The sequence below is a fragment of the Abramis brama genome, assembly GCF_963993115.1.
Source record: "Abramis brama genome assembly, chromosome: 9".
In the NCBI taxonomy this organism is placed as follows: domain Eukaryota; kingdom Metazoa; phylum Chordata; class Actinopteri; order Cypriniformes; family Leuciscidae; genus Abramis; species Abramis brama.
The window spans coordinates 40,236,208-40,297,889 of NC_139971.1; the positions used below are offsets into that span (position 1 = coordinate 40,236,208).

The following is a 61,682-nucleotide window of genomic DNA, read 5'->3' on the forward strand; positions in this document are numbered from 1 at the left end:
TTAGTTTTTGTACCTCTGTATTTCTAAAACCTTGTGTACGGCCATGCTAATAGTACTTGATACATGTGATGGTGTTTGTATCTCAGGACCCTCTCAAAATCTGCTCTCTCTCGTCTGGCTTCAATGGACACCAAGTGATTCTTATGAGTCATTTGCACCATTGACGAGCAGCCTTTGGCTCCTCTTCCAGCTTTTTCAAAGTCTGCTCTTTCTCGTCTGTCTTCAATGGACACCAAGTGATTCTTATGAGTCATTTGTTCCAAACGAGCAGCCTTTGGCTCCTCTTCCAGCTTTTTCAAAGTCTGCTTTCTCGTCTGGCTTCAATGGACACCAAGTGATTCTTATGAGTCATTTGTTCCAAACGAGCAGCCTTTGGCTCCTCTTCCAGCTTTTTCAAAGTCTGCTCTTTCTCTTTTCTTCTCCATTCCCTCGCAGCCGCTTCCTGGTTCCTCCGTGCCCTGATCTCATCCTCACAGTTCAGAGAAAAACTAATTTATTTGAAATCCAGAATCCAGCATGCAAAATGTATTACGCTATCATGGGTATACATCTCATACAAAGGAATTTAGTTATTTTTTATAAAGACATACTGTAACATTTTACCTGCTCGGCTTTATGCTCCCTGTCCCGTTCTTGAAGAGCTCTGTCGTGCCACTTCCTCTTTTTTGATTCGTACCTGCTCAGCTTCATACTCTGCCTCTCGTTCCTAGAGTTAAACACATCTGGGATTGTGTTACGAACCCATCAAATTAATTATGGATCGACATAACATATAAAAGACCACAGAGATTCGATGACAGTGTAAATAAATAATTTTAATTAGGTGATACGCCTTAGCGTACGCAGAGCATGGTGGCAAAAATAAACATAACAAAAACAAAAGAAAACCCTGACCCACACTATTCTTCAAAGCGGATGAAACTTGCCTGCCTCCCGTTCAAAACAAAAGACAGAGTTTGTGTGAGTCTTCCGGGTCCTCTTTCTCCTGCTCTCCACTAATCTGTACTAAATAATATGCAAAAACCCATCACCAGTTACCACCAGCTGTAAATAAATACAATAAACTAAAAATAACAAACAATAATCCCATATCGGGATCGTGCTTGTGAAACCAACATTGAAACAAGCTCTAAACAAGTTCAAAGGAAGCAGCAGGCCGAGTACGCGTCGGAGCTTGTGCTCCGTCTGCTACCAGGAGCGGATGGGAAGTGAGAGAGAGCTTCCGGTCTCCAGACTGGGCGTCTTTAAAGCAGTTGCCCCGCCCACAATCACAGCCGGCGGGACCTCACGTGATCTGTATAGGAAATTAAAAACAGATAGAAATAACCGCACTCAGCAGCAGGTAACCGTGGCCATTTAGCAACGTAACAGATTGATGTGGCTATTCAATGTGGCTTGGTGGGCAAGCCAACTGCAGCTGCTGATGTTGCCAGGCCCTTGAAGTTTTTTGTTTAGCTTGTCTCAACATATTAATCTACCGTTATATGATCCTTCCTTTGATCACAGTAAAGTAGGTCAGACTTAAAAAGATGTTTTTTCCCTTGTGGTCCACTTCTAATATTGGTCAAAATCAATGGACAGACAAATGACAGACTGGAAATAATTAATTTCCAATGAAGAATATTACGGTCCAGTTGCATGGAGGTCTGACTTAGATGCATAAATGTTCTGATTCAATTTGAACTTTTGCAACTAGACCATAATATGGTCCATATATATTATGTGACCACACGGCCAGATCTTGATGAAAACAATGAGCACAAGAATAACCAGCATTTTTGCATTGAAATATTAATATTTAAACACTTTTTCTGTAAAATGGGTGGTTATAATTATGTATGTATATATGTATGTATTTGAGGAGCGGAGAAGAGTGTCTTCGTCTAGCATGTGTTGTCGAGTCATAGCCAATCCTGTACAAGCCCAATTGCCTGTGCAAACCACTTCACAGTTTGTTACTTGAGATTTTGGCCAAATGACAGAAAAACTGACCAATCGAGTCTCTTCGGAAAATTTGGACTAAACCACTCAGTTCCTTTTACGAACTCTTTATGAGAAAGTGGTCAAAGTGTTAGTTGCGAAGACTGTCAATGGAGGGACAGAAAGCTTTCAGATTTCAGCAAAAAGATCTTCATTTTTGTTTTGAAGATGAACAAATGTTTTACAGATTTGGAACGACATGAGGGTGAGTAAATGAGGACAGAATTTTCATTTTTGGGTGAGCTATCCATTTAAAGTAGTCTGTAGTACTTAATACAAAAAGGGATCAGGGAAAATTTTATCTCACATTATAAGGCCTAATCACACTGCGCAGACAGACAGCAACAAGACAGTTCGTCTGGTGTTTGCATGGGCTTATAGGGCTTTTTATGCTGAATCATGTTTGTCGGCTTGTGGAATGTCTGAGAAGCGACATACTGTAATCTGGTGTTTGTCCACGTTGGTCGCTGTCTGTCGATGCAGTGTGAATTGGCCTATATGAATGCTTAATTGATCTTATTTATTGTATTTGATTAACAAGGTAAGAACTGCAAGAACAGTCTGCCCCTGATTTTAAAGTTTAAGATTACAGTGGTGGATGTCAAGAGAGGCGATTAAACCCATTAAAAAGACTTTTCTTACAAACTTCTTGGTTGTATACTCTACAGCACGCAAATCTGCTAATCTCTCTTCTTCCTTTTTCTGCTTTTTAGCAAGCAGGTTCTCCTCATTTATCCTCTGAATATCCTGAAGCAATTTCCTCTGCTCCTTCTTCCTTTCAATGACCTGAGATAACATTACACAAAGAGTGAGTTCGAAAACTACCGGTACTTTTGATTCAAATTGATCTGGAGATAAAATTTTCTGGATATTGCATGTACTTTGAGCTCCTCCATCTGCATCTTTTCCATGTTTTCCAGCAACTGCTGACCCTCCTGGTCCTTCATCTCATCCTGAAGCATTTTCTCCTCCAGACGCATCTGGATCTGGTCGAGGACGCACAGCTTCCCCCTTTAATAACACCCACCCATTAACCAGGGAGCAATACACTGTATGTAGAGTATATGGAATACAGAGTGTAAACATCCTTACTGAATCATCTGCTCTTTGCGTAGTTGTTTTTTTTTTTCTGAGTTTCTACGGCTCGGCAACGCTCCGCCTCCATGATGGCATCCAGCCTTTTCTCCTCCTCCAGCCACTTTGCGCGGTTCTGTTTCTTCTCCTTAATCTGCGCATCCCGGACAACATGGCACTGCGCTTTCCGAATCAACTGCAGGAGTACAAAGACAACATTTGCATGTAGGAAATAACCAGTGCGTCATGGTTTGGCTTGTTAGTGTGGTCCTATCTACCTCATTGAGCTTCTTGACTTCATCTTCTTGTTCCATTCCCATGGCGTTGGCTCGTTCCAACAGGTAATCTCGAGCTCACTGAGTTTCTGGTTCTTCTGCCGAGAGAGGCGCGCCTGACGCATCTGTGCTTTTCTCTCCTCTGCAGAATCCTGACATGACAACAACCAGACAGTGTTAATTTTGGCAGCCATTTTTGATTTAGTCTTAGTTTTCATCTTGAGACGAAAATACTTATTGGTCTTAGTCACATTTTAGACATTTTGTCTTTCATAGTTTTAGTCTAGTTTTAGTTGACGAAAAGTCATTGCGTTTTTTGTCAACTTTTAGTCAAACTGCAGTTACCAACATTCATTTAGGTAGCTATTTATATGTAGTCTTTAGACAAAAAATGTCCTACATTTTTTATCTCTAGGCCAATTCAATTAAGCTTATGAGAAATGTAAATTTATGTAACAGGCTGTATTGACATTGCACTCTTTAGCAGTAGCACTTGTGCAATTCTACATACCCCTTTTCCTTAGTTCAATGGTTTTTAGAGTGCCCTACCCCCTGGTACCCCCTCTTCCACTTAGACTGCATTCACATTTTTTCCACTAAGGGACAAAAAAAAAAAGTTATATATATATATTTTTAAATTAAATAAATATAATATAAATAATATAAATAATAATATAAATAAATATGCAATGATGGTAAAAACTTAGTAATACCGGTACTTTTAAAATATTAAATTAAAGCCAGTAGTAAGTTACTGTCTTTATGAGTGAGTCATGGAGTCATTCATTCATTCAGTAAGGAAGCAAGCTGCTATTTTTATGAACGGGGTCATTAAATCTCACAAAACATTCTAAGCCACAGAATCGTTCACGAATCACCGCTGTGTGCTGCAGTTCTGCTGTGGCTTTCGTTGCAAAATAGAGCAATACGCCTATGACAATACTGTTTTAAATGTAGTAAATCATTTAATGTTACCCTTCTGTTTGTTGCACTGTTGTATAAAATCAATGTCTCATTTGAAATCGTGTGGATATTCAGGAAACATTGCATTCTTGCTCGTATAATATGATCGACATTAAAAACACTAGATATCAGCCTATATTTTGATCGCAGATTTAGCAGCACAGATAGCGCAAACGGCTCGTGGCAGAACACAGACCGACTGAAAGACACTTTAATTTAAGTAGATAAAATTCTCAAATGAAGATCGCTAAACTCCAGCTTACTTGTGTTGTTTTCAGATCATCCGCGCTTCTTCAGCAGTGTAGAGAGCGAGCGCGCGCATGGTTGCCAGATACTATTGAAAAGGCCGGGTAGGAAACGTGTTCTTTTAACAGAAAAGCTCTGTCTGGGGATTTAATTATTAAAATCTGGCAACCGTAAGCATGAACGCTCGTAAAAAACAGTCAATGTGTTGTCGTCTCCTTTATTTGACACAAACAAGTGGTTTTGGTTAAGTTTAAAAAAAATGTTTAAACACATTTCAGTCTCGTCTTTTTTCGTCAACGATATTGCATGTGTTGATAGTCACATTATGTCACTTCAAAATTCTAACTTGAAATGGCCTGAAAACATGATGACACTGGTTTAGTGAGCAATCTGCTCAGTGAAATTAAAGGTATTTAGATCTACTCCCTTCGCATGAAAGGTTGCAGCGATGAGCTTGTAGCCGATGACACACATGAATGCAGTGATCTTATCAATGCAACTCGATTTCTGCACTCTCACGAATGCTTTCATCAAAACTAACAGTGCAAAAACAATGTGAATAAGAGATTCATTGTTCAGTGAAGACAGTGTCATTGATAATAATGGACTCAGTTACTGATAAACTTGCGCTTTGATTGGTAGGGCTGGGTATCATTCAAAAAATTTCGATACCAATACCGATACCTTGATTTCGATACCGGTTCCTGAACGATACTTTTTTCGATACCAATTTTATGAAATCCAAAGATTACATAACACATTACCTCAGAAAAACTTTGGTTTTATTTTTTCAGTTTGACTCATGCTCCTTAGCCAGTGCACAAAGGAAATTTTTTTTTTATAAAGAGCTCATGCTCACCAAAGCTAAATTTGTTTGATCAAAAATACAGTAAAACATGTAACATTGTGAAATAGTATTACAATTTAAAATCTTATTTGAATATATTTCAAAATGTAATTTATTCCTGTGATGTCAAAGCTGAATTTTCAAAATCATTACTTCAGTGTCACATAATCCTACAGAAATATGAAAACAGTTTGCTGCTTAATATTTTGGAAACTATGATACATTTTTTCATGATTCTTTGACGAATACAATTTTCAAAAGAACAGCATTTATTTGAAACAGAAATATTTTGTAACATTACACGTGTTTTAAGGTCATTTTTGATCACTTTAATGCATCCTTACTGGAAAAAAAAAATCTGACTAACCAATACATTTTTGAACGGCAGTGTACATTTAGTAGGTCATTATTGCAATATAAACACTGTCAGAGTGATCAACAAGGTATCTCTTCATTTACCAGTCAAAGACGGAGCAACTTTCTGCTCTTATGTTTACTCCGTGCACTGTCAAGGTCTTCATCATATCTGTCGTGGTACCGGTCTTTGCAGCAATTATTTTACCGCAAATACTGCATCACGCGCTGTTGGCATCGAGCCTGGAGAAATGTAGCCACACTTTCGATCGACTTTTCCACATCTTTAGGGTATTGTGTGTGTGTGTGTGCGTGTGTTCGCGTCTCATATGAGTATGTGCGCGAGTTTGTGTGTGTGCTCGCGGCTCATATATGCGTGGACGGTTTGTGCGCGCGCGTCTCGTGTGTGTAGAGTTTGCGTGTATGTGCGTGAGCGAATTTAAGTGTGTCGTTGTGCATTTCATATGCATTTGTTTGAGCACTGACGTTGACGAGTTAACCCCTTAGGTATCGAAATCTGGTACCGAACAACGAGTCATTTTTCGATACTCGATAGTATCGAGGCAATTCGGTCGTTACCCAAAAAGTATTGAACTCGGTACCCAGCCCTATTGATTGGCAGCTCCAGCGATTATAAAGGGAGCGTTCTTTGATCGCTGTCAGTATATAATTTAATCACAGTTTAAATAACAGATTGCTACTAAGAGAAACGATGTGAAGTTGACTGTTTAGTCACTGGATTGATTTACTGATGCATAAACGGCAATAAACAATGAACGTCTGACTGTACATGAATCATTACGTATCAGAAATCACTGATCACAGATTAAGCATTAAAATGAACACGGTTACTTGCATGTTGTTGCATTACTGTCGGGTTCATATCTTGCAGTTAAAGTCTGTTTGCAAAGCCTGTGCCGAAATTGCGACTGATTTGCCAAAGAATTCACAGTGAAATTTTCCAAACAAACAAATAATGCACATTCCTAGCATGGAAGGTAATGTTACATTTAGTCCAGTGATTCTGTATCTCTCTTTTCTTCTAATCTCACTAAAATGCCAGTGGGCGGGGCCAAAGATGCGATGATGTAGAAGACGGTCTTTCGTCGCACTATTGCGTCATATGACAAAATCCAAAACTAGTTGTCTTCAGAGCTTGGTTTCAATAAAAGTTGTTTTTGGACTAACAAGGAGGTTTTGAGTTCTGAAACTTACAGGATGTTTTTATAGTGCAATGACCTTGTATATGTCAAAAGATTAAGGATAATTTAATTTCTCAATTCATGACCCCTTTAAAAACTGTGAAAACAATATATGCAGTTCAGGGATACACAGATTTACTGGTTTTATTCACGTCAAATCAGGTTACACCAACATTTTGAACAAGTAATGTAAATATCTCAATAAGGATAACTACATGTCTCCACAGTGTAAAAACCTTTTGCTTCTACTTGCCTGAGGTCTCTGATGAGGTCTTTAGTGATGATGCGTATCATCTCTGGCTTTTTGGTTGCAGGAGCAGTGCGTGACAGTGTCCTTGACCTCACGCTTCTGCCTTCAGCATCATCTTTCATATCAGCAGCAGAATGCTGAGAATGATTCAATAGACTGTTGGATCTTCCTTTACCTTTCATTTAATGTCTAAGACTATAAAGTAAGCTTTTTTCTACCTGTTTGGGGGTCCCAAAAAGGGTCTCGTCCACATGAGAGGTGAGGGCCGTGTGCGATAGCGGCCCGACAGTTTCCCAGATGATGGCCCAGAGCATTGAGGCTGAAAAGCATGTCAAATTACCAACTAGTGAGTCGCTATGTGATTTAAGAATCAGGAGTCTTTAATACAACAACAAATCAGTCAGTTTCTGGTTCTTTTTTTATTCATTATAAAGTACCGACTCATAACATTCATTCCTTCTAGAATTGGACTACACTTCCTGCTGAATATACACGGGTGGTTAAAAGTTTGGAATAATTGTATTTTATTAATTTTCATGTTTTTGAAAGTATCTTCTGCTCACCAAGGCTGCATGTATTTTATCAAGTATACAGTAAAAATGGTAAAATATTATTAAAATGTAATACAAGTGTTTCCAATGTGAATATATTTTAAAATAATATAGTAATTTATTCCTGTGATCAAAGCTGAAATTTCAGCATCATTACTCCAGTCTTCAGTGTCACATAAGTCCTTCAGAAATCATTCTAATATGCTGATTTAGTGCTCAATTTATCAGTTATAATTGGTGCTCATTTATTAATAATGGTTTATATTGCTGTCAATGTAAAAAAATAAAATAATAATACTGATATTTTTGTGGAAAATGTGATTCTTTTTTTCTGGGTTCTTTATTATAAAGTTAAAAAGAACAGCATTTAAATATAAATATTGAATCAATTTAAACTGGTTCTATCTCGTTTCCAAAAATAAATAAATAGCCTAAAAGTTAAGCAGCGAAACAGTTTTCAACGTTGATAATAATAATTTAAAAAAAAAGTTTTTTGAGCAGCAAATCAGCATATTAGAATGATTTCTGGAGGATGTATTGTATTTTTCATCAAATAAATGCATCCTTGGTGAGCATAAGACACTTAACGTTAAACATTTAAAAATCTTACTCATTACAAAGCCAGAAAACATAACATTTTGGGATTTTAATGGCCATAATATAGTGTATATGGTGTGTAAAAGTAACGTTACTTACCATTTCTATCGAGTGGACGTGAAAAAGCTTATAGGGTTTTTTTGGGGGGGGGGGGGTTTAGTTAAGCTAAAGTTAAGCCTAAGTGAGCCTTCTGGTAGTTTGTTATCGTCTTTCCAATTTCCATAGAGACGCAGTTACTGCGGTTACGTATAGAGCGTATTTAGGCCACGCCCACACCGGGTGGGAAAACAATCCAACCGCCTCTATTGACTTTGCATTGCGAGAAACTGCCTCCATGACATTTATGACTTATAATAAAAGACAAAAATATGTCTAAAAGCTGCTATGTGACAAGGTGTACAGCAAACAAGCTAAATAACCCAAGAACACATTTTTGCAACAAGACAGTTCGTCTGGTGTTTCTGGATCAGTGCGTTATCCCTGTTGGCATCTATTGGCATGGGCTTATAGGGCTTTTTGCCGATATAACAAGCTGAATCATGCTTGTCGGCTTGTGGAATGTCTGAGAAGTGACGTACTGTAATCTGGTGTTTGTCCACGTTGGTCGCTGTCTGTCGGGGCACAATATATTATATTATATATTGCGCTGTGCTGTCGGGCACAGCGCAACTGTCTGCACTGTCTGTCAGTGTGAATTGGCCTATATGAATGCTTAATTGACCCTTCGCTAAGCCACGCCCGAAAACCGCCACAGGCCAATCGTGGCTTAGCAACCGTAACTAGGCGCGGGAGGTCTGGCAAGCTTTCGAGTGAGGGAAACATGCCGAAGCGTCGTGCGTATGGATTGTGCAAATCTGATACCCGCTATCCTAAAAGTCTGGGCGGGGCGGTGGATTTTGTTCCCTTCCCGAAACCTAAAACCCAAGGGGAGAAATGCCAGGCGTCATCTTCATTTATATAGCGCTTTTAACAATGTAGATTGTTCCAAAGCAGCTTTACATTGATAATAGGAAATTAAAAGTAAAGTGTTTTGGCTTTATAGCAGCTCTAGAATAAAGTTATTGTCCAGCTCGTGGATCAAGCAGTGTGATTAAAGGCAAGACGGAGGCTCACTGACATAACGTTACTTAAAAATATATTTCAACATTTTGTTAATCGACGGCCAAACCGTTACCCCAATCCGATCGCGACTCTCCCGTTAGTTCTAGTAAAAGTAAAAGGTAGTTAGTAAAAGGAGGGAACATCACGGGGCTTGCCAAGGAATCTCCAAGGAAAAGGTTGGTATGCAAACTTAATCAGTTCATAACAGTAAGTTAGTCCGATGTGTGAGCAGTAACGTTAGCCTGGCGCGCTAAAAATATAAGCGGGAGAATGGTATCATTGCAAAGTGGTCAGGCTAATGTCTTGTGTTTATTCCACAATACATATGGATAAGCTGTTTGTTTTATAAATACCGTAAATCCTCTAATAGTGGCCTGTATTCCATTAGTGGCCGGGTCTCTAACATTGGCCGGTCTCGCTGTTGGCGGAGGTAAATAAAGGCCGGTCTCTAATAGTGGCCGGGGCTATTATTAGAACCAACGTTTTTCTGGGCAGGCCACAACATTATGCTTGTGATAGTAACATGCAAATACCACAGGGGGGCAATGTTTGCTAATGAATCCAAGCCATAGCTATGGTAGCCTGGTCATGTCAATCACTTCGCTCTTGACTCGCACGTGAGAATTCAGTCACCGGTAGGCTAATGTTGTTTACCATGGCAGCTGCGGAGCCAAAGAGGATTTTTGGCGAAAATCTATTTTTTAACCCCCTGGGATCGACAATCGCACTGGCGCGATAGGCTCGCTTTTTTTCTTAAGTGCAAACGAGTTTCAAAATACTGTTGACTTTGATCTCTTAATTACGGAGAGCGCGCGTTATTCAAACGCAAATAATCTGAGGCGATCCACGCAAACCTGAACACCCACAATCAGCTGGATAACACACATCTATCTAAGTAATAATAATCCTGGAAAATTTACCTCAGAAGTGCTTGGAAGTATTATTTCGAGGAGCAACGGATCCAGCTGAGAAATAGGTCAGTTCTATTTGCTTTGTTCTAATCGCAATAGTGTCTGTAAGTTACATGCAAAAAGACACGCGTTTCTAGTGTGTGAATGAATGAATGAAATCAATGAATGCACAGATGCGTGCTGTTGTGGAGCTAACGTTACTACTGCTGGAACAAATACTGTTTCAAAATGAATCATTGCTTTTCACAAAAAATATTATTTATATTATATTTATTTGTTGTTAATGTTCTTTATGCATATAATGTTATATGGTAACTAACTGTACGTTTTCAATAAATTAACCTAGTATTTTATAGGTTAAAATAGACACAAAATCTCGTTTTTATTCATTCTACTGGTAGTCCGTTTTGTTCAAATACAAATAAAGGCCTGTCTCTAATTATGGCCTCCTTCCAATAAAGGCCTGGGCCGCGATGCGCTTGAGTAAAATAAAGGCCCGGGCCTATATTTGAGGATTTACGGTATTAGAATATTTTCAAATTTCACTTACCCTGCTGGGCATGCACAAAGCTGTTCCTCAAATTTGTGTGTTTCCCATTTGAATGGTCAGCATATGAGGCGGTTGCTGCTTGCGCTGGGACCTAACGTTATGCTTTAACTTAAATTTTGATGAAATTATTCTCTAATCGTTTGCATATTATGTCGTGGATATAGCCCTCGAATGCATACTGCAGTATTGCACTCTCATATTTTCACCTGTTTGCCAAAAATGACTAATTATCTCCTTAGGAATGTCTGAAACCCGTGCATACATACTGTAATAGACGTGCCAGGCGCAAAAGCTTGACAGGCGTAGCAACAGTAACTAAGGAGGGCGGGGCTTAGCGAAGGGTCAATTAATCTTATTTATTGTATTTGATTCGCTCCATGCACAATATGGCGGCCGTTGACGTTCGAGCTTGAGTGTGTGGGCCAGTACTTCCGGTGAAAACTTCCGGTGATCTGACAGCGAGAGCGAGAGACAACAGCGACCAAGTTCCATTACCACAGAGATATTTTTTTAGGATTCAAGAGAGGCGACTTGCCTTTCAGAGGATGACAGCCTCAGCACTTCATGGTTGTGTGCCGTTATGTACCATTTCGTCACGTTACAACAGAGAAGTTAGCTTTCATGCATTCCCCGTTGATGCTGCGGTACGGGCCGAGTGGATACAGAAGATCCGGAGGCATGACTTCAACCCGACCAAATTTTTAAATGCATATAATTTTCAGTGTATTTCACCTGTGCGTTTCTATGCTTTCTATTACTGCATTTATTTTGTGCAAGTGAGTAAAGATCTGTTTCATAAATCATTATCTGTCTGGTGTTCATAAGCAGCACATACAGTATTGTACTACGTGTAAAATATACACAAACCTGCCTATATTAAATTGTTTGTGGTACTTACATTAAACTAGAGTGCGCACTGCGCCGCATGCACACAGTGCTTCATGTGGGGATTGTTTACATCAGAGTGCGCACGTGTTTCGCGCAGCATATACGCAGTGTTTGTTTAAGCGGTTGATGGAAAATAAGCTAATACGCTTTCTATATAAATTCTGATCTATTATTTTTCACGGTATTTTGAAGTGCCCGCGATAACAATATCGTGCATATTCATTACCGCGATTTATCGCATTACCGAATACCGGCACATGTCTACTTTAGTGTTAATTGCGGAACTTCTGAACGCTACAACATTTTGGTGAGTATTCTGGTGAGCAATTATGATTGTCTGTTCCTTTGTTTAGTTGACGTTTATTTTATTTTGGTGGATATCTCAGGAGGGGGCACGTAGGAGATGCCTCGAGCTGAGTAAGCCACTGAAGATTGCGTAGGTATTTAGGAAATGGTTTTGTGTATAGTTAGAGAAGTTGGACAACATTTTTGCCTATCAGAATACCTTTTAGTTTAGTTGTATAGCTTGTGATACATTGTGGCATATCGCCTATTTAGTGAGCGCTGGTACTCTGATTGTACTAGCGTATTGGTTAAATTTGTGGGTGGACATTAAAATTCATGTTCGTTTGTAGCCTATATTGTGCTTTTCGTTTGACCACTTCAGATATTCGCTACTTTGTAGCTTTGTCGCAGTTAAACTGCTTTGAGTGTTTATTTGTACTTGATTTTGAGCGCGCTTTAAGCGTCATAACGCTTTAAAATTAAACGTTAACAACCGCTTTAAAATTATGCGTTAAAATGGCAACAGAGGAAGCATTCGTTAAAGAACCCTCTATCGAGATATTTTTGAAATTTTCGAAAGAGCAGTTACTGAATTTGGCTGCAACTTACGAGGTTGAGCTCACTTCTGCTGAAAAGCGCACCAAAGATACAATCAAGACCGTCTTACAAGCTGCTTTGGTTAGTAAGGGCATTCTGCCTGCAGAGAAACAATCTCGCGTGTCTACAGAAGCATTACAGCTGCAGATTCGGTTGAGAGAGTTAAGTATCAGAGAGAAGGAAATGGAGTTCGACCGTGAGCGCATGCAAGCACAGGCCCGTGAGCATGAACTTGAAAACCGGCTGGCGTTGAGAAAGTTAGAAATCGAGGCTCAGAGGGAAGGTGTCGCTCCTTCTGACCCTAATTCATTTGATGTCACTCGTCACATCCGACTTGTGCCCCCTTTTGTGGAGAAAGATGTGGAAAAATGTTTTCCCCACTTTGAGCGTGTCGCGACCAATTTAAATTGGCCGAGAACTGCATGGGCATTCCTCCTGCAATGCGTTTTAGTGGGAAGGGTGCAGGAGGTTTACTCATCACTAACAGTGGAGCAGAGCGGTGACTATGATGTTGTGAAAGCGTCAGTTCTGAGGTGCTATCAGCTGATCCCTGAAGCATACCGACAGAAGTTCAGGAACTTAAAAGCTGCGCGTCAAACTTTTGTCGAATTTGGTCGAGATAAAGCAGCCCTGTTTGATCGCTGGTGCTCATCACAGCGTGTTGATAGTCAGGAGAAATTGCGTGAACTAATTCTTTTAGAAGAATTTAAGAACTGTCTGCCAACCGCTGTGGCAACCTATTTAGCTGTGCAGAAGGCCGAGTCTATTTCTGAAGCTGCTTTACTTGCTGACAAATATGTTTTAACGCATAACATCGCCAGAGAACGTTTTCGCTTAAGAGTTAATCCCTCTATGACCACTGATGTGGTCATAGAGGGATGCCTTTGCCTTTGGCTTGTTCAGTTGGGGATATTTTGGGGATATTTAATTTTATTCTATCAATCAATAAATTCCACTAGAAACAAACTTTGTTGTATTATTTTATTTTAATACTGTGAAGCTGCTTTGATACAATCTGTATTGTGAAAAGCGCTATACAAATATACTTGATTTGATTTGATGTAGACACGAAAAAGAACGCAGTAAAACAAGGCAGACACTGTTTTTATTGTAAAAAGCCCGGGCATGTTGTGGCAGACTGTTTAATATAAAATAAAAAAACAGTCCACGAAACCAATGGGTCTCGTTAGTTCTTCGAAGAAAATATACTGTGTATTGTTTTGCATGCGGCCAGAGCTGCAATCCTCTTTCCGCTACATTCTCGACCCACCGGTGCTTGCAAAACTTTAGCATGCTCGTGCCACTTTCCTGGCATTTCAATTAAATTTATGTCAGTACGACTTCGCCTCAGGCAACATCGCAACAAGTGAGTGAATCGGAAGTGAACTGAACGTTATGCCGCCCGAATATAAGGACGTTAAGACAACGCAAAATATTTTTTTTATTAAACAGCTTTTGTATTAATCACATATTATGCTGTGTTAAAAAAAAAAATCCATGACTTTTCCAAAACTTTCTGGGTCTTTTTATTTTTTCAAAACCTTTCCAGGCCTGGAATTTGCATTTTTCAAATTCCATAACTTTTCCAGGTTTTTTCAAAACGTACGAACCCTGATAATTCCTACAATAATTATACTATAATAATGAATGAATTAAGTGATGGATTCTACATTTGAAATATAGCATTTAAATGTTTTTGTTTAAAAAGGCTGTTTAGTAAATATCGGCGCTGTATTCTTCCTCTTTATATATATATCCCAGATAGCACACGTACGTCGGGCCGACGTTGGCCCAACATCGAGCGTCGGCCTTCCTCCCTATAACATCGCAAAGGCGTCGGCCTGGTGTAGACCGATCTCTTTTCAGTCAGTGCTCTATTTCCCAGCTCCGTTACGTCGGCTTTAGGTCGGCCCACTATACGGGAGGCCGATGTCGCGTTGTGCGCGTGAACTTTCAAGTCCCTTTCAAACACTGGAGCGGCCGCGGCGCAGAGTTGCCATGGAAACGCCGCGGGACCACTGCGACTGGTAAGCAGGAAATCTCCCTCTCTCTCGCTGTTGTTTTCACTGCTTTCAGGTGATATTAATCTCTAATATCACACGGATAATACACACAACTGTTCTTGACACTTCTCTTATTTGTAATTGATACGCTTATGTTGAATAATTACTTTTATAGACATGGTTTTGTGTCTTCGGAAAAAGTCCGTTAGCATCTCAACCGTTTTCAGAAGAGGTAAGTTAGCAGCTACGTTAAGTTAAGCTAAGTTAATGTTAACTCGGTTGAGCTTTTGTTTATGAAAGTTTGGGCTTTTAATCGCCTATTATATGTATATGAGAGGTTTTTGTAAAGGTTTTACCTGGAAGTGAGCTAATTTATTTTACACGTATAGGCCTAATCGGTGACGTCACTTACATGGAGTGAGGAAATTGGTTGAAACTAGCTCAATGGTAAACAAATATTGATTAAAAAAAATGTTCTGTGATTTCAGCAGCAACAAAATAACCCATAACAGAGGGAATTAAAGCTCCACGACTTCAACATTTCTGAAGAAAGCTGCTGCCGGAGAAGTAGGAAATACAGGTAGGAAATCCAAAACTAAAGAATTAATTATTGATTTTAGGAAACAGAGCCCCCCCTTTTCCCCTCACTATCATTGATGGCCAACCTATTGAGATACAAGAATACAAGTACCTTGGCACAATAATTGATAGTAAGCTATGTTTTGAATCACACACTGATGCTGTTTGTGCCAAAGCCCAGCAGCAAATGCATTTTTACCGTAGACAGGAATTTTAACATTGACCCCACTTTGATGAGAATGTTTTATTCTTGTTTTATTGAGTCTGTTTTAACCTTCTGTTTTATCTGCTGGTTTGGTTCCTTGTCTACAAAAAAACAAAAAATCGATTAGAGAGTATTGTTAGGACGTGTAGCAAGATTGCAGGCAATCTTTCCCCCTCTCTCACACATTTACTCCAACAGAGTGGCAAAGAGGGCAGCTGACCCTAGTCATCCTTTGTCCTGCCAGTTCAAGCTACTTCCCTCAGGCCATAGGTACTCCATGCCCAGATGCAGGTCAAATAGATTCAGAAACTCATCTCAGAAAAGCATTTCACTTCTGCTGTAGCTTATATATAATATAGCTTAATATAATATAATATAATATATAATAATATAGCTTAGCTATAGCTTCTTACTTGTAATAAACCTGGCATTATATAATAATATTGTTGGCTCTGTGACAAATGGTTTGTTGTGTTTCTAGATCCTTCAATGTTGATGCCCTGGCCTCCACCGTAGCAGAGTTGGGCGGATCATCATCTCGGATCATCATCTCTAAGGCGCTATGAACCATATGATTAGTAAGTAAAACTTCAAACATACACTAATGTCAAACATACACTAATTGTTAGGGAAGTCCTGATCAGGTTTTTTTGCCCCCGAGTCCGAGTCATTTGATTTTGAGTATCTACCGATACCGAGTCCCGATCCGATACTTCTATAATACATAAAAAAAGAATAAAGAAGAGCAAAAAACAGATCCAGGATGTTCCTTATTTTTTATTTAATTCACCTTATTTTAACATTCAACAACTCTTCTCTTCTTTAACATTCAACAGCACTTCTGTGAGGTAGCTTGAACAATCAAGTAATAAATAACATAAATTCTTCACTTTTGGACTTTAGTGCAACAGTAAATATTAAAAAAGTCTAATATATAAACAAATAGCACCTCAACTTAAAATACCCGGCAGGCATGTAAACAAATAAAAAATAAAAGTGCCACAGTGTTTGCAAAGCCAGTAATGTGCTTGTTTCACACTGCACGCGTTAGCAGAGCGTGCAGCGCATATTTTTTTCGGCGCCCATGTTAACAGATGGTAGAGCATTCACACCGCACGCAGAGGCAGTGCGGCAGCGCGTAGCAGGAGCAGAGCAGAAGCAGCAGTGCCGCGATCGTTTCGGCGCAGACAGAGTCTATTTTTGCTGCGCCGCTTACACTGAATTAAAGTGATATGCATTGATCATGGCCAAAATACACCGCAGTTTTATCCAAAAAGTGCATTGATGATATCTATTGTGTTTTAAACAGTCGATCAAATGACCAACAGCAATTTAAAAAGAAAACAAATGTCCAAAAACAAACTTGTTGCCAGAACAATAAAAACAAAGATGAACCAAAAGTTATATGAAATTATTAATAAAATAAGCTTCTTGACAAGTCTTTTTTCTTAAATGTATTTGAAAACGAAAAAAAGCAATGCCAACTTATCCATTATAGAGTACTCTGTCTGTAGCCTACACAACCCCGTGACAAACGCTGCCAGTGTGAAAGCAAAACGCGTGTGTCCTGCTCCTGCTCACCATACGCACTGCTCCTGCGCTGCTTACGCTCTGCTAACGCGTGCAGTGTGAAACCGGCGTAACTCTGTGCCACCGCATAACTATAGATGTGTTAAAAAATAATGAGAATATATATACATATATATCCGAGTCCTGATCGGGAGGTAACGTCCGATTCCGATCGAGTCTGAAAACACGTGATCGGGCCCGATTTCCGATCACGTGATCGGATCGGGACATCCCTACTAATTGTGTTGGTAAAAAAATTATGTTTTGAAAGAAGTCTCTTATGTTCACCAAGACAGCATTCAAAACAATAATATTGTGAAATAATATAACAAATTTTAAATAACTGTTTTCTATGTGAATATATTGTAAAATGTAATTAATTCCTGTGATCAAAACTGAATTTTCAGCATCACAGCTTCATATGATCCTTCAGAAATCATTCTAATATGATGATTTGACGCTCAAGAAACATTTATGATTATTACCGGCTTTCATTTTCTCAAAGGCGTAGCAGGATACCCAGGGCTTGGTTTACACCTATCACAATTTCTAGCCACTGGGGGACCATAGGCAGGCTAGGGGAACTCATATTAATGTTAAAAAACCTCATAAAGTGGTTTTCTACCAGTTTTCTATGTGAGGAAAACGCTTAACTGTACATAGTAGTCTATTTTTAATTATTATGGTTTTACAGAATTATCATTTATTTATTTTAATATCACTGTCTATGCGTTAAGTCACGTTCTGCGAGTGCAAATCTCTAAATTCAACTTTGGACTTGTATTTTACAGGGGACAAGTTCTCAAATTCACATCTTTATGCTCTCGAGTTTTGCTACTTTTTTACTTTCATAAATAACCTTCCTGATAATGTTCGGGGCTCAGACACACTCTCCCAATTTAAATCTAGACTAAAGACACAACTCTTTAGCCAAGCATTCAATTAACACATCTCATAATCTTGTTTTACAGTTAATATGTGATGAAATAGTAAAAAGTGCACATGATCATCTTTTGCCTGAAATAATATGAACTGCAGCTATGCTAATCTTTCTCCTGTTGCTTCCCTGTTTCTATCTCAGGATGCTCAGCAAGTTCACTAGAGATTACAGCGAGATCCAGTGTGGATCCAGCCTCACTTGTGAAGACTTCAGATGATGCAAACACTCACGAAGACTTCAGATGATGGCAACTATAGATGGACACAAAACTGCCAGATATTAAGATGGGGTAAGCGATATTTCAAAAACGCTGTTGGACATAGTTGATATTTGGAATGAACCCAAACAAACACACCCCTCTCTTCAATGCTCCACCTCCAAAACTCACCAGATTGCCCAGCATCCGCATTACATTATTGGTGTAAATAACTAATTTGTTATTGCATGACCTGCTCAATAAAAGCGCAACACTAAGAACGTTTCAGGAAACACGTTATTAATAATGATAATGGCTGGATTTCCCGAAACCCTCATAACGCTACGTCATTCCTAAGTTATACCTTAAGCTGTACCTTATCGTTAATACGTGTTTCCCGAAACGTTCTTAGTTAATTGTACCTTCTGTAAGTCATACGTTCGGATATTTCCCCACCAGGTAGTCAAAGTGTGACAACACCGGTAATACCATAATAGAAGTGACGCGCATGCGATGCAGCGTGCTCGTTTTTCCACAGCGAGATGAAAACATCTCAACTTTTCAGAATGCCACAAGCGCACCGCAGGTCATGTGACAAAAACTAACCGATCAGCTTTGGCCTTTCCGTAACAACATGGAAAACTCGGCTGAACAGCTGATCATAGCTGTACAGGGCGAGTTTTTATTTCCCATCTCCATAAATATATCTAGTAGTATATTTAGTAGTAGTAGTAAGCTAATGCAAGGGCTAGAAATCAATTAATCCTTTGCTGATACTTCCTCGTCATCATGGAGAGCGCAGTTCATGGTTGCATAGCAACGACAGACGCCACGGGAGGGCAAGTGCTTGTAGAAAGGAGAGAGCACTTTCCACACATTTTTAGACGCGATATGTGAACGGCCCCTAATTCAGGATAAACTGAGAATCTATTTGGTTTAAAATCGTTTTTGTTTTGTTTAAAATGGAGATCACGATAACATACATCAGAATAACATGTTCCAGTCTATTAAAAAAAAAATATACTCAATTGAATCATTAATTTAAACACTTTTAAAACCAATTAATTCAGTGTCTCATTCATAAACACCTGGGCTGGGTTTCCCGATAACGTTGTCTCTTAGCGTGCTACGAAGACTCTTAAAGGGATAGTTCACTTTGAAATTAAATTTTGGTATGTTTTAGCTTACCTGAAGGGCATCCAAGATGTAGGTGTCTTTGTTTCCGCAGTAGTTTTAATTTGATATTTTTAGGTCCAACCGTTCTTGTCTGTCAGTCATTTCATGCAGGTTTATGGATCCTTTCTCAAAGAGCATGCACAAAGTCCAAATTAAAACAATTCCCCATCGTCCAAATGAAACAATTCCCCATCGTAAGTACACTTTGATGGCCTAAGACACGAAACGAGCGGTTTGTGTGAGAAAACGAACAGTATTTATATTGTTGTTACCTCTTGAACAAAGCCGCGTCCAACTGATCTGACGGCGCGGGCGGGTATAGATATATACACTGATGTCGCCTTGGCTATGGTTTCGTTCCAATGAACTGCAATAGCGAAGGCGACATCTAGTGTATAGATACCGCTCGTTTCGTGTCTTGGGCCATCAAAGTGTACTTACGATGGGGAATTGTTTCATTTGGACGATGGGGAATTGTTTTAATTTGGACTTTGTGCATGCTCTTTGAGAAAGGATCCATAAACCTGCATGAAATGACTGACAGACAAGAACGGTTGGACCTAAAAATATCAAAATTAAAACTACTGCGGAAAAAAAGACACCTACATCTTGGATGCCCTTCAGGTAAGCTAAAACATACCAAAATTTAATTTCAAAGTGAACTATCCCTTTAAGGTATAACTTAACTAAAGGTATAACATTTATAGGCGTGTTCCCCGAACCATACCTTAGAAAGCTGCTAAAGATATTCCTTCTTACGTGTGACGTTACCCAGTGCTGCCCGTGGCCATGCTGCTGAATCTGCTGATATCGATGGCTCGAGAATCAATTATTCACTCGTGCAGGGGCTGCTTCACTGCGCTATGTGAGAAAGAGGTGTTCTTTATAAAAGAAATTAAGAAATGTACGCGGGTTGGGTGAGAAAAAACACTGACATTATGGATTCGGATGGCAATAAAATCACAGACTTACCCCTGTAAATGTTTAAAATACCATACGAACCCATGAGAAACAGTTAGCATCTACTTACAACTTAACTGAAAGTATGCTTTCACTGGCCTTTGAAAGCACTCCGCGGACGGCGCCGTCTTTTAGAACAACTATTCGCTGTATCGCTGCCATAGTTTGAGCAAACTACCCACCACAATCATTCCCTTTAAATAAACTATTAAACCTATTAAACTATTAAACGGTTTGCCAGCTGATGTACCTTTGATTGTTGTTAGATTTTTAATTATATTATCCAGTGTAATGACAATTCTTAGCTTTAGTCCTAACTGCTTTTTCTCAATATTTTTCACTCTGTTACAGGTTGCCAGGAAGAATCCTTCTCTACATTGTTGCTGAGGAACCCTTTTGATCCCTTTTCTCCTGGAGTTCTTTCTGGTGTCATTAAAATGTCTTAACTTGAATTGTGTCTGTTCATTATACTAGAGACAGTTATTGATATTTTTCAATGTCAGTAGAGCCTACTTTTTTCATATTGGATAGTCAAGTAACTCCAGGGCTGTATATATGTACATAGACATTGAGGGGGACAAGTCCTACACTGCAAAAAAATGCTTTTCTTACTTAGTATTATTGTGTTGTTTCCAGTCCAAATATCTAAAAATTCTTAAATCAAGAAGCATTTACTAGAGAAGTAAAATGACATAAGAAATTCTATTTTGTTTTCAGATAAACAAAGTAATTTAAGTAATTTTTGCTTAAAACAATCTAAATTATTTGCCAGTGGGGTATGAAAAATAATCTTTATTCTATTGGAAAACAAGATTATTTTTCTTACCCCACTGGCAGATAATTTAGCTTTAGAAACAACACAAAAATACTAAGTAAGAAAAACATTTTTTGCAGTGTATAATTATACGTCAATAATAACAATAGTATGTCAATAGTTAGAAATGGCCAAACTGGAAATTCAATATTGGAAATTCTTGCTCTGCTCTGTTTTTAGGATGGCAAAAAGGTTTAAAAGTTACATTTTAGGCTGGTCTACCTTACAGCGACCATCCAAATAGATAGCCAATCAAATCATAGAAGGCGGTGTTTACTGTTCACAGAAGCAGAGCATGTATTCCAGCAGTTTAACGTTGAAAGAGTGCGAGGTAAGATCGAAGTGTAAAACTACTCCACTTTTTTTCTTGAATATGGCCATTAAGAGGGATGAAAGTTGCATGTGTTCAGTATCAAAGCTATTTTATCAATTTAAGTCTCGGGGCAATGTTGACTACAGTTTATGTGCTGCTGAGTGAGTGTTGCAGCGCGATCTCCGCTCTGTATGTGTGTATGTGTGTGTGTGTGTGTGTGTGTGTGTGTGTGCGTGTGCGTGCATGCGTGTGTTCGTAAGTGCGTGCGTCAATGAAAGCAGCATGGTGTCTAATGTAAGGAGTAGCCCGAAAGGTCCGACCTATATAAATAAAGGTCCTATAAAACCCATGCAGAGCTGCCAAAAGATTTACAGCTTTGCATCGTTCAAACATCGGCCGGAGATCATTTGCGATCAAAGGCCGACGTCGAGGCGACATATTGCCGATGAGCAAACGATCTCTGAGCGACATCGTGCCGATGGAACTTTGTGCATCGGGCCAACGTCGGCCCGACGTACGTGTGCTATCTGGGATATATATATATATATAAAAAAAAAAGTTCTACCAGAAATGTTTTGCACTGGTTAGGGGATACTTGGCTTAAAAAAGCAATTCAAAGTGGGTAAGTTACAATGTTGAAAAACGTTTAAGAAACACTGCTGTAGAGAAGACCCGGGAATAGGCTAGTTGCACGTGGCCGCCATTTTGGATTTGGGATCAGCGAGTGTGTCGCATTACGCCCGGTGCATTTAATTGCCATTCGCTTGTGTGATAGTAATATGGATCTTAGTAGTATTTTAAGTGATAATAGATTCTATAAACAACTATAAAATATACATTTCGGCTTTCTCCGGCTCCCTGCACCGGGCGTAACCCGAAACCGTAAGTGTCTAACCACACACTCGCTGATCCGAAGTCCAAAATGGCGGCCACGTGCAAATAGTCTATTCTAACGTACGCAACATAGCCGCCATCTTCTAACATTAAACTGAGTTGTGTGCACAAACGGAATCGAACATCATCCAACATCTTCAACTTATAAATATACAATATCCATACACTAAACACTTGAATAATTGATTATCTACATAGCTGCAACACTATTTGAGCATCAACTTAACTTTAACTCAACTTTTCAGTGGAGTACGTTGGCTGTATGAGAAACTCGAGCTAGCTAACGATAGCTGTAGCCAACTCTAAGCTAGCTGGCAAACGTTAGCTAAGGTCAGCTAACGTTATGCTTTTTTCTTTACAATCTTTACAACTAGCAAACGAACGTTAGTGGTAACTCACAAATAAGTCCCGATATAATGTTAGGTCGATCTAACTGTAGCTAACGTGCAGCCAAATTTAATCAGCGGGCCGCAAGTGTCACTTAAATGTAACTTTACGTTAGCTAACGACAGTATTACTCACCTCTTAATTTCTGCGCTTCAACTTCTGTCATAGTTAAACCACCTTCTATCAATGTTTGGATCAGCTCATCTGAGGATAAAGTTGGCAGGGCCATCGTTGAGCTGTCATGCGTCCTGCAGGCTCCAGCGGCTGCCGTGCCGAGTGAAAGAAAGAGGCGTGACCACCGACCTAGAACGCGAATAACGGCGCGAAAAAACAGCCAGTCATATTACACAGACCAACAGGACAATTTTCGCCATTTTATTCATCACTAAATTCACTTATGAGAACGTTTTAGGCGAGAAAAGTACTGTTTAGATTTCGAATATAGGCAGTCTTGTGAAAATTGATGACGAATTGACAATTTGCTTCAAAGTTTTCGGAGTTGAGAAGCTCCATGTGAGGCGACAGCCAGCAGGCGCCTGCCCCGGCCGCTAGCTCGTCGCTCGGCCAGTCCTGCTCATAGACCCCGCTGTGAGCTGGAGGTCTTTCAGACCGGTCTCGTAAATAAGAGGCTTTTATTTCGCCGTTGACGATTCGTTTGTTTACATGCTGTTCATGTAAACACTCAAATTCCATTCATGCCATTGATGTACATCCAAGTTCACTCGACTAACGTTACATACTCATGACGTCACATACATACTAACTATCAGTGAAACAGCACGAAATAAACTCATAACACAGAATTAATGAATAAAGGAAAACATAAAACATGCAGAATAACACTATACTCGGTACTTTATATCCGCATTTTATCTCTGCATAACTCGCGGCGCGCGCGCTAATCACACCACGTTTGCTAACAATGTGCGCAGCACAGATCGTTAACACTATAAACAGTTTACAGACTCAACGGTCTCATATACATAGGAAACAATACAGTTAACAGTCCTTCTTATGAAGCTCTATCTAAAACAATGATGGTGTGCATTTTATACATTCGTTACCTGTAAAGGATGATAATTAACAAGTTTAAGCGATGCGACCATCAGCGTTGCTTTATCTTGAATGAAACGTATCGCGAGAACTCCTTCTCTAAATGCACGCAAGCCGCGCCCACGCCCGCACAACCAAGCACACACATCCATCTTAACTATAATAATATATATTGAATTAATTCGAACCAATAGTGCTTATTATAGAAGCCAAAATATATGCAACAATTATTTAAATGAAAACAATAATGATAATAATTATAAAAATCGAGTATAAATCTGTAAATAATCCCTTAGCAGAAACAAATGAAAATACTTACGAAAACTGATAGTGATAATGATTATGCACTTATCACAGAGGATTATTCAGCATACCACATTTACAAATTATGACAAAGGCTCTATCAGTCTTAGAAAAGGCACACATAAGTAGCTGCTACCCCAGAGGATTGTGTACCCCGTAACTTGAAAAGTACTTCTTAGTACCCCACAGGAAGTGTACCCTTTGACTTGAATAAGGTACTTTTTTGTACCCTACAGGATGTGTACCCAAAAGGTACTTCTAAGTACCCCATGGGAACACGAAAGGACCTTTAATGGTACATTTGTGAATGTTGTACCTTAACTATTACTTTATATGACAATGTACCTTTTCAAAGGGTACATATGTACCTTTCACCATGCATATTTCATTGTGTACCCCTTTTCTTTGGAAAGGTACTTTTTGGTACTCAGCTGGATACATATTTAACCCTACTAATGTGACCCACCGTTTTATCCTTAACGATATTATTTATTTTTATTACGAAATACCAAAATTGTCATCTCTTGAATATGTTGTTAATTTAATTTAATTTAATATCCAAACATTTTCATCCACAAGCAAAAGTGGCTTACTGCTTTGTTTTCCTCTTTTTCTTGTTGAATTTAACTCTTGTTTCATCCCTCAGGCCTAGGCCTATAAATAACACAAAAAAAATGCTTTTAAATTTTTTTTATTATAATGAATTATTTAAGAAAATATATATTAAGATATTCATATTCAACCTTGTAGGTTCTTTTTTTCCTGTGTAAAAAATCTCATATGTATGCAATCCCATAATATATATCTATATATATATCTATATATATATATATAAACGTCTTTACGCCTTTTCGAGTACAAAATCAACAGTTTTCTCCAAAGGAAAACCATTCTAGGTAGGGCTGATGTTATGAGGTATATATATATATATTATATACCTCATAACATCAGCCCTGAATGGTTTTCCTTTGGAGAAAACTGTTGATTTTGTACTCGAAAAATTTAAGTATCATTAATATTAAAAATTAATATTACCTCAGATTGAATTGCATTACTATCCCACCCCAAAACATACAATAATAACAACGATAAATGCTGACCAATACTTATATTACTTTTTACTGAAAATGATATAATTCAATAAAACAAACAAAATGTAATGCATGTCATATGACATAGCTATGCATAATTGAATACACTATAGATGTGTATATAATGAACATATCTACATTTTCTTTCAAACAAATAAAGCATTAATTAAATAATTATATTTTATTTACTGACAACAATGAGAAATATTAATAAATTAGTAAAAGAATGAATGAAAGTCACCATCACACAATAAACAAATGCATATACAAGTCAACACATGAAACAAAGCTTTATTCAAACTACAATCATGTATGTAGGCTACAGAAGCTGAACCCCACATCCTTCTGCCATCTCAACACAGCGGTTCCCATTCTGCGGCTTTATTCTGATGAATCAGCTGACCGCCCGAGGTGAGCCGTGCCTGAGGTTGTTGCGTGTTGTGTTTCACAATCTGAGGCAATAAAGGCAGGTGGAGTGATGGAGGGTCTCGTAAGGGCAGGTGGAGTGATGGAGGGTCTCGTAAGGGCAGATGGAGGGACTCGTAAGGGCAGGTGGAGTGATGGAGGGACTCGTAAGGGCAGGTGGAGTGATGGAGGGACTCGTAAGGGCAGGTGGAGTGATGTCCGACTGCCCGTAACATAGTGGAGGCTCGTACGAGATTAATAGTTTGATTAAATCGGACTTTAGTGTTAATTGCGGAACTTCTGAACGCTACAACATTTTGGTGAGTATTCTGGTGAGCAATTATGATTGTCTGTTCCTTTGTTTAGTTGACGTTTATTTTATTTTGGTGGATATCTCAGGAGGGGGCACGTAGGAGATGCCTCGAGCTGAGTAAGCCACTGAAGATTGCGTAGGTATTTAGGATTTTGTTTTGGTTTTGTGTATAGTTAGTTAGAGAAGTTGGACAACATTTTTGCCTTTCAGAATACCTTTTAGTTTAGTTGTACTAGTGCATAATGCCCGTGCAAAATCAGTTTTTGTGTGTGTTTTTAGTAATTGTTGGTTTGGTGTGTTTGAGTGCTCATTGTTACAATTAGCAAAAGTTCAATGACATTTTTATTTGTGCATGGTAGAAAGCACACAGTGAACTCCGAGAAAACGCTATGCTTGAGCAAACAGTTTGTGAATAGGCTACTACAAATGATGCCCGTGAACGCATTGAATAGGATATGTTTAGTTGGTGAATAGCATAGGCTACTATTACACAGTAGCGATAACATTAAACGCACCAGAATGAAATATAATATTCAGAAGTAAACAGCATAGCTGACATATAGATTCAGTTTACATCCACAAATGAGCGCTTATTCACCACTGTCTATCCACCACTGGCACATGCCAATAATGTCAGTGACACATGCCACTATCCACTGGCACATGCCAATGAAGACCGGATATGCCACCGGATGTGCCAATACGCAAAGTGACGTGCCATTGGCTTCTGTGCGTCAGATGCCATGTCACTTAATGTTAAAACTGCTACTGAAAAAAGTTCAAGAGATTTTTCTTAGCGATGGCTGATTTCAACAGTTTCAATATGATAAAAAATGTACCATAACTTTTATATTGATTCAATGGCTTAATTGCATTTTGAAAAAAAAAAAGTGTCATGAATTTATTGCATTTTTGGGGGAAAATAATCCGTTTTTATAATAAATCTTTGAAAATCAAAATCTGGATTTGAATTTATGTTATTATAACCTAGATGCTATGTGAAAGTTTGAAACAGAAAATAGTGGTTTTCATCTTGCCGCTTTCTTGGTAAAGAAAACACATTTTTACTCAAATTAATCAAAATGGATTTATCACGTTCTGGAACCAAACTATAATATTCAGAAGTAAACAGTGTGGCTGACTGAGTGTTTATGTCAGAATGTTTATTTTTAAACCACAACCTTCTAAAAATGATATATTTAACAATATCTTTTGCATTTCTCATCCAAACAACGTCAAACTTGGCACTGCACTTACTCGTGCCCGTAGCAAGACACCTGTCGTCGAGTTTGAAATCCAACGGACTAACGGTTCGAGAGATATGCGAATAACACACAGACAGACGGACAGACAGACAGATTGACATACAGACAGACAGACGTTTCTGTAATTTATAGAGAGATGAACTTGCATGTGTCCTTATTGATTGGAAATGGCCTATACATCTAGGTTATAGTTTATAATAATAGAAAAACTATATATAGAGAGAGAGAGAGAGAGTATTTGTCTTGAGATTTATTTTGATTTATTGGGCTTGCTAATCAAATGTAATTCTGTAGTAATACTAAGTATTGCGTCGTGCATAGTTGTGATTTACCCTGTGATTTGATTATATTCGCCAAGATAATACATTCCTGTGTAATTCTAATTTCTTTTCACATGCAAATACGCCTTGAACGAGGCAATGATTATTTGTAGCTGGAACTCTATTGTCTGGGTTGGTTAAAACGGTGAGCTGAATACAGAATTCATAAGAGTAAAAATTAGTGTTCTCATGTTCAATGTATGGCGACAAGTCACCATTTTGGGGTGGGGATGTTACGTCCCTCAGCTCTGGTGCTTGTTCCTACACATGTGTATGAGTGCAGTGTCTCCTCCCCTTTTCTTAATTACAGATGAGCCACACCTGAGCGAAGCCTTTGTGCTATTCACCTTATTTTCGAACGCGGAAGTAAACATGGGTCCAATATCCGGTTTTTGTGCGGCACTTCCGTTTCCTCGCTTCCCTGGGCTAAATAACGATATCGATCGCGAAGGATTATGCAGAGTTGACAGAAAAATGTTACACATGCCGTAGCAGATGAATACTACAAAGAACTAAAGCCCCGCCTCACTCAGTTAGGGTACAGGACCTGGTTGAAAACACTCATGCATCTAGCTGGCAGAGTGCCAAAACTTCGCCGGCGCCTTCAGCACCGCCCTAAACACAGTCGAGCCAACGCTGGACTAATATATCTAGGTATTTTGTCATGTCAAATGTATTAGTAATGCCATCAGAGTGCAACCAGGATAACAATAAGTAGATGGCTATAAATAATTGTAAATAATACAAAATAAATGCCATGATCATGCCATGATCACTATATTTTATAGAGGGGTTACTATAATGATTTTGTTTCTCCTTGGAGTTTTTATCATGGTTTTTATTGAGACTTAATAGCCCAGCCAATTTTCTGGTATCGGGTGGTCTTCTGTAGGTGCTCACGAAATGAAAAGAACAAACATACGGTCGTTTCGATGGTTTCTTCAAATGTAAAGCTTGTTGTATGTAAGCCTTGCTTAGATGACAGAGAAACAATCGGGAGTTATTTTGCAATAAACAAAGCAAAAGTGTACATAACGGTTCAAAATGTTGAGGACAGTAAGATTTTTTTTATATGAAATTAATATTTTTATTCAACAAGGATTGATGCATTAAATTGATCAAAAGTGACAGTCAAGGGTTTTTCACTGTTAAAATAAATCGACTTCATATAAATGCTGTTCTTTCAACTTGGTTCATCAAATAATTTTGCATCATGGTTTCCACAAAAAAATATTAAACTGTTTTCAACATTGATAATAAGAAATGTTTTCTGAGCTGTAAATCAGCATATTAAAATTAATTATCATCATAACTGGAGTAATGATGCCGAAAATTACGCTTTGATCAATTGAATAAATTACAGTTTAGTATGACATAGAAAACAGATAGCCCATGTTAAATTGTAATATTACAGTTTTTACTGTATTTTTGATCAAATAAATGCAGAAGAGAATTAAAAATCTTACAGACCCCAAACTTTTGAACAGTAGGCTAGTGTACAATAGTACTTTTACTATAATTAGGGTAGTTTTGTAAAAGTCACTGACTAATAATTACAGGCGAGTTGATTGCACAAATCACAAAATATTTAGTAGTCATTGTTTTCAGATTTAGCATATTAATGATGCATTCACCTCATAAATCATGACACACTGCTCTAGCACAGGAAAGTGCATACAAGTTCAAGTGCATGATTTTAAAATTAAGAAGTATTGGTATCGGTATCAATATCGGCGATACTGGCCCTGTATTTATTTGGTATCGGATCGATACCAAAATTTGGAGTATCGCCCACCTCTAGTTAACAGGTTAGAACGTGCACACTGCCTGCGTGACACGCGCGTCTCACAGGCGCGGAAAACGCGTGCATGCTATAAATAGAATCGACGCCTATTTTTCACGCGACACGCAAGCGTTTTGGAAGCGTTTCCAGGCAAAATAGAATAGGAAAAGATGTTTGTATTTCATTTTGACATGAATACATATTAATAAATGACATTTTGATGTTTGAAAGTTTAGGTTTTGACAAATGCAGATATAAATGCAATGAAAAAAAATCGATTTTCTAATATTGCACCTGTCAATAGAGAACGAAATATTCTGTAGCCTATTTTGCCGTCAACACTGCCGTCGTTGTCTTTGCTGCTATATATTTATGTTTAACATTAAGTATAGGCCTTCCACAACTCTCTCCCCATTATGTCGAATATAATCACCAATGAATGAGGCTTATCATATGTCACCTAACTTAGCAGTGCCGCGTCAGACACGTTTCTGGTGTGCAAAGACATGTAAAACGCCACGCAACAGAAACGCCATGCAGCCAGTGTGTCTCTGGTCGTAGGGCGCCTGATAGCCTAATTAAAATGTCAATGATTTCGATGATTAAAACACTCTGCTCCAAGTAAACCTTTCTTTTGTACCAGTTATTATGACAACCTCTAACTGCACAAATAATCCCGGTCTTCCCCGAAGCCATAACGATGAGTTAGTTGTTAGGAACACTTGTTTAATTAACCGCTATGGTGAAAAGTGAGTTAGCGCGCCAGTGACCGGAAGTGCCTGACCGGAAGTCTCGCACAAAATACCGTCAACTGGCTGCGTCCCTATTTCCGTTAAAAATAAGGTGAATAAAAGGCTTCTGGGTCCGCTCCTGAGAGCGCACACAAAGACTGAGAACAGAGTCGATGCACAGCTGCTTTCGGTCTTTTGAGTGATCTGATTGCCGTCTAGCCGTCCACCCGGCAGTAGCGTTCCGTTTTTGTAGTTTTTTTTTTTTCCTGTGTTAACCTACCTAATATTTGATACCCATTCTGTTAAATAAACATACCCCTATTTTTGATACGAGCTGATCTGTGTGCGTCTCTCCTTTGTTAAGGGTGGTGTCCGACTGCCTGTAACAAGTAGGCATAATTGTCATTGCGTATGTATGTGTATGCAGCATGAGTCAAATACAATCTTCTGTTCGAGAACAGTTCGTGTGATAGTAATATGGATCTTAGTAGTATTTTAAGTGATAATTGATTCTATAAACAACTATAAAAGATAATTTTCGGCTTTCTCCGGCTCCCTGCACTGGGCGTAATGCGAAACCGGAAGTGTCCACCCACACACTCGCTGATCCGAAATCCAAAATGGCGGCCACGTGCAACTAGCCTATTAACAAGGTAAGAACTGCAAGAACAGTCTGCCCCTGATTTTAAAGTTTAAGATTACAGTGGTGGATGTCAAGAGGGGCGATAGTGAGAAACCCATTAAAAATACTTTTCTTACCAACTTCTTGGTTGTATACTCTACAGCACGCAGATCTGCTAATCTCTTCTTCCTTTTTCTGCTCTTTAGCAAGCAGGTTCTCCTCATTAATTTTCTGAAAATCCTGAAGCAATTTCCTCTGCTCCTCCTCCTTCCTTTCAATGACCTGAGATAACATTACACAAAGAGTGAGTTTGAAAACTAGCGGTACTTTTGATTCAAATTGATCTGGAGACTCATTGCATGTACTTTGAGCTCCTCCATCTGCATCTTTTTCCAGTAGGGCTGGGCGATATGGCCAAAAATAAATATCACGATAACTTTTTTTATATCAGTCGATATCGATAATTATCACGATAAAAGTCAAATCTTTATTTCTTTCAAGTTTAAAGGCAGATTTTTGCTCCCAAGTGAAAGTTGTAGAAACCAGAGCATTAACTGTGGTTCTCTTACGAGAGGTTCTCTCTTATTGCGCAAGTAGCTTACGCTGCGGGAAAGTCTTCTTTCTCGAGATACTGAAGCCAAAAAATTATCCTTAATTTTTAATAATCTTGTCAACGCAGTGCGGCAGCATGCAGACCTAGGGCAGGCTAACTAGCGTGCCCATTGGCTGCCCTGCGGCTACTGCAGCAGCCTATCGCTGAGCCCTTGGCGTGACGTCACGTCCAATGAGCGCGCTTGGCGCGCTTCATGCGTCACAGCCCGCGAAAAGGGGTGTGGCTTAGCGTATATAAGCGAGGCTCAGAGGCTGCTTCACTAATTTCTGTCTCTTCAGCGACGCTCTCCGCATCGCTGGACTCTGAGGAAGCCGCCGTTGAAACAAGCGACCAGCACGCCGAGGATATTAGCCTGAGGAAGCCGGCCGTCTTCGCCGCCTTTAGCCTTCCCTGCCTGCTCCGCTATCCGGCTAATTATATCCTTTTCTGCTCTATGTTGTGTGTGTTTGTGTGTTCGCCTACCGCGACACACTGCATCTAAAAGAGAGCGAGGCGTTTGTTGCAAAATGCCTCGCAATTCTTGTGGCTCGTCCAGAGCCCCGCTCAGCGACAGGGACCGCCATGTGATCTGTGCTCTCTGCCTGGGTCGTGACCTTACTTCGGGCGGCTGCGAACTCTGCGAAGAACTGCCGATGTCGACCCTGCGGGCTCGACTCGCCACGTTCGACGCTTCCGCTGTCTCTCCGTCCACGGATGCAGCAGCTGAGCGCTCGCCGGAGCCCCTCCCGCGAGCCTCGCTATCTCCTTCTCCCCCCCACCTCCCGACGCACAGCGGCCGGCTTTCGCCCGCACTGCCGTCGCCTCAGGGGATGAAGCAGACAGCGCTGCTATCCCCCCCTCTGTCAAGCCGCGCAAACGGCGCCGCTCACAAGGGATGTCAGAAACGGACGGTCTCGGGCTATAGCTTCCTTTACGTTACAAGAAAGCTACCCCCCCCCCGTCACTGGCTAAAGGAGAGAAGAGTGTTTAGCCCCACCCAGGTCGGACTAACCTCTAACCTCCATTTCTCACATTTTTCTCAGTCCCCTCCTAAACTCAGGCGACTGGAAATACATATATTGCAGTAACGAGCCTGTTTTTATACACGCACGCCTGCAAACAAACGCTGACGCAAAACATGATGACGCTCGTATGGCGTTATTTTTTAGTCAAAAGTTATGAGCGTGTAAGACATGCTCACGAGCACATTATGTTATTTCACACGCGCAAAAATGAACCTTCAGCTGGCATGATAAAAGTACTCGCGCACAAATTCAACAACCGAGTGGTGTACAGGTAGCTGCGAGCGAGCGCCTGGCATACTCTCATAGGTTAACTCTGCTTGTACAGTTGAATCCTGCTCGTGGAGTGCCGTTTTGCTCGTGCAGTGGATTTCTGCTCGCTCAGCTGATTTCTACTCCCTCGAGTCTACATGACTTTTGACAATTTGGGGGCGGAAACCAAGGAGGGCACTGACCCTCTTATGATTGGTCACTTTCACACAGGGACATCCTTGTACCTTGATTGACAGCTCTCATTACAGGAAGCACGGAGTCAAAGTATCTGACGGAGTTCAGTCATTCAGTTAACACTGCACAGTGGACGGAATGGCGGCGACACCTGAAGATGTAGGCGTAAGTGATATTGATATATGATGGGGGCTGTGTGTTTGACAATGTAGCAATTTAATCTGAAATTTGTTTGGAACATGTAAGTAGCTGACATAAGCTAATCAACCTTAACTAGCAAGTTTTAGGCTAGCGAGCTAGCAAACTCAGCAGGGGCTAACGTTAGGTTTTTATTTTATTTCTTTATTTTTTATTTTTTCACCTTGTTAAGATCAGATATATGAAGCTGTATATTGATTCAATTTCGTATACGTGTTAAAATTGTAATTTGACAAAATGTTAATAAAATTTGTGAAAAAAAAGAAAAAAAAACGTTAGGTGTCTCTCAGCAAACTAGCGTTTTAGTCAGTGCTGCATGTGTAAAACAAAACGTAAAGTATGGCCAGTGGTCCCCAAACTTTTCATGGCAAGTGTTTTAGTTGAACTAGTGACCATGTATGTTACTATAACATACAGCGCTTTCAAGAACGCCTCTTGACTTGGACTTCTTACAGTTTGCTTGTCGGCAGGAGCCTGTACCTCTGGGAAGCACTGTCAAGGCATGTAAATGTCCCCCCAGATATTGTACAGTGTTACTTTCATGTTGTTTTCCACTTCAACAGGACATAGTCAGACACAGAGCCGGACAGTAACGGAGTACATTTACTTGAGTACAGTACTTAAGTACACTTTTGAGGGATCTGTACTTTACTCGAGTATCATTTTTGGGGAGTACTCATGACTTTACTCAAGTACATTTGAGAGGCAAATATTGTACTCTTTACTCCACTACATTTCTATCCATAACTGTGAGTACCCGTTATTTTTTTAAAAATAAAAAATAAAATAAAAAAGGAAAAAAGAAACATCTCGGAAACTCTCAATTTGTTGTTTCCCTCTCAAATGTGATTGGATTGTGCAGGCGCCACTGATTGGGACAGCCTATCAGCAATCACCTTCAGCTTTCCGCCAAAGTCAACTCCATGGTCAGATTTAGATAAGAGACGAAACAATGGATGAAGACGCAGCCCAGGATGGTAGGGGAAGACTCATGAATATTCATTAGGGAAGTCATCCCTGATTGGTCTTAACCCCAGTGACGGGTAGATTTAGGGGCGGGGTTAGGGAGGTCATAAGACCCCCAGTGACGGGTAGGTTTAGGGGTAGGTCATCAGACCAATCAGGGATGACTTCCCTAATGAATATTCATGAGTCTTCTCCTACCATCCAGACTATTTCAATTTTCTGAACAAGTTAATGATAGTTTTCGCTTCAAGTGTTTGCTGTGTTTACCAATGTAAGCACTGTGGCAGTAGTAATGCAATATTTAGAAAATGTACTCTTGTACTCTTGATACTCAAGTACTTTTAAAAACAAGTACTTTAGTACTTTTACTTAAGTAGACATCTGACTGTAGTACTTTTACTTGTACTTGAGTAAAATTTAGCCAGGGGTATCTGTACTTTTACTCAAGTAATGAAGCTGTGTACTCTGTCCACCTCTGGTCAGACATGAGATTACTTCCAGGCTGATCATTAGAGTCAGCGCTTTCAAGAACGCCTCTTGACTTGGACTTCTTACAGTTTGCATGTCGGCAGGAGCTGTACCTCTGGGAAGCACTGTCAAGGCATGTAAATGTCCCCCCAGATATTGTACAGGCCTTAAGAGATTTCCTCCATCTGGTCATGGACCACATTGAAAATGCTGAAGTTACCAGCAGTACTGTTGAAACTGTAGCTGGAGAGATGGGGCGTCCCAGGTACAATTTAGAGAAGGAGAGACTTGTTGAGCTTTCGGAGATAAATCTGTCTGTGGACTGCATCGCAAAGTTACTGTGCGTTTCAGCCAGTACAGTCAACAGACGGATGAGGGAGTTTGGTCTCTCTGCCAGACAGAACTACAGCAATGCTACTGACCAGGAGCTTGATAATGCAGTCCAACGCATCAAAAATGAAATGCCCACAGCAGGCTATCGGATGGTCAAAGGGAGGCTAAAGTCCATGGGAATCCACGTCCAGTGGAGGAGAGTTACTGCATCAATGCATAGAGTGGACTCGCTTGGGATTCTTTCTAGACTGACTGGACTGGGCTGCATTGTGCGAAGAACTTACTCTGTCAGGGGGCCCCTTTCACTGTGGCATGTCGACACTAACCACAAACTTATCAGGTCAGTACTGTACAGTACAGATTATTCATTATTTATTTATTTTGTTAAATATAATGATGCAGACACTGATAGATCTCAAAGCATAAGTATGTTGCCATGACATTTCTACAATAAAAATCCAGGTTGAAACTGGTAATGTAGGTCTTTATTTTGTTCCCATCAGGTACAACATTGTACTTTTTGGTGAAGTGGACGGCAAGATTTCATTTCATTGGGTCTTTTCATGTGTTGGCCTTCTGTGTAAGCAAATTTGCTATGATGTACACCAAATAATTACATGTTGCATTCAGATGGCTGAAATACTACCCTGTTGACGTGGGAGAAAAAGTTATTATATAGGGTGCCGCATGGTAGTAAGAGTCATTAAGGTGTGTTAAAATATCAATTGTCTCATCATATTGTGCTATTTATCATCTACTTTCTGTAGATTGTTGTACGTCTTGGTCAGTTAAATGTTTCCTGTGTCTGTGTTCTATTATTATTTGATTTGTGCATGGTTTGTAAGGTTTGTTGTTGTCCTTCATCTTCTGTTGTTGATTTTATTTAATCCTAGTACCCATTCCATACAGGAGGTCTTTGTCCCCTGCCAGGCCGTTATTGTAAATAAGTAACTGTTCTTAAAAACTTGCCTGGTATAATAATAATCATGACTTGAGGTGGAAAATAAGGAAGGCGCAGGCGTCCTTATAATTGGTCAATTTCAACACAATTGGATTGGTTAATAGATGTCTGGAGCACTTTAATAAACATTAATGGCTAGTCGTATATCATTGTAAATCATTGTGGAATTTTAGAAATGGTTAAATACTGGGGAAAAAAACATAAATCAATGAGATGTATTTACGAAAGGCAATTCAATGATTAATGTTATGTTTTCAAAGCTCACCTGTGAAAAGTAACATACTCCTACCCTGTCCCTTTATAGAAGATCTTTTGACAGTCCACCTGACATTCCTTCCTAAACTGAAGGCAGACCTGGAGGCTTTTGTGGAAGGTTGGAACAACCACCCACTGAGAACAGAAGGGAATAAAACTCCTGAGCAGATTTGGCACTCAGGAATGATGCTTCGACCGATTGACCAGCCAGAGAATCTTGAGGTTCTTTTTTTTCCTTTAAAACAACTAAATTGCTACAGTAAATTTTATATCCAAAATAAGCTGTTAATGTAACCTTGAAATGGCCCACCAGGCTCTAAGCCGTGTAACACATCTTCAGCTGGTGAAACAATCACATTTGATGCAAATGTTGGTAATACAGTTCATATGCACTCAGTAACCTCTTCATTAGGTACACTTGTACTGTTTAACACCAATACGAATATTTAAGCACCTGATCAAATCAATTTGTTGCATAGTTATACAAACCCTAAATGTTTATCTTCAGCTAATGTTGAAAAGCCAAACAATTGGGATGAACAGATTACATTAGATGATGTAAACATGGGATGACTAATGATAGCGGTATTTTTCTGTCTTGTTCGACTGTCAGGATATTGAAGAGCCGGACATTGACTGGGATGTTGCAGCTGACTATGGAGAAGATGTGGATGGTGTGATAGTAGTCCCTGAATTCGAGTGTCCACTGAATGAACAGCAGCCAGTAGAGCTTCAGGTGCTGATTGCAGAAAATGGAGACACTGACACTAGAGACCTTTACCTCCTATGTCATGAATATGTGCTTCAGGCTTTGTCAGGTGTTTAATGTTTGTTTTTGTGATCAGAAAGTGATGTAAATAAAATATACAACAACCACAGTTAAATCTTTAGATTTATTCTTTTTAACAATAGAACAACTTTGTACACAGTAGAAAATAGAAACAAAGCACAAAAAGGGTAACAAAGTTACCAAGTAACTAAAACAAGTAACAAGGACCTTAAAATGCTACTTTAGTGTCTGCTGAACTCGTAACCACCACAGATTGCCTCGGTTAGGTTGTTTTCAAACTCTTGGGAGGTGGCTAAGTGGCGTGTAGGAAATGTAATGGCAACAGCACAAGCATTGACAATGGGGTAACAAAGGCTATGTGCCCCATAGCGGGAGTCGCAGTCATGATCAAAATTAACAGTTATCTTGAATGCCTCTCTCTTGGATTCGATCAGTGGAACATGTGCCTGACCTGTGACCCACTGAAGGAAGCTCCGGACTGACAGGCGCTTCCCCCCACCATTTGTTCCGTGCACAGCTACCACGTGACTTTGACCTTCAAGGGCTGTCCTCTTCTTGGCTGTCTGCTGCTTCTCAGAGACAAATACAAATAAGTAATTTCCAACATTTCTGTTAGTACAAATGCATTCGTCATATACATGGCGGGGGTTTGACAGAATACACATACGAATATAAACCTAAAGAGGGAGTAACTAATAAAAATAGAATAAAATGAAACCGGTGGAAAACAAGTGTATGATAGTATGGTAAGAGTGATGGACAAGGATTATAGAAAAAGGTGCTAAGCAGTGTGTTACCTCTGTCTTCCAACTTTTGCAAGAAATCCTGCAGAAAATTGATGATCTGCATCTCTCGCTGCCGTCTCACAGACCCTTCCTCACTGAAATCAGGAGATAGCGCAAGCAGAAGGAAGTCTACATTCACCTAAAATAAGGAAGCAAATCAAATGCTTAAACACGGTAAAACAGTAAGGATTGCAGATTTAAATTAAATACTGATTTTATGTTTTGGCCTGTAGCGTTTAGCTCTTTGAACACACATTTGAAGGCAGCTTAAAGTAAAAATGCAGAATATGCCATAAGAGCAAGTCATCAGTGTCTCTAACAGTGGCTGTTCTAATAAAATAATTGTTCATTCACAACGTTACTGACTTCCTGTAAGTGGCCGGGGACAAAGAGCTGCTGGCACATCTGGGTGTGCTGTGCTAACACCTCATCTAATCCGTAGAGCCTCAATCCCTCACGCAGCTGGTTCAAGATCGGGATCAGCCTCACCAGTGCATGCAAAGCGATGGCACTAATAAACCGTAAAATAAAGTGTTACCTTATTTTCTTACTGTGTCCTTGTTACATATGTTACATGTACTTACCGTAGTAATAACAGTAAATGATGCATAATTACATGCAACTAACCCTCAACCAAATCCTAATCCTACCCTATTCCTATAGTAAGTACATGTAGTTACTTAATATTACTCTGTACTTAAATATATAATTACACTGTAACAAGGACACCTTAAAATAAAGTGTAACCGAAAATAATACTGTATTGATTCAGAGTTAAATTGTTAACACTAAAGCATTTTGTGACAAATATTTATGTGTTATGTTTATGTTAACTTACTCTGTGATGGCCTTTTTTTGGTCAACATTTATTGGCCCAGTGTAGCCACATGCCACAATCGCATCTGATAAGTCTATCAGCCTTTCTCCACCTTCTGCATTTTCCACCTGAAAGTAGAGACACAACCTTGATATTTGCAAAAAGAGACAAACGTTGTCTGATAACTTTATATGCCTGACTTGGAAAAATGTATGCATTACACTGTTTAAATACCTCTGTCATCAGATTTTTAATATCCTGATCAGTGACTTCGAGTACACCGACATCCTTTTCCATCTCCCCATGGCACAAGAAATGGTAGCACCATCTTGTAAGGAAGTTTGGTGCAGAACCCCCCCTGCACCAAACTTGTGGCAAAAATCTCCCCACAAGTCCTTTTGTGACAAAGACGAAAGCTATTTTGAACAAAATGGCAGTGGACTTTTACTACCTAATTAAACAATACAAAGTCATATATTTTATATGACAGACTGTGGCACATACTTGAAACTGTTGCCCTGGTAGTCACAGATACTGTATTTAGGGTTTTTGCCCCTTTCCCCATCTCCTTCAAAAAAACGTGCTTCAATTCCACACACCATTTCTGTAAAGAACAAAGAGCTGCTTTTGTCAAATGTATTAGATATGTATAAGATATTATTCACATTGATAATCTCTTAAATGTGCTTTTCATCATGTGTGTTGACCTTGGTGGGGCACACATACCGGTAAGGAACTCTTTACGAAGGACGCCTTGGTATATTTCATTTTCTCCAATGAAGGAGACCCTGAGGAGATTCTTTGGGGAGGCCTGTTTTTGCCTGGCCCACTGTTTCAGCCCCCTTTGAAACAGGTCCTCTCTTGTCACATTGATGTTGAATGACCGGGATGTGTCAACTTTCTTTTCAAGTGACATCAGGATGTCTGATACGCTACACAACAATATCAAAACAATATTGTTGAGAATTCAGTGCTACAGACCAAGGCAAGCATCATTATCCAATCCCATTAAAAATTATCCTACAGCATACCTGCCGAAGTGCTCATCGGTGTCCTCACTAATATCTGCATCTCCCTCATTTGTGTTGCTGTAAAGATCCAACAATAACAAAAAATTCCATAAACAGGTTACCTTAATCCATCATCTGTCCAAATTCTTTAATAAAAGGGGGGACGATGAGGGGACTCTACAGTGGGATTAAGCATTTTAAGCAAGTGGATACAAAATGCATCAAACTTTGTAGAAGAAACTTAGAAAAGCTTTTACCTCTCCCCGCAGACACTTGCATGCACATAGATGTCGTCTTTTGTAAATAGTTGACTGCACAATGGACAAGCAACCTATGAAAATAAAAAATAACTGTTAAATATCCATTAAAAATGCAGATGTACTCTTTCAGAGGTCAGATGTAAACATGCTCTTTGATGAGAACCGGGGGCTGTTCCATAAAAGCCGCTTAGAAAAGCGGGGATTAAACTCCAAAACCGGACTTGAATGAGCCTAACAAATAAGTTGGGGCTAAAGTGGTTCCATAAAAGGTAATTGAAGTTCAGGCAATCTCACTAATTTGATCCAGGTTTATCAAGTCTAGATAATTGCGTGTGCACGCGTTTCTGAAGCAGCCCTAGAGGTCGATCGTGGATCAAATCGATCCACCATCAAACAGCCTATATTTTGTGCTGTTTTATGCGTTTGTGACGTTTTTTTTTTCCCTCAGTGCAAAACTTACATTTTACAGTTATATTCTCCATCTGTAAATGTTAGAAAGTCGAGCAAATGTATCCATTTTACTGCTAATCTTCATATTGAACGAGCGCCGCTGCGCGCCAAATAGGAGCGCGATAATTCTGACTAAAATATACATTTTGCTTGGAAAATTAATATGCGATATTTTATAACACTAGAAATATCTTCTAATTATAATAATTTATCTTTAGGATGTTGGATAAGTTGCAGTGAACTTCTAGCGAATAGAAGTACTTCAGTGAACAGAAGTAGCCTAATTCAGGGAAGATTTTTTTTAAGAAACTAAATATATAAAGATACGAAATATAGTTTTGGGTATAGGACCTATGCTACTTAATAAATATGATGTATATTTATTTAGAATGCTGAGAATTACAGCTTTTAATGCAATAATTTTTTGGATAAAGCAAGAATCCCCAGTTTTAAATAAGTGGTTAGATTTAGTTTCTAGAATGTATTTTTTATATATTATACATATAATATAATATATTCTTAATGTACTTTACATTATGAAGAGGATAACATGAAATTAAGAGCAAATGTATACATTTTGAAAAGATATGTGCAACTCTAAAATCAAAGAATATTCCATAAAATAAAGGAATATATATTAGTCTACATTAACTACATTTTTATATAACCCTCCCTCCCTTTTATATCTAGGCTAGTTATTTGTTATTTTATTTATTTGCTTATTTTATATTGAATATTTGATATTCAAATAATATTACTTGAATAACTATTAGGAATTATGTGTCATTATAAGAGTTTGATATAAATATGTGAATGTTAAATTTGTATTAATATTTATTTAGTGTTTTCTGTCTTTTCCCCCTTAAATCATATGTAAAAGTGTCTAACTATGTACTTCTTGGTTATTGTTCTAATCATGTGTGTTGGTGGGTATTATCACAAAAGAAAAAAAGTAGAAGGAAAAATAAGGAATATTTATTGGGGGAAAATATGATGTCTTTAAAGGAACTGTCAATTTGTATAATTGTGTTAAATGTGTTTGAATTGAAAGACATAATAAAGTACATAATATAGGCTATATATATATATATATTCATCTTACCAGTTAAAATTCATACTGTGCTTTTGTAATTATTTATTTTTTATTTTGTGATTTTAACTTCTGCTTTACAAAGCTTTTTTTTTAGATTGTGTTCTAATGTTCTTCTAATAATCATAAACATATACTACAGCTGCCAAACAAACCAGAGAGAAATGTATTCATAAGTCTATATTGTCTAATTTATCATTGTACAGGGTTCCTGCAGGTTTCAGTTAGTCAAATTTAAGACCTTTTTAAGACATTTTAAGACCATAAAGATTGAAATTTAAGACCTACACGACGCATTGCCAAAACATATTCAAAACAAAGAATTCATTTTATTTCAATGAATTCAGTAATTGAAAAAGCATTAACTTAATTTACAGATAAAGCAATCACATTAGTAACCTTCCAGACCCAACAACGCGTGTCAGAGAAAATAACAGAATCAGATATAATTTTTTTATAGAAAATTGTACTTTGCATATTATAGGCTAGGCCTAACGTAAAAAACACATAATTAGATTATTTTAGTTTATCATAGTTGATCATAACTAGAGATGAAATGGCATGAACATTTCACTTAATTATTATAGTGCCAAAAATCATCACTGTTATCACAGAATCCTGTTCAAAAGTACTAATACTACACAATGAAATCAATTCACCAAGTTTTATGTCGAAAAACAGCAAATAACAAATAAAATTAGCATCAATACGCACTAACATAAACATTAAAATAATACGATTAAAAATGATAGCCAGATTTTAAAAGTGTCTTGCAACATGTTATACTAACATGGACAAGTTCAAATTAAGTTGACAAAAAAGGTTTTTATAAAAAGATAAACCTCACATATTTCAGACTTTAATTTCTCTTTTTTGACTCATTCTTTTTATAAAAAAATTATTTAGTGACATTTACAATACACTTTAGCTTATCTTTTATTATTAATAGTAAAAATCCGATTTTCCCGTGGCGTCTGTCGTTGCTATGCAACTCCACAATGACAAAAAAAGTTTTAGTGGCTAATGGATTTCCACCGCCGAAAAACGCTTGCTGTAGCTCTGTTACAAGATTTATTTACGGAGAAGAGAAAAACACCCGTAGTGTTTGGGTGCACCCGCATCCTTCATGTCTTTTTTCATGTTGCTGCGCTCTAATACTCTAATCTTGGTTTATGGAACAGCCCCCAGATCATGTAAAACATTTCACTGGTTAATTCTTAAAACCTAAATCTTAAGAAGAAACGGAAGCAATTTGCTCACCTTACTCTCCAAATGTGATGGCTGCACATCACCAGATGCCTGTAAAACATTTCTGGGTCATTCACATCAGATATATTTGAAATAAAATCATAAATGTATGGCTCAATAATATGAAATGCTATGTATGATCTCTTCATTTGTATTGATAGCTTACCACTTCGTCATCCAAGTTGATAATGTCATCATCACAGTGGGTCTATAAAATTAAATATCAAGACTTGATGACTTACAAAAAAACAATAGCTATAAACAACAGTGCCAGAAGCAATTTTGGGTTAAGCTGACAGGGACACTGCTAACATGGTCCCACCATCCAATAGTTGCTGTGAAATTTAAGAAATGACACAATGACCAATAGGGTTGTGCCGATAGACGATAGTATCGTGTATCGACGATAGACAGAGATATCGCCGATGGCAGATGCCTTTGACGATATCAATACGATAATTGGCTCGTTTTCCCATTAATGTATTAAATCAGTATTATTATTATTATTATTATTATGAAGCTAGTATAGTTATTAAATTAATTAGGAACTACAATTATATTTGCCTTGCCTAAATTCATAACGACATCACCACATGACCACACTTGCGACATCACTGTGACGCACGCGTATGAGGACTCCTCAAAGAAAATGTTTTTAAAACAGACTAAAAAAACTACATCCCACAACGAAATTTAATTGCAAGGTGATCCATTCACAAATTGTCAAGAGTGCTTGTTTTAACAGACGCATCATTCTTATACAGAGCCAAGATGAAGACGCGGCATCGTTGTTCGTCAGTATTTTGTTTCCATAGCACATTAACAAAATATTTAATGACACTAATAACACTAAAAACAATACAATTACAAAATATTAATTATAGCCTAATAATATCAATAAAATTGTATAGGCCGCCTAGGCCTAATAAAAGTCTTTAGTTCACGAAGCATATCTGTGAAACTCTGCCATCTGTGAAAATCACAAGCAACTTCAAACTTGTTTAACAAGAAATATTCTTCAAATTTTTCCACTGTCAATAATGTAAGTCCACAAGAGAAATATTAAGCCAGTAAATTGATAGTTGCTGTACCGTTATATCCACCGTCGTCTCTGAGAGAACGCGCCGTTAATGCAGTGAAAGCTCAGTCCATTTCTGCTTTCATTTTCAGGGAATGAGCGCGTTTACGTGCACGTTATTAACTCGATTATGCTGAATAAACCGACAATGTGTGTGGTCATGTAAACGCATTAACCCGTTTTCCTTTATCGGAGTCAAGTCATAGGTTTAAGTATAACCGATCGACTTTTAGATTTTTGCCTCTGATTTCTCCCGGCATTTAAAACCCGCGTTATTTGGGCTTATTGAAGTGCGGTGCGCATAAGTGAAGTGCATCCAGACAGAGAGAGCACTGGTAGGAGGACATATATCGCAGACTGCAACACTTTTTTTTGACCCAAGAAATTAAAACATGTTCTCATCTCGTGCAGAAGTAGCCTACAGGCAAAATGCTGCATCTGTAACGGCATGAGAGGATAATGTGTGTCCGTAAATTTCCCGCTGACATGTTGAAATACTCTGAGTCAGATACAAGAATGATTAGGATCTTTTTTTTACCTCACTATACCGGGAAATAACCTGATTTAGCCTATTAATAAACACTCCACCTTTGCTAGCAAAATAGAAAAAAAAATTCTCATATTTAAAACGAAGTAATAAAACAAGCAAATTGATGAGTAAATAAGCAAGTTAATAATCAAATAAGTAAGACCCGCCCCCCTCACGATAATATCGTGTATCGCCGATCTCACAGGCTGACGATAAGACGATATGAAAATGGAGCATATCGCCCAAGCCTAATGACCAACCTGTATATCAAATAAGGAGAAAGAACATCAATGTTATAGTTTCAAATCAGCAAGCCATACCTCAACCTTGACTTTAGACTGGATACATGTCTTGACATGGAGACCGAGGAGCTGCAGAGGCACATACTCCTGGCATGACGCACACCGGGCTTTCGGCATGGCCTGGAACTCCAGAGCTGTGAAGGGTAGGGGAGAAATGTCCAGTGTTCTGGATAGGCATAATGTAGAGACAGCCCTTGCCTCCCCAGCTCTTCACAAGGCTGGCCCCTTCCTCTTCAGGTGTCAACAAGTTGAGTTTCCGTTGACCTGATCCTCCTGTTTAAGTTCAAATATTAAACAAATATTTATTTTCTGCCCCTTGTTGGAAGGATCATACTTTTCAAACATGACAACTTTATAACAAACAAAAAGATTCAATAAATTTCCTTTGCTTGGAGAAAAAAAGTCAACTTCAATCTCTTGCTTTTTACCCATGGCTTTGTGCAGCATCCAGGCACCCTCCAGTTCTGACATCTTCGGATACGACTCAGAAAGAACGTGTGTAATCTATGAATTTAAAGTGTGTGAGTAAGATTAGCAAATATTTATAAAATCAATGAGCTCAAGACAAATCTGTTCATTAGAGTTATTGGCAGCATTCCAAAAATAAATGATATGGTTTTGGTGGCTAAGATTGGGGCTACTGTTTTCACTGGATATGCTGTTTTAGTATAGGTTAATAATATTTTGTGCAAATTTCAGTTCTTACTTCATTAAGTGTCATACCACATACCTCATTATGGCAAGCATCCTCTGGAACATTTACAGTCCTTCTTCCTAACCCAGCTTGTAAAAGCATTAGCTCATCAGATGGTTTGGGGGTTCTCTCTGTTGGGCTGTCCAGAAGAAAGAATTGGATTGGCGTTGTTTTGGTGCCTGACCTTTTTTTAGACAATCGCGAAGGAGGCCTACACTTCTGCTTATCTTTAAATAGTCCAGGGAAACACCTGTAGAAAGAGGAGTAGATGAAATTCAAATTAATTTGAATCAGCAGTCAAACAACTGTGTGAGGAACTGAAGAGGGCTGAAAAATTATATCGCGATAATTATCGTTTTATCGCCCAGCCCTATTTTCCAGCAACTGCTGACCCTCCTGGTACTTCATCTCATCCTGAAGCATTTTTTCCTCCAGACGCATCTGGATCTGGTCGAGGACGCGCAAATTCCCGCTTTAATAACACCCACCCATTAACCAGGGAGCAATACATTGTATGTAGAGTATATGGAATACAGAGCGTAAAAATCCTTACTGAATTATCTGCTCTTTGCGAAGTTGTTCGAAAAAAACAAGTTGTTGAAGTTTTTTTTTTTGAGTTTCTACGGCCCGGCGATGCTCTGCCTCCATGATGGCATCCAGCCTTTTCTCCTCCTCCAGCCACTTTGTGCGGTTCTGTTTCTTCTCCTTAATCTGCGCATCCCGGACAACATGGCACTGCACTTTCTGAATCAACTGCAGGAGTACAAAGACAACATTTGCATGTAGGAAATAACCAGTGCGTCATGGTTTGGCTTGTTAGTGTGGTCCTATCTACCTCATTGAGCTTCTTGACTTCGTCGACTTGTTCCATTCCCATGGCGTTGGCTCGTTCCAACAGGTACTGAGCGCGGTGTTACGGCCTAAGCCTTATGAGTGTTGTATTTTGTGTGTATTTGTTTGTGATCTGATTAGTCTTTTCTCTTCTGAGTGTTAGGCTCCGCCCCTGCACACCTGTGTCCCGTTGCTCTAATGCAGGGGTGTCCAAACTCAGTCCTGGAGGGCCACTGTCCTGCAGAGTTTAGCTCCAACCCCAATTAAACATACCTGAAACAGATAATCAGACCTTGATTATCTGGTTCAGGTGTGTTTAATTGATCTCTGCAGGACAGTGGCCCTCCAGGACTGAGTTTGGACACCCCTGCTCTAATGGCCCCTGCTAGAGTATATAAGAGAAATGTGAAACACAAGACGAGTCATGATGACCAGCCAGCCGTTGAAGACGAGCTGTGTTCTATTTGATGTTCTTTTGGTTTGATCTATCTGTCAGTGTCTGTTAAGTATATTTTGACTTTGGTTTAGTTTAACCCTCTGAGGTCTGAGCTGTTTTCTGGGCCCTGGAGGTGTTCTGACATGCTCTGACATTTCTGGTTATTTCTGTTACTTGTGACATTTTCATGGCTAAAGTCTAATTACACTGTATTCAGCACAAACTCTGCTACAATAATATATCAGCAGCATGTATGTAAAAGTTTGTAGTTTTGAGATAATGACATTTATGCGTGGTTTTTGAAAATACAAAAAAAAATTCTCACTGAAATAAGGCCATGAAACCCATACTGATTATTTCTTCACAAGACTTTTGAAAATTGTATGACGTAGCCTAGAATATTTGCTGCAAAACTATGTGAAAATCACCCTGACTGCTCATTCAGATAAGACAATATATTGATTTAAAAAATTTACGACGTGTTTTGTGTGAAAAAGCCTTATGCGAGAGCTCATTAATATGTAAGCTTTTCTCACCTGAGAAAGACAAAGAACCTCCCCTAACGGCCCTATTAGGAGCTATCAGGCCCCTATCATTCTGAGCAACCTTGCACAATACTGTAAATGAGGAGATTTAAAAAATAATGGCTTTTAAATTGTTTGGATTTATTTACAACACAACATAATCCAAAGATACACAACAAATGCCAAAAAAGCACTTCAAAGACAGAGACCTTTGTGCCATTCCTAAAAACATTGTACATACCTTTCATTTCCAAGATTTTCACTTTACCATGTTCACGTACTGAGACTCATGTGAATGTTGAAGTCCTCAGTGGCATCTGGGACCTGAAAAAAAAAAAAGTGAACATACTGATATCAAGAGAAAGGCCTGCACGATTTTGGAAATAAATATTAGATTTTTCTGGTTAAAATTGCTTTTTAAAATTCCTTTTTAAAATTCACAGAATACACACACACACACGTTTCCAACGATATATAATATAATGAACACCAGGTTTGTTGTGCCTTGTAGGCATACGGTATATGCGCAGTGCGGATAAAATAATAATAACAATAAATAACCTATAGCAGCCTATAAATCTTCCAAAAGAAGCTAGAGAAAAATATATTGATTATCATGTTACTTCAAATGTTTCCATCCGTTATGATGATATGAAATGAGATAATAATAAAAACATGAAGCCGTTTGGTGCGTTTTGCTTTCATCCAAAATATGATACATTCAAACGCGATCGCTTGCAAAATATGATACATTCAAACGCGATCACTCTCAAATATAAAACATTATGGTTACCATAAACATATCTATGTTTGAGCAGATATCCACAAACACAGTAAACACATATGATACATTCAAACGCGATCGCTTGCAAAATATGATACATTCAAACGCGATCGCTTGCAAAATATGATACATTCAAACGCGATCGCTTGCAAAATATGATGCATTCAAACGCGATCACTCTCAAATATAAAACATTATGGTTACCATAAACATATCTATGTTTGAGCAGATATCCACAAACACAGTAAACACGGGTCTAAATATTATAATATTCCCCATATATCTAGCAACAGTTCAGCTGCAACGTGACATTTATGCAACAATAACAAACTAGGCTATGTAAGAATTTCTTACCTTATCTTTCTTGTCTTCAAATCGCGTTCTTCTTCTTCTGAGGTAGCCTAAATCCAATGTAAGCTCAGGCACGTCTTTCAAACTCGACGAAAAGTGAAGTGAAGTGTTTTGTTGTTGAGGTAACGAGCGCGTTCGCGTTCCATGTGGAGATTTGCATGTGAATATCTTTTGCGCGAGTAGGCGTGGCCAAATTAACTGTAATGAGCAAGCGTTTGAGAAGCTGGACATCTTGTTGGTTTTATACAAATTACTTAAACAGAGAATATTTGTTTTCGTTTTGAATCCGATCATTTAAAAGTACACACTTAAATGTTTATAAAGGTATATGGCTCATAAATGTGTGACAAGTATTCGCTGAGTTTTGTTTCAGTTTATAGACGTGCTCAAGAAAAAAAAGTTCACCGCGACGGAGAGGCAGAACGCACACCCTGTTTATTTTCTTTATTTTACAAAAGCACAATGTTTTGATTTGATTGTAAGTGGACACATACAAAAGGAGAAATATCACAGATTCTTTTTTTATATTTCTTTTTTCTGTATGACCATAAATGATGGAGTAATTTAAGTTTATAGTGCTACAATGTGGAGAAAATCCGGCAAAACGCGTCGGCGCGTTTGTCGACCTCAGAGGGTTAAGTGTTATTGTTACATGTGGAGAGTGATGAATGAGAGATGCGAGTTTGTGCAATCATTTATTAGTATTATAATAAATGGTTAAATTGCTCTTGGCCTCGTGTCTCCTTTTGTGTTGCTGACCCCTTTTCTCAACTCATCTTCGTAAAAACAGGGCTTCGTAATAGCGGTCCCTTGCCTCTATCTCAAGCTTTCTGACTTTCTGGTTCTTCTGCCGAGAGAGGTCCACCTGACGCATCTGTGCTTTTCTCTTCTCTGCCTCATCCTGATATGAAAACAACCAGATCAGGGGCGTTTCCTCAGAGGAGGCAAGCAGGGGTTCGTAACATAAATGGGGGCTCGTCCAGGATTTTGTCCCGATTTTTCTTTTAAGGTTGGTTGATTGATTTGATTGATCTCTGCGATTCTGTCTTTTCAAAGATTTTGAAAGAAAGCTCTCGGCACTGGCTGACGGTCTGCAGTTCTCTCTCCCGTATCTGCTGCCTCACAGCCTCAGCATGCCTTTGGATCTGTTGATGCCGCTGCTCCTCTTTTTTTCTCAATTAAATCCTGCTGTGCCCTGGAAAAGGAGTATACAGCATACAATCTTCAATGTTATCTTTGTCCATTCTCCCCTCTAAATTGCATTTTATTAGGACTCATGGGATAATATAAAAAATAATCCAAACTATAATAGCCTAGCCTACATATTTTAAAATTGTATCATATATTGCTGCCATGATAACCATTTCAAATTTTTAAGTGCTTTCGATCTCTTTCCCATTTTTGTTCGCTGAGGTGGATCTGCGATGAAATATTGTTCTTGTAAATATTTTCCAGCATTTCAGCAATAAAAGTGTACATCTTACGTACGGTGCTCGGCAGTGATCAAAAAGGATTTAAACAGTGAATTTTGAATCTCTTCTTGTAAACTCAGAGATGTGGATGATTCAGACGGCAATTAAATTAGGTGACCGCCTCAGCACTTCATGGTTGTGTGCCGTTATGTACCATTTCGTCACGTTACAACAGAGAAGTTAGCTTTCATGCATTCCCTGTTGATGCTGCGGTACGGGCCGAGTGGATACAGAAGATCCAGAGGCATGACTTCAACCCGACCAAATTTTTAAATGCATATCATTTTCAGTGTATTTCACCTGCGTGTTTCTATGCTTTCTATTACTGCATTTATTTTGTGCAAGTGAGATGAGTAAAGATCCGTTTCATAAATCATTATCTGTCTGGTGTTTATAAGCACATACAGTATTGTACTACGTGTAAAATATACACAAACCTACCTATATTAAATTATTTGTGGTACCTACAGTTAAAATTTGAAATATGTGATGATAATATTGATCGAGCAATTGATGCAAGTAAAAATATATGCGCAGAATTGAGAAAATAGTATTTATGGTGATAAATTGTAGCCTATAACAGGGCAAAGATGTGAATGTTCACGGTGCATTTTATGCAAACAACTCTAATCGTAGTTGTAACTCTTTATTTACAGTAGTGTTACGTCCCTCAGCTCTGGTGCTTGTTCCTACACATGTGTTAAATAAACATACCCCTATTTTTGATACGAGCTGATCTGTGTGTGTCTCTCCTTTATGTTAAGGGTGGTGTCCGACTGCCCGTAACATAGTGGAGGCTCGTACGAGATTAATAGTTTGATTAAATTGGACTTTAGTGTTAATTGCGGAACTTCTGAACGCTACAACATTTTGGTGAGTATTCTGGTGAGCAATTATATTATGCTGAAATGAACGAAATGACTCGAAAAAAGATTCGTTCATTTTGCTGAACGAGACTCAAAGATCCGAGTCAGTAAAATGATCTGAACTTCCCACTACTAACAGCTTGTGCTTCAGATACTCTGGCAGCAACAACAAAACTGGAGAATCTCACACAGCCAAAATGTCAGAAATAGTTAGTAGCTTTCAACCTTTTATGTCCGAACTGGAGTCGGACACAGATGGAGAGACTCAGGAAGAAGTCTAAGACTTCGGTCACAAACACATAAGACTTTACCAAATTTCCTAGGCATATTTTATTCATAAATGAAATTCATCCACTGTGGCTCAGATGCCAGGAGTCTAGGAAGATGCATATGTTCAAAATAACGCAGACATTATATCAATTATTGCTATAGCGAGGATATACAGTGGTGCTTGAAAGTTTGTGAACCCCTTACAGAATCTGTGAAAATGTGAATATATTATAAAAAATCCGACGCGCGTCGGGCCGCGGGCCGGGTTCGGGCAGATAATTATGTTGATGTGTTGATTTAAAAAATCTGGCTTTCCCCTGTTGTTTAGTTTCATGGAAACAGACACCAGTGATTTTGCCAAGAGATCTCTTATTTATTTATTATATAAAACATAGGAGAGAAGAGACAGTGGACAAAACAAAAGTCCTCATGCTAGTTTCTAATCATCTTCTCCGATCATCCTCTCTACCTTTCTTCTCTGCCATCTTCTCTGCCTTTACAGACACAGGCTTCAGTTCTTATATGGTGGCCAGGAAAAAAACTACATCACTATAGCAACCCATACATTCAGCCGAAGAACATATGGTTTCCATTAACATAGGAATGTATATCCTTATACTACGCTTGGTGAAAAACACTACATATACATTACAGTCTCCAACTCAGCACACTCAAAGTCCCCCAAAGTCTCTCTCCCTACATCTTCACAAAATACATTGTGTACAAATGATTATAAATGTATATAAAAAGTAATAAAAAAGATACATAATACTACTAATTATGAATATTAATAAAAAGTAATAATAATAATGCTAAAAACAACATTAAATGAATGAAATTTGAGTCTTCAATGTGTCGGGTTAGATCGGGTCCGGGCTTTAAAAGCCACGGGCCGGGTCGGGTCGGGTTGTAATTTTCAGGCCCGTTGAGAACTCTAATAACATGTATGCCAAAATGAACGCGCTGCCTGTGAATGTCCTGACTGTGACACAGAAAGACTCGCGCTAATATCGTGCGTGCGCACAAAACAGCATGCCAGAATACAGTTCTCTTTCGAGCTTGAACGAACAATAACACACACAATTATGCCAAAATGTCTTTTTGTCGAGTATCTTAATAACATAAGAGTAGTCTTATGATAAACGTGAAGAGTTGTGACTCGTGAGAGAATGAGGCGCGTGTGAGCGTGTCTCTGACAGCGGCTAGTCTTAAAGGGAGTAGTCCCACAGTAGCCACTAATTATATCTGTCGCTAAAGTTAATCAAAGAACAAAGAGAACAGAGAAAAACACTCACTGCTCTTGACTAAAGAACTTTTTTCAGGGTTCGTACACTTTTTCCAAGGTCAAATTCAAGCACTTTAAGCACTTTTCAGGTCCATTTTAAAGCTTTTTCCAGCACCTTACACTACCGTAAATTAAATACCAATACATAGTTAAAATTATTATTTAGTGTTTTTATCACATCAAAAGAGATAAACAGCCAAATGTTTCATAATAGCAGAGGGCTGCACGATATTGAAAAAAAATGAGATATGCAATAACTCATTAAATAATGCGATATTCAATATGCGATACGATAATGCTTAAAGTGTGTCAAATTAACTTAAATTATCTTTAAAATATCTTTTAAATGATATAACCTACTGTACACATACGTGTTTCACATTTTTTTTGTGATAAGAAAATATCCCTACAACTTCAAGACAGTGAACATCAGTGTTCTGTAGCATAAGAAGTGTTATTTTAACATCACTGGGGTTTAGGGGTTCAGGTTATCCTACATTAGGTTTATTTAACAACAGAAACTGATTAATCAAATGTAAAAATAAACACTGCTTAGTTTTCACTGCATGAATTAAATATACTGATTCTTATTAAAGTTTTATTCTTCAAAATGTATCATATAGCCTATAATTTCATTATATTAATGTCCAAATATTGCTTACAATACCAGATAATGTGATTTATAGGCTGTAAAACTGAATTAATTTCAAATATGAAGACTTAGAAATATTCAGAAATATTTGACAGGCGTTTTGGGACACATTCTTGATATAGACAAGGTTTGAACAATATCTGAGTGCACAGACACCTGCCTGATAAATGTATTTCATTGCCAAGATGTCCTGGGCCAAGACATAACGTTAGCTAATACATTTACTGGAATAGAGCAGTGTAAATATTGCATAGAGCCGTCCTAAACCTTACAGTAACAGTATACTACTTATGACACTGATTGATTTCAGTTCAGCAATCAACGACTGCTGTTATGCACTGTGCTAACGTTTTGCAGGTTAATTTGCACGTTACAGTTCTGTAATTTTGGCAATGTTCACTGCATATTCCACAAATGAACGTGACATAACGGACATGCAATACTTACATTACATTATCACACCAAGTACTCTGTCACTAATGGCCCTTTCAGATAGGACGCGGACCGCGCTGCGCTATGAAATGAAACCGATATATTTCAATGGCTTGCGTCGCGCAACTCAGACCAAAGCGGAGCTCAGCGAGCTCGCGCGCACGCCGCGGTCAAAGTTTAAAATAGTTCAACTGTTGCTACTGCGTGGCCAATAAAAACGGTGCATCCAAACAACCGCGGAAATCAAAATGAAAACTCCGCCTACTTTTGCTCTGGCCAGCGTAACGCAAATCAATCTATATCTGATTCTGAAGGGCTACATTTTTTTTTCTCCATTTAATAAAGAACTATTTCGTCAGAAAGATATTTCTTGTGAAAGAAATACAGTTACAAATTCAAGCATTTTCAAGCATTGTATCATAAATTCAAGCACTTTTCAAACCTTGAAAACACAACATCAAAATTCAAGCACTTTCAAGGATTTCAAGCACCCGTACGAACCCTGTTTTTTCTTTAGGCTGATTATCACTAATCTGTGTGTGCATTTATTTTCCTTGAGAACCAAGCAAGTTGACTCATGAAACCATTTGTTTATTATATCGTATATCGCAATCGCAATATTGACCTCAATTACCGCAATATGACATTTTCCCCAAATCGTGCAGCCCTACAAATAATAATAACATTTTAAAATCAATTCTAAATTTGACAGGCAGCCAGTGCAGTGTGGATAAAATAGGGGTGACTCATAGCCTAGAAATCTAGACGCAAAATTTATTTTGCAGCCAGTGTAATCTAGCAACTCTCCGTTGACTTTCGAGCTGGAAAAACCAAACTCTAGTCAGGCCAATCAAATCGTGTACAGCCGTTTATCCCGCCCCTCGGATTGAGCCCAGACAATGCTGAGTTGCCAGACCATTTATAGCATCAAATAAACATGAATGAACATAAGGAATGTTGTTTCAAACCGCGGGAAGGCGTCAGTACATTCCGTTTTTCAAGTTCAAATCCTCCCATGTTAATCTGCTATCTCTCCTGACTGCTTTGTCGGACAAAATGGCGGATTATGATTGGTTAGATCGCCTGTCAATCAAGCTCCCTGCGAAGGGTCAATTGCAAATGTGCTATTTATTTTATACAACAGTTAAATTAACAATAAAGTTAACATTGTGAGTTACTTTTTGGACACAATATTGTCAATTTTTACTTTATTTCGCCGACGAGAATTTCATAATGAAGCCGTGGTCCAACAGACAGCGATGTTTTTTTTGTTTTGTTTTTACTGAAATCCGCGTTTTGAACGAATCATTTTAACGATTCAATGAACAATCACTTGTTTTTCTGAATGAATCAGCCATTTGAACAAATCGGTTGAATAAATGACTCCAACAACTCGCTAAGACAGTGACTTGCCGCCCACCTACTGGTGGTTTTAGTTTCATATTTAAAATATCCTTTAATTAAAACGTTACAATTATAAATCATTTCAGATTTAAATATTGCATAGCTTTATTTATGCAATTGTAAATGAAGTGTAAATATAGTAGGCTAATGCCAGTTTTGATAACGCTTCTGTGTCACCTCTGCACTGCAAGGATGGATTTTAATTTAATGATTTAATTTGACATTGGGACTGTGTTATTTAGCCTCATAGCATAATTGCCTACGTCCTATTTTTAAAAAAAATTACTTGGGCAATTATGCCATGAGGCTAACGATAATTTAATTTGAATGTTAGAATTTGACATAAAAGGTGATGCATACCTCTAAATACGTTTAGAAACAATGTCCATATATAGGGATAAAATGCCCCTGGAAATCAATTTAAGATGGCAAATATTGCCCCTTAATCAGGCATGAAAACAGGTCAGGGGTAAAAAAGGTGAGAAGGATGCGGCATATACCTCCCCCGTACGAAAATTTTGTGCTTTTTAATGTTAAATTCATCAATCTGGTGCAAATTAAACAAAGAAAAATTCAAAACTCTTTTAGTTACAGTGTCTGTCTACATTACTATTACAATAATAGTTATATTAATCCCATGATAGTAATAGCCATATATTATAAAACAAATGCACTGAAAAATAAAGGAAACTTTCATAATTAGTTTTGTACTAATTTCTATACTTGAAAGAGTATATTTCTATACTTCACATTAAAGATTAGATTGGGCTAGCCCAGTGTCAATCAAGAAAAGAACCAATGGGCCGCTGATCTACGCGTTTCATCGGGTGTCAGAGAAAAAAAACTAATTTACTACTACTATTTATCACGCATTAAAAATGCCCCAAACCAGTCGTCTGTATGATAATCTGAAACAAGGACTGGTGGGCCGTTGTCCTGCTTCACTTCACAGATGCTGAGTGAAAGGAGAATTATAGAATGAAAGGATACTCATTTATATGACACTTTATTAATCAGGAGAACAGCTCGTTCAGCGCGTCATACGCTTACAGTCTATGGTCATACGTCGTCCTTTCAGTTTAGGTTTTCAATCGATCAAGTTTTTTCACGTTCTCTCGATAAACCACCCCTTTCAATCCGATCGAAATTATTTGTAATAGAGCTGACACTTTGAGTTTTTAACGGGTTATGTTAAAGCCCTACTTGTTATTAATGTTTTTATGAAATATCTCTAGTGAATGCATCATATCACCGTATTATTTATCGCCATGCGAGCCACAAATTAAAGCTTGGCGAGACACATGAGGCTCGCGAGCCGCGCAATGAATAACACTGCACTGTTCCTGCTCGCTCAGCGCTCACGGCGCCCGCTCGCGATATTATCTCGCCCACTTCTATGTCAAAATTAAAAATAATGACATTGGCAACATCGCTGTCTGTATCTGACAAGACAGTTAACATTGTAAGCTAACTTACCTCAGGCTTGCTTTCCGACGTGCGGTACTTTGTTCGGCAGTGTGTCCAGTTGTCAGACTCGCGGTGTAAAAGACTTTGAAAACATTTCTGCCTTAACGTTACTCTGACTCGTATTGGCTGTCATGTTTCGGCATTAGGAATGATGATTGTTTTTTAAAGCTGCGAAGTTTATGGTAACTTTATAGGGGATAAATGCTGGCCTCGACCTCGACCCCCCCCCCCCTGGAGTGGTAGAAATGATTGAAATACTAAAATTACTTGCTTCATACAAAGTTATGTTTCAAATATTCTTTTACAAATTTTTTTTACATAAAAAAACACTGAATTTATGACAATCTTTTGGGCCTTAGACTTGTTCCCAATAAAAACCCTGAATGCCACTATGGGCCCTATTTTAACGATCTGAAACGCAAGTATCAAACGCGAAACGCAAGTAACTTTGTGGGCGGATCTAAGGCGCTGTTGCTATTATACCGACGGGATAAATGACTCTTGCGCCCGACGCAAATCTAAAATGGGTTGGTCTGAAGTAGCTTCATTACTCATAGGTGTGGTTTGGGCGTAACGTGCCATAAACCAATCAGAGCGTCATCTCACATTCCCTTTAAGAGCAGGCGCGCTTGTTCCATGGCGGATTGCTGTTATAACGGCAGATTTGCCAGGAGCAGTTCAAAGCCGAGGAGACTGACGTTCTCGTCAGGGCCATAAAAGACAGAGAAGTGACATTGTTCAGTTAAACAGGCGTATAATAATTTTGGTAAATATGTAAGCTAGATTTATCACAGATAAATCACATCTTCATGGACACCACAATGATTTCCCTGATGTGGAATATTTTTCCTTGTAATTATGTATGGTTTGCAAAAATGGCAACTGCTGTGTGTAGATGAGAGAAGCAAAGTGTATGCGCGTTGTGCACACGCTACATTATGGCCAAGCATGCGCCCTTAAAATAGCATCTGAATAATGCGCCACTGACTTTAGACTAGGTTTTTCCTGGTCTGTGGTGGAATTGTTTTCTGGAACTGCAAAATAGCACCAGGGAACGTTTGCGCCAGAACACGCCTGAGTCAATGTCGGTGGCAAAGAGAATAGTGTATATATAAAGAAAATGCATTTTGCTGTCTACTTTACTCTAAGGACATACCTGAGTTCCCTTAGCTTCTTTTCTTTAATCTCCTCCAGTCGGGCTCTGCGACTGCGTGCCTCCTCCTCCAGTCGTTCCCCTCTCGAAACAGCTCTCGGCGCTGGCTGACGGCCTGCACTTCTCTCTCCCGTATCTGCTGCCTCACAGCCTCAGCATGCCTCTGGATGTGTTGATGCCGCTGCTCCTCTTTATCTCGTTCTTTCTCAATTAAATCCTGCTGTGCCCTGGAAAAGGAGTATACAGCATACAATCTTCAATGTTATCTTTGTCCATTCTCCCCTCTAAATTGCATTTATTAGGACTAAATAAAAGTGTACATCTTACGTACGGTGCTCTGCAGTGATCAAAAAGGATTTAAATAGTGAATTTTGAATCTCTTCTTGTAAACTCAGAGATGTGGATTCAGACGGCAATTAAATTACCACACGACCTGTTTGCCAAAAAACAGTAGGTACTAATTTGGCCAGGGATTTTTACGCGGGTTGGGTGAGAAAAAACACTGATATTATGGATTCGGACGGCACTAAAATCACCGACTTACCCCTGTAAATGTTTAAAATACAAGCCCATGAGAAACAATTAGCGTCCGAATAGGCCTAGGACTTACAGTAGCTAACAGTAGCTAACTTACTAACAGTAGCCTATGCTTTCACTGGCCTTTAAAAGCGCTTAATTAAATGAATAATATAATATAATATATATAATAATATAATAAAAAATCTAACAACAATCAGTGTAATGACAGTTTTATTATTTGCATGAAAACACTTGAATGAGCCTAATTGAACACTGTCTGAATGTATTAAAACTTCAGAGTTATATTCGTATAGACCTGCAACAGTGATAAGGTAAAGCTAAGAGTGGTCCAGACCAACCTTCCGAACGCATGACTTACAGAAGGTATACTTAACTAAGAACATTTCGGGAAACACGTATTATCGCTAAGGTACAGCTTAAGGTGTAACTTAAGAACGACGTAGTGTTAAGAAGGTTTCGGGAAACGCAGCCCTGCTCTAGACGTGCTTGCAGAAATTGGTTCTGGTCTATCTGCTTGATTATTTCGGGCTCTAACTGATTCGGTTATACCAATGCCATTATTAACTGGGTTTACATTTGCTTTAGAAGCCTTGGAGTTTCCAATTATGGAAAGTGCATTGAGGATTTTGGCCAATCACAATGCACTGGGTCAGCTGGCCAATCAGAGCAATCTGTGCTTCAGACAGACTGGGAATAGAGGCTATGCAATAATATACAGTATGTAAACAGTATGTAAAGTGTTGTTTTTTTTTTACATAAAAGCAAGTTAACCTATTCTATTACACCCAATAAACAAAATAATGAACTTTTAAAATAGCATCATATGACCCCTTTAAAATGCACAAATGTAGATTGGGGGGACCCGAAAATGTTAGCAAGCTTAGTTTTTGTACCTCTGTATTTCTAAAACCTTGTGTACGGCCATGCTAATAGTACTTGATACATGTGATGGTGTTTGTATCTCAGGACCCTCTCAAAATCTGCTCTCTCTCGTCTGGCTTCAATGGACACCAAGTGATTCTTATGAGTCATTTGTTCCAAACGAGCAGCCTTTGGCTCCTCTTCCAGCTTTTTCAAAGTCTGCTCTTTCTCGTCTGGCTTCAATGGACACCAAGTGATTCTTATGAGTCATTTGTTCCAAACGAGCAGCCTTTGGCTCCTCTTCCATCTTTTTCAAAGTCTGCCCTTTCTCTTTTCTTCTCCATTCCCTCGCAGCCCCTTCCTGGTTCCTCCGTGCCCTGATCTCATCCTCACAGTTCAGAGAAAAACTAATTTATTTGAAATCCAGAATCCAGCATGCAAAATGTATTACGCCATCATGGGTATACATCTCATACAAAGGAATTTAGTTATTTTTTATAAAGACATACTGTAACATTTTACCTGCTCGGCTTTATGCTCCCTGTCCCGTTCTTGAAGAGCTCTGTCGTGCCACTTCCTCTTTTTCTTTTTTGATTCGTACCTGCTCAGCTTCATACTCTGCCTCTCGTTCCTAGAGTTAAACACATCTGGGATTGTGTTACGAACCCATCAAATTAATTATGGATCGACATAACATATAAAAGACCACAGAGATTCGATGACAGTGTAAATAAATAATTTTAATTAGGTGATACGCCTTAGCGTACGCAGAGCATGGTGGCAAAAATAAACATAACAAAAACAAAAGAAAACCCTGACCCACACTATTCTTAAAAGCGGATGAAACTTGCCTGCCTCCCGTTCAAAACAAAAGACAGAGTTTGTGTGAGTCTTCCGGGTCCTCTTTCTCCTGCTCTCCACTAATCTGTACTAAATAATATGCAAAAACCCATCACCAGTTACCACCAGCTGTAAATAAATACAATAAACTAAAAATAACAAACAATAATCCCATATCGGGATCGTGCTTGTGAAACCAACATTGAAACAAGCTCTAAACAAGTTCAAAGGAAGCAGCAGGCCGAGTACGCGTCGGAGCTTGTGCTCCGTCTGCTACCAGGAGCGGATGGGAAGTGAGAGAGAGCTTCCAGTCTCCAGACTGGGCGTCTTTAAAGCAGTTGCCCCGCCCACAATCACAGCCGGCGGGACCTCACGTGATCTGTATAGGAAATTAAAAACAGATAGAAATAACCGCACTCAGCAGCAGGTAACCGTGGCCATTTAGCAACGTAACAGATTGATGTGGCTATTCAATGTGGCTTGGTGGGCAAGCCAACTGCAGCTGCTGATGTTGCCAGGCCCTTGAAGTTTTTTGTTTAGCTTGTCTCAACATATTAATCTACCGTTATATGATCCTTCCTTTGATCACAGTAAAGTAGGTCAGACTTAAAAAGATGTTTTTTCCCTTGTGGTCCACTTCTAATATTGGTCAAAATCAATGGACAGACAAATGACAGACTGGAAATAATTAATTTCCAATGAAGAATATTACGGTCCAGTTGCATGGAGGTCTGACTTAGATGCATAAATGTTCTGATTCAATTTGAACTTTTGCAACTAGACCATAATATGGTCCATATATATTATGTGACCACACGGCCAGATCTTGATGAAAACAATGAGCACAAGAATAACCAGCATTTTTGCACTGAAATATTAATATTTAAACACTTTTTCTGTAAAATGGGTGGTTATAATTATGTATGTATATATGTATGTATTTGAGGAGCGGAGAAGAGTGTCTTCGTCTAGCATGTGTTGTCGAGTCATAGCCAATCCTGTACAAGCCCAATTGCCTGTGCAAACCACTTCACAGTTTGTTACTTGAGATTTTGGCCAAATGACAGAAAAACTGACCAATCGAGTCTCTTCGGAAAATTTGGACTAAACCACTCAGTTCCTTTTACGAACTCTTTATGAGAAAGTGGTCAAAGTGTTAGTTGCGAAGACTGTCAATGGAGGGACAGAAAGCTTTCAGATTTCAGCAAAAAGATCTTCATTTTTGTTTTGAAGATGAACAAATGTTTTACAGATTTGGAACGACATGAGGGTGAGTAAATGAGGACAGAATTTTCATTTTTGGGTGAGCTATCCATTTAAAGTAGTCTGTAGTACTTAATACAAAAAGGGATCAGGGAAAATTTTATCTCACATTATAAGGCCGAATCACACTGCGCAGACAGACAGCAACAAGACAGTTCGTCGGGTGTTTGCATGGGCTTATAGGGCTTTTTATGCTGAATCATGTTTGTCGGCTTGTGGAATGTCTGAGAAGTGACATACTGTAATCTGGTGTTTGTCCACGTTGGTCGCTGTCTGTCGATGCAGTGTGAATTGGCCTATATTAGAGATGTGACGGTGATAATATTCTCCCACCGGTTAATCGACTTGTGACAACACCGGTATTACCGGTTTCATCGTGGGGGTGGGGGGTGTTAGAGTGATGTAATTTTTTTTTTTACATGGCGTCAATTCATCATTCGTATTGAGTTTGATTGACATGCGATCTGACCAATCAAATTCCACCATTTTTGTGCGACAAAGCAGTCAGAAGAGTTATTGATTAACTTGGATTGATTTGAACTTGGCTTTAACTGAGGCAATCTGTCACAACACATTAAAGAGCCAAAAAACGGTAGGCCTATTTTATATTTGTTTGACTGACCAAATTTGAAAGTTTAGACTTTGTTTCATATTAAATATTACCTGCTTGGCTTTCAGCGCGTTGTCAGTGTCCTCTATTTTTCACTGCTTGAGATCATGTTGAGAACAATAACGAGGGTATAGGGCGCGCATTCGTTTAGAGCTCGTGTGAATTTAACGAACAACCTCGTTCCAACAGGAAATGCCACATGATTCGTTTAGAGCTTGTGTGAATTTAACGAACAACCTCGTTCCAACAGGAAATGCCACATGAATTTCACTGCGCTTTATGAAGAGTTTTTCTTTTGCGTGAAAAGTTCGCCGGAGATGTGTTAAAAGATTCATTCATGCACACAAGAGAGTGCATTCATGATTATTAGGCTACCGGTATACCAATCCTTGTTCAAGGCCGAAAAGAGAACTCGATACTGACGCGCGTCTTTTTCGTGTGTGTGTGTGTATGTATGTGTGTGTGCGTGTGTAATAGGCAGGACTTACAGCGCGGTCTCTTGTTTTCTCGCGCTTGAATGGTTGAGCGTGATCATACAACGCTAGTCAACTGGTGACAGAAAATATGGATACTGCGTAATAAAAAATTTTTTTGCGGTGCTGCGGTGGGCAAGTGATGAAACCGGTGTTGCGACTGAACACCGTGTAACACCGGTAACACCGACTATCGCGCCAAGCCTAGCCTATATGAATGCTTAATTGATCTTATTTATTGTATTTGATTAACAAGGTAAGAACTGCAAGAACAGTCTGC

At 38.8% G+C, this 61,682-nt stretch overlaps 2 long non-coding RNA genes and 2 pseudogenes across 6 annotated transcripts in view; 1 reads left to right on the forward strand and 3 right to left on the reverse strand.

Moving 5' to 3' along the window:
• Positions 1-243: 243 nt before the first annotated feature.
• LOC311090045 (cilia- and flagella-associated protein 45-like) lies at positions 244-7,505 on the reverse strand (annotated as a pseudogene). Its single transcript has 8 exons — positions 7,410-7,505; positions 7,191-7,328; positions 3,333-3,481; positions 3,073-3,250; positions 2,862-2,991; positions 2,623-2,766; positions 604-706; positions 244-469 (listed from the first exon to the last, which is right to left on the reverse strand). The product of its transcript is annotated as a cilia- and flagella-associated protein 45-like (transcript).
• A 6,945-nt stretch (positions 7,506-14,450) lies between these two features.
• On the forward strand, positions 14,451-20,751 carry LOC311089246. 3 transcript variants are annotated; one of them, XR_014607652.1, is made up of 6 exons: positions 14,451-14,747; positions 14,850-14,906; positions 15,163-15,254; positions 15,940-16,036; positions 18,109-18,256; positions 20,651-20,751. It is a non-coding gene; the product is annotated as an uncharacterized lncRNA (long non-coding RNA). The 3 variants fall into 3 exon arrangements; XR_014607653.1 differs by having other exon boundaries at positions 14,451-14,698; XR_014607654.1 differs by lacking the exon at positions 14,850-14,906 and having other exon boundaries at positions 14,459-14,698.
• An 18,285-nt stretch (positions 20,752-39,036) lies between these two features.
• On the reverse strand, positions 39,037-39,565 carry LOC311089249. The gene is made up of 3 exons (XR_014607658.1): positions 39,495-39,565; positions 39,259-39,315; positions 39,037-39,159 (listed from the first exon to the last, which is right to left on the reverse strand). It is a non-coding gene; the product is annotated as an uncharacterized lncRNA (long non-coding RNA).
• Positions 39,566-58,376: 18,811 nt separating this feature from the next.
• LOC311090046 (cilia- and flagella-associated protein 45-like) overlaps positions 58,377-61,682 on the reverse strand; it is a 13,359-nt pseudogene continuing 10,053 nt past the window's right edge. The window contains exons 8-9 of the transcript in view: positions 58,739-58,847; positions 58,377-58,604 (exon numbers count right to left, since the gene is read on the reverse strand). The product of the transcript in view is annotated as a cilia- and flagella-associated protein 45-like (transcript). The remainder of the gene's footprint in view (positions 58,605-58,738; positions 58,848-61,682) is intronic.